Source organism: Nuphar pumila, chromosome 14 (assembly GCF_984573655.1).
Source record: "Nuphar pumila chromosome 14, dmNupPumi1.hap1.1, whole genome shotgun sequence".
NCBI classification, from domain to species: domain Eukaryota; kingdom Viridiplantae; phylum Streptophyta; class Magnoliopsida; order Nymphaeales; family Nymphaeaceae; genus Nuphar; species Nuphar pumila.
The window spans coordinates 90,759,804-90,831,892 of NC_143262.1; the positions used below are offsets into that span (position 1 = coordinate 90,759,804).

Below are 72,089 nucleotides of genomic sequence, written 5' to 3' on the forward strand. Positions count from 1 at the left end.
CGGGTTGGGGGTATGCCAACCCGCCAACCCGGCTGACCCGTTTAATAAACGGGTTAGGCGGGTGGGTCAACCCGCCAACCCGTCTGCCCGACCCGTCAACCCGCCAACCCGACCCACCAACCTGCCAACCCGATCCGTCAACCCGCCAACCCGACCCGCGAACATGAAAACCCGTTTACCCGACCCAACCCATTTATTAAATGGGTTGGCGGGTCGTGTCGGGTTACCCGTTTATTAAACGGGTCGGGTTCGTGTTTGCCACAGCCGACCCGTTTAATAAACGGGTCGGGTTTGGGTTGAGGTATGCTGACACGCCAACCCGCCAACCCGACCCGATTGCCACCCCTAGTGGCATGTGTCGTTCTGTGGCTATAGAACGCTCCATGTCCTTAAAATCTTCTTAGTTTACTATTATAGAGGGATGCCAATCGGGGCTGAACTCGACTTACCTAGATATTCAATTTGTCACAAATATAAGTTGAGCTTGCATGTCTCGAGTTTAGGTAGAACTGAGTCCTCACATTCCAAGAGGCTCCTACTATGGCTGGCAAATGAGCCGAACAAACCGAATTAAAGCTGTTCAAGCTTACTAAGTCAGGCCCAGACTAACTCATTTACAAAACAAATAATTGTTTTAATCTTACAAGCAATAGGATTTGAACTCTGAACCTATTTCTTATAGGCCAGGCACTTCAACCATCTTCATTCTATAATGTGAAATATATTTATTATTAATAACCAAGCCTATACAAGCCAAGCAGAGATGAACATTGGTTGTTCATGCTCAAGCTTGTTGAGCCTACTTCACGACTTTACAAGTGAATATGATTCGAGCCACGGGCGGCTCATCTTGATTCCCAGCCATTTGATCCTAACCGTCCAGCTAACGCATCTCGACGACTAAGTTCAGTGAACATTCAATTGAGAATGTGAGCCAATCCTAGCTGTTTGTTGGACGGTTAGGATTGATTGTAAGATGGAACCCGTCCAAGATAATGATGGGATTAGATGCTATGGACCTGGCTGGTTATGGCCTCACACGTCCATTATTAATTTTCAACGGGTTGGATCTTACCCGAATCGGTCCATTCTATAGCTGTTTCCGACCCGTTAAATCCCCCATATATAAGCAGTGTTTGGCTCGCAACGGGGGCAAAATTTAAACCAGCGGCATTCCGACACAACCAGGAGAGAGAGAGAGAGAGAGAGAGAGGCCAATTTTCTCCGTCTTCCTTTTCTCCAAGAGTAACGAGAGAGAAAGAAGAAGGGAAGGAGAAATTTAGGGTTTCGAGAATGATCGAGAGGACTCCGCCGGCGAAGAGGAAGGCCGAACCCTACACCGTCGTCACTCCCGAGAGTGCGGCGCCCGATCGCCAGCTCGTAATCTACGAAGATCCTTTGCCCGATCCCCATGGCCGTCAATCCGAGCCGTTGCTTTGCACCTATCAATGTCGCCAGATGGTATATCTGCTCTTGCTAATTTCCCTCCTGGTTGAACTTTTGTAGGGTTTCAAAACGATTCCGAATGGCTGCGATGCCCATAAATTTTGTTGCATCGATTCAATCGTTTCCGAATTTTACACACTGAGACAGTGAAATTTCACATGGTTTTGATCTACTTACTGCTTAATTTGCGGAGGATTTTGCATGGATGCGTTTAATATGGAAATCTTGAATAAATTAGGATAGTGTTTCATGCTCCATATTGAGGAAGAGTGCAGCTATTGCGATGAATATGCGAAAAATAATCAACAAGAAAAATAACACAGGGACTTTACGTCGTTCGGCAACATCCACGAGAACGAGCGACTGTTCTTATTCCTCTTCTCTCACCACAACGTGGGGTTACAACATACATACTGATACTAACCCAAGATGTACCGAGAATAAAGAAACTACAAGTGTTTTACAAAAATAGAAATCTCTTGTACCAGACCATCGGGAACTCTGTTCTCCCGCAAATCCCCAACTACTGGTGTCTCATCTAGGATGAACCACTACAGGTGTTGTTGCTCGTTCCACCATCTGCCACTGCATACTAATCTGAAGAGGAGATAAAAAGTACTGCGACACACCGATTTAACGTGGTTCGGATCAATAGATCCTACATCCACGACCAGGCAACCCACTCTCATCGATCTTTCTTATTGATTAAATATGCTGAGATTTACATGGCTTTATATAGAGGAGAATGAGGAACTCGCCCCCTCTCTCCAAATGAGAAGATAAGCACAAACAATAAGGAAAGAGATCAAGGAGATAACTCAAAGAGATAAGGCAAGAAAGTTGTAGCCAACAGATGCAATTTTAAGCAACAGACACAACTGCCTCCTCCATGATTCCTGGTGACACCAATTGCTATTCAACACTCCCCCTCAAGTGGAGCTTATACATCGTAGCAGCCCCACTTGCTTGTCGCGAACACAAGTTGTTGTTTAGTCAGACTCTTAGTTAGCCCATCAAACAACTGGTTGGAGCTTTGAGTATATGGAGTCTGAATTTCTCTATTCTGAACATTTTCTCTTACAAAATGATAGTCAATTTCTATGTGTTTTGTTCTGTCATGGAACGCCGGATTGACAACAATATGAATTGCTGCTTGATTATCGCAATATATAGGAATAAGTGAGGAGAACTTGAGACCCCTTTCTATCAATAAGGTTTTAATCCACATGATTTCACTTGCTGTCGCAACCATAGCTCGATATTTTGCTTATGCACTGGATCTTGACACTACTTTTTGTCTCTTACTCCTCCAAGATACCAAGTTGTCTCCTATATAAACGCAATAACCTGTAGTAGATCTACGGTATGCGCTGCCTGCCCAATCTACATCTGAATATCCTCTGATTTCCATATGATTATTCCTTTTATACCATAGACCTTGACCCAAAGATTTTTTCAAGTATCATAAAATCCGGTCTACTAAATTTAAGTGAGATTTGTAGGGACTATACATATATTGACTTACCAGTCCCACTGCGTGAGTGATGTCCAGCTTGGTCACGGTCAGGTAAATGAGTTTCCCTATGAGTGTTTGATAGCGCACAATATCTGAGATGAGCTCATTATCACCACTCTTATCTCTGAAACTGCTTTCAAGTGGAGTGTCAACCGGTCGGCTGCTTATCTTTCCTGTTTCTTTGAGCAGGTCCAGAGTATATTTCCTCTGGGACATAAGGATACCTTTCTTTGAGTGAGCAAATTCAATTCCCAAAAAATATCTCAGGCGACCAAGATCTTTAATATTAAATTCTTTTTGAAGCATCTCCTTGGTCATTTGAATGTGACTTGCATTATTCCCTGTGATTATCATGTCATCAACATATATGAGAATAAGAACCAAATCATCACCGTCCTTGTGTATAAACAAAGAGTTGTCAGCCTTGCATCTAGCAAATTTATTTTGTTCCAGTGCTTTGCTTAATTTGAAGTGCCATGCCCGTGGGGATTGCTTTAGACCGTAAATGGATTTTCTGAGCCTACAAACTTGATTCAATGACTCCTGATGATGTCCCTGTGGAACCTTCATATACACTTCTTTATGCAAATCACCTTGTAAGGACGCATTTTTTACATTCATTTGAAATAGAGACCAATTATAATTACATGCAACTGAAAGCAACACTCAAACAATATTCATTTTTGCTACGAGAGCAAATGTTTCTTCGTAGTCCAGACCTTGAGTTTGAATGTAGCCTTTGGCTACAAGTGTAAAACAAAAAAAAAAGGGATTCGGGTCGGATCCGAACCCGACCTGAGGACACCGCCTCCCTCGTGCCTTCTAAAGACAGCGAGGCAGGGGGGGTTTCAAATACGAAACCCCTCTCCTGCTCTCTTGTTCCCTCTGCATTCTCCCCCTCTCGCCCTCTTGTCTCTCTCTCGGTACCCCGACTTCCTCTCCCCTTTCACCCCGCGCCGGCAACCTCACTGCCTTCCCCTCTCGCTCTCCCTCGATTCGCCGGAGCAAGCCCGAGCCGCCCTCGCATCCGGCCTTTCCCAATTACCGACGGCTCCCTGCGGGCAGCTGTGACCCCAGTGCCATCCCCTCCCTTTTTTTTCGATCGACACCATCGTCGGCGACCTCCAGGTACGCACCGACTTCTCCTTTTTCTTCCGTCTCTCTCTCCCCCTTTTTCTTTTCTTCTTCCTTCCGTCGATCGACAGGGGCAAAAGCCCCTGCCTGTCGGTCCGTTACTAAGCCCCTGCCACTTTGCCGACAGGTCGGCAGGGTTAAAACCCTTGTCGCCAGTAAGAAAGGTTTCGGCAGGGGTTTTGGGCCCCCTGCCTGCCTTTTCTTTCACCAGGGAGGGTCGACCCCCCTCCCTGTCTTGATGCGCAGGGGAGGGTTCGACCCTCCCTTCCTCTGTTTGTCGCAGGAGAGGGCTCAAGCCCTCCCTGCCTTCGAGCTACGCAAGGGAGGGTTCAACCCTCCCTGCCTTCGTAGTACGCAGGAGGAGGTGTCGAGCCCCCTCCTCGGTCCCTTTACTGATAGGAGAGGGGTCGAGCCCCTCCCTGCTTGTCCCTTACATAGGGGGAGGGGTCAAACCCCTCCCTGCTTGTCTGTTGTGCAGGGAAGGGGTCGACCCCCTCCCTGCTTCCCTGTTTCCCTGTTTCGCTGGGAAGGGGTCGAGACCCCTTTCCTCCCTTGGTTTGGGCAGGGGAGGGACTGAGTCCCCTCCGTGCACCCTCTCGCTCCCTCTTTACGTATTCTTCAGGTAGGGGCCAAGCCCCTGCCTCTTTGCATGTTCGTCAGTCAGGGGCGAAGCCTCCTGCCTCCCCTTCGTTGTTGACAGGCAGGGGCTTTGCCCCTGCCTCTCTTTTACTTTGTCAGGCAGGGGCGCAACCCTGCCTGCCCTCGTTTTCTGAGGGCAGGGGTGCAACCCCCTGCCTCCCTGTTGTTTGTTGACAGCAGATCAGCAGAGGCTCGTGGCTTCTGCTTCTTGCGCATATAACAGGTGCGCAGGGGCACAATGCCCCTGCTTCCTTCACGTCAGGACAATGACAGTGCCCATATTGGGGTAGAACTCTGCCTCATCCTTATTCTATTTTAAAGTTGTTTTTAAACTTTAAATTCAAAGCAGTTTTTAAATTGCCATGGTTGAATTTCGGATCTAGATTTGAATCCAAGATCTAAATCCATATGGATCCAACCTGGATTAGATCCTAGTCTATGTCACATGGGTGTGGGTGCGGGTGCGGGTGCGGCACAATTTCAAAATTTTTGGACACGGGAACTTGGCTATATATATATAACAATAATTCTAGTAAACAATTAAAATTAAGGTAAACACATCTATGGGCCATCGTTAAAGAAAAAAAACTTGAAACTATGACCTTGTGAAATGGTCCATAATCTGTACTGGTCCAATTTTTGAAATGACCCATTTACTATAGCATTCACATCTTTGTGATTTGTTCAGTTTTGACATTCAAATGTTTAAACTTTATACGTTAACAGTTGCACAGACTGTGCAATGCAGTTTGTGACTGTGCACAGTCACATACTGTGCAATTGCAGTTGCACAGTCTGTGACTATGCAACTACATTGCACAATCTGGTTATATATTTTAAAAAAAAATATATATATATATATATATTATATATATAATGATTTTTTTTGGTTTTTGTCATAAAAATGAACATTTTTGGACTCAGTCAAAGTTGACCGAGTCCAAAATGTGGACGAACTCAGCCTCAACTCATTGACCGAGTCCGACTTAGCGTTGACCGAATCCGGGCCGAGTCCGAAGCCGCACTCGTGTGTGCACCCGTGTCGGGGCGTGTCGACTCCGGTGCGGCGCCTCCCTGGCCGAGTTCGTGTGATATAGATCCTAGTCAATATGGATCCTGGACTGAGTCCAAATCCATATTAACTTTAATCAAATAGAGTGGATCCAGTCCGATCCAATCCAAAAAAAGGCAAAAATAGAGGCGGGTCATTTTAAAAAAATGCGATTTTCATGCCAATTGCAACCCGATTTCAGAAAAATAGGACACCAACGTCCTCAGAATTACGAGACACATCTAACAGTATACATACCTGATTTTCGCCTCTAAATTTTGCTCAATTTTAAAAGTGAAAAACAAAAAATTTCACAAACTTTAATTAGTTCATTTAGGTCTTGTCAATGGGCTCTGGGCCACGCCCAGACCCAGCTGACATCACCTATATTTAAAGATATTTTTCCATGATTTTATCATTTTCATTAAATACTTAGTTTAAAAATCAAAGTTTTTGAATTTAAAAATCATGAAAAATACACGATATTATAGAAAAGGACCAAAATACTCCTGAATCAAAAAGCAAATTACATGACATAAATAGTATATATATACTATCTTAACAAACCCTTCTAGCTGTTGGAGAGGATCCAATGGCTAGAAATATAACCGTTGGACCAGTGTTGTTAAAAGCGTTGAGGCGCTCCACCAAAATCCGAGGCGAAGCGTAAGCCTCGAGGCGCAAAGCGTAAGCCTCAAAAAAAAATTTTTTAAACTTAAAAAAAAACTATAAAAATGATCTAAAATTATAAATAAATAAGAAATGCTTTATTGATGAAGCGCCAACCAACACGAAATAAAAAATCTCAAATAAGAAATGCTTTATTGTGCAAGCATAGTGTTTTGCATGGCACCCATAACCACATTTAGGTTCCAGTCATCCATATCGCCATTCCTGTCATTAGGACCTCACTGATGCAAGTTGTTTTCATCAAATTGGACCCTGTGTATGTGATCTACATCATCCATTTAGTGAAGATTGGCATTTGAATAGACAAAATCTGACTTATGTGCAAGACTTTTTTGCTGATTCAAAAATCAATAACCATTAATAAAAACATGGTTTTTTTGTTAATAACACTGCCAAAATAAATTGAAAATCATGTTTTTTTTTTGTTAAAGAACACTATCAAAAGATTGTTTTCTATTAAATCAACCGTGCTGAACCCATCGATAGGGCCAGATTGATCAAAATAACTTAGTACCAATGAGATCCCAGAGGGAGTTATGACCACAGAGGATGATATAGGGATGAGTGGAGCCGGGTTCCCCATAAACGTAGGTTACACGGTTTCACAAAGAACAAATGACAAAAGAAGAAGCTGGGGAAAAACACACAGATCTTACCTGTCACCAGAATGCGCAGAGGTCGCCGGAATGGACGGCGGTGGCGGTGAGTCGCTGGCCGATGGCGAGTGGTGGTCGACGGCGAGTGGTGGCCGGCGGGTCGCCGATGGCTTCTCAGCAGAGGAAAGAAGAAGGTGGAAGAGTGGTGGCCGGCGGCGAGTGGTGGCCGGCGGGTCGCCGATGGCTTCTTAGCAAAGGAAAGAAGAAGGTGGAAGAGTGGTGGCCGGCGGCGAGCGGTGGCCGGCGGCGAGCGGTGGCCGGCGGCGAGCAGTGGCGGGGGACGGAGTGGAGAGAGAAGGGGCGAGGGTTTTCCCTCGCCCCGAAGCGTCTGTCTTTTTTAAAGACAGGTTCTCGATCTTTCGAGAATACGGGCCCGGGTCCGGGCCATCCGATTTCTTAATGCGCGCCTCAGTTTGAGGCGCGCCTCGCCTCAAGGCGTACGCCTCAAGGCGCATGAGGCGTACGCCTTGAGGCTGTTGCGCTTTTTAAGTGCGCCTCAAGGCGAAAAGAGCCTCGCCTCGAGGCGAGGCGCGCTTTTTGCGCCTTGAGGCGCGTTTTTAACAACACTGCGTTGGACCCTCTCCAATGGTTATATAAAGTCAACATTGGTTGACTTAGTCAACCCAAGTTGACTATTATATATAATATATATTTTATATAAATAACAATGTATATATACATATATATTATATTATAAATACATGAGGATATTATATTAATGTAAAATTGTCTACGAAGAGACAATACGCATACAAGCACAAATACTTTATAAAAGAGGTGTACGAAGACACCCTCACAACACTTAAAACAAAATACGCAAAAAGCGTAAAAATAGCAAACATGCAATAATGCATGTATTTCATAAAAGGAACAAATGCTTGAGACTCTCAAGCTTAGGAATTACAAGGGGGGAACACCCCTATTTATACAAGTGCCAAAAGATGCAAAGGGTGGGCTCCCAAAGGAGTCGTTGGGAGCCCTCAACGACTCTATTGGGGGACCCCCAATGCACTTTAAATAATAAAAAAAAATAAAAATAAAAAGTAAAAAAGAATAACAAAAAAATAAATAAGAAAATTACAACATATTCCAAATGGAATATGCGCAAAACAGGAAATTACAAGAATACCCTTTTCGGGTAAGAATATATAAATATATATATATATATATATATATATATATATATATAGAGAGAGAGAGAGAGAGAGAGAGAGAGAGAGAGAGAGAGAGATTATATGTACATATATCTCTCTATATATAAATATATATATTTATATTTACAATAATGATTTTAGGAGACACATTTTAACACCCCCTCCCCCCCCCCCTCAAACTTACGGTGTGATAACTGCAAGTTTGTCAAGAAGGAAATGAAATCGGGGCGAACATAGAGCTTTTGTGAAGAAGTCGGCAAGTTGATACTCAGATGTCACATGGTAGATCAATGACCTTCTTCAAGTATTCTTCTCTGACATAATGACAGTCCATCTCTATATGCTTTGTTCGCTCGTGAAAGGTGTGGTTCTTGGCAATATAGATTGCACTTTTATTGTCACAACATAGCTTTGTTGGTTCTTCGACAACCACTCCCATATCTTCCAAAAGACGTCGAATCCATACAATTTCCATGGTGGTAGATGCCATGGCTCTATATTCTGCTTCAGTGGATGACAAAGAGACCTTCTGTTGCTTTTTACATCGCCATGAGATCAAAGATTCTCCTAAGAAAATACAAAAACCAGTGGTGGAGTGACGGTTACTAGGGTCACCTCCCCAATCTGAGTCAGTATAAGCAAGCAATTTTAATTCAGAGGAAGAAGATAAAAATACTCCCTTGTTCATTGTTTCCTTCAAATGTCTGATGATGCGAAGGACAACACTCATATGAACGATTGTAGGAGCGTGCTGGAACTGACTGGCGATGTGAATAGCATGCGACAAGTCGGGTCGAGTAATGCTATGGTACATTAGAGAGCCTACCCGCTGTCTGTAAGGAGTAGGATCGGTTCGGGGAACACCGTCGTCAATCTTCATTTTTGATCCCACGACTTCAGGAGTTTCGCATACTTTGTCATCAGAAATTCCTGATCTGTCAATAATCTCACAAGCAAGCTTAGACTGAGATAAAAACTAACCACGATGCGAATAGGCAACCTCAATTCCAAGAAAATATGTTAGAAAACCCAAGTCTGACATCTCAAATTTTGAAGTCAAGACAGACTTAATACCCTTGACTCCTTGAACATCATCACCTGTAATTAACATGTCATCAACATAGAGTAATAGAATCACAATTCCTGCATTAGAACTTCTGGTAAATAGAGCAGTGTCAGTATAACATGAGGAAAAACCATTTTCCAACATTACACTGGTAAACCTGTCATACCAGGCCTTGGGGGCCTGTTTCAAACCATAGAGGGCCTTACGAAGACAAAAAACTTTATCTTTAGGAATCTTCATGCCTGGTGGAGCATCCATATATACCTCTTCGTTAAGATCACCATTTAAAAAAGCATTTTTCACATCCATTTGAAAAATGTTCCAATTTTTAATAGATGCAATAGTAATAAGACATTTAACTGTAACCATTCGGGCTACAGGGGCAAAAGTTTCCTCATAATCAATTCCATACTCTTGCCTATACCCTTTAGCAACTAAACGAGCTTTATACCTTTCCAAGGATCCATCGCTTTTAGTTTTAACCTTAAAAACCCATCGACAACCTATAGTTTTCTTTCCTATGGGTAGAGTTTGGAAATCCCAAGTTTCAGCCCTTTTAAGGGCATTAAGTTCATTTTGCATAGCTTCTTGCCATTCTATACATTTTTTGGCTTCTTCAAAATTCCTTGGTTCAAAATAAGAGTGAATGGCACTAAGGCAAGCCTTATATCAGGGTGAGAAAGAATCAAAAGAAACAAAACGAGTTGGAGGTCTTCTATTCCTTTCAGATCTCCGGTGGTCGATAGTAGGAACAAGCTCACTATACTGGTCAATAGCACTTCTAAAGGTGTCTTGGTTTCTACGAGAGTAGGTTATTGGATCACTTGAAAGTCTACTTTCTTGTTCATTGAGTGAGTTATGTTCACCAACGTCACCATCATTTTCCTCATCGTGATTTGATGATACATCATCATCACTAGATATATCATCATTACTAGACAATAGATCAAATAAGAAGGAATAATAAAAAATTTCTTGTTGAGAAACATTTTTTTCAAAGCCACTTTCATTTTCCAAAAAAGTTACATTTTTAGAGACATATAACTTATCATCTCGAAGATCATAACAACGAAACCCTTTTTGAGTTTCAGAATATCCAAGAAAGGCGCAAGGGATAGCCTTGGGAGATAGTTTGTCATTCTTATCCGTAAGTATAAAACACTTACACCCAAAGACTCGTAACCTATTATAATCCGGTTCAAGTTTATATAAAACCTCAAAAGGGGATATTTTTCCTAATATCCTAGATGGCAGGCGATTTATCAGATAAACAGAAGCAAAAGCTGTTTCTGCCAAAAAATTTTTAGGAATGTTTTGGGAAATAAGAAGAGTCCTAATGGTCTCAATGATGTGCCTATGTTTTCTTTCGGCCAACCCATTCTGTTGAGGGGTTTTAGGACAAGACCTTTGATGGATAATTCCATGATCCTCAAGATATACTTTAAATTAATTGGAGAGATATTCCCCTCCAGAATCACTCCTAAATATCTTTATATTACTGTTGAATTGATTCTTGATCATTGAATGAAAGGTTTTAAAACACGAAAAAACTTCATGTTTGAACTTAAGAAAATAGATCCATGAATATATGGAAAAATCATCCACAAAAATGACATAATAAGAAAAGCCTCCTTTTGAAGTCACAGGTGCGGGTCCCCAAACATCCGAATGAACAATTTTGAAATTTTTAGAAGAGAACATGGTTCTTTGCTCAAAAGGTAAACTTTGCATTTTTCCGAGAATACAATCATTACAAGAAAATGAACTTTTACATAGGTCTTTTACAAAATGCAAATAAGACAACTTGGTGATATTAGGATGACCAAGTCTTTTGTGCCATACATTTATATCTTTGTTTTGGGCCACATTACAAAAAGATTTTGGAACTCGAAGAGATTCCATATAGTATAAGTCTCCTTTTCTAAAGCCTTCCCCAATCAATTTCCCGGACCGACGATCCTGTATTAAACATTTATCACAAGAGAACTTAATATCGCAACCATGGTCCGAGAGTTGAGAAACAGAGAGAAGATTTAAGTTTAGTTTAGGTATAAATCTAATTTTTGGAATAAAAAAATCTTGAGATTTGAAATTACCTATACCTTTAATTTCAAGAGATGTTCCATCCGCAGTGGAAACAAAAGAGGGAGAAACATTTTTTGAGAAATCGGAAAGTGAAAACATGTTTGAGGACATATGAAAAGATGCACCGGAGTCCAAAAGCCAAGAGACTTTACCTGGAAGAGATGAGGTAGACACGGCGGCACCGGAGGTAGCTCCCTTGAGTAGGGGTTGAAGGGCTTCCACTATTTGATTTAAAGAGAGTGACCCACTTGATGATGCCTCCTCCTTTTGTGGAACACCGGTGGTAGCCATTGCTAGAAGCTTTTTCCATTTGGGACATATGAGTTTGATATGTCCGGGTTCTTTACAAAAAATGACAAATAATTTTGCTATAGTCCATTTTTCCTCTTGACCCATTATTTTCACCTTGATTTTGTGGTTTAAAATGAGGGGGACGATAGGTTCTTACATTGTTCCCGGGTCTTGATACGACATTGACCTCATTACTTTCTTCATGATTACAAGGAACCATAAGAACACTTGATCCTTGTTTACATAATCTCATACGAGTCTCCTCACCACTTAATTTGGTGAGTACATCTTCAAGAGAGGGAGGAGAAAAAGAGGATAGAAGAGAGGACCTTATTTGCTCAAATTCGGGCCTTAGCCCATTCAAAAAGTTGAAGAACCGATCTTCTTCAAGTTGCTTATGACGGAGTTCAATTGCTTCTCCACTCCATTTTGGTTCAAGCATGACAAGCTCATCCCAAACGGAGGAAAGATCGGCAAAATATTCCCTAATAGTCATTTCACCTTGAGTAAGAGAGAGAGCCTTCTTTTGAAGATAATACTTATGAGATAGGTCTCTCAATGTATGCATTTTTTCAAGATAATGCCAAGCTTCCGATGCCTTTTTTATTTTAATAATGTTGGCATTAATCTTGGTTTCAACGGATGAGAAGAACCAAGAAAGAATCTTGAAATTCTTCATTTCCCACTCATCGTGCTTCTTAAAATACTCTTCAAGAGCTCTAACCCTTTCTTCTCCTTCAAGAATCTTGATCTCACTTCCGTTAACCATGGTTATCTTGGGTTCCGGTTCCGGAATTATGCCTTGCACATAACCCCATAGCCCCTTCCCTTTTATGTGAGCCTCCATGTTTTCGGCCCAAATATGATAGTTGGACCCATTTAATTTGAAGCCAAGAGTAAAGTGAGACTCTTTTTCGCCCATTATGAAGTAGAGAGAAAGAGGAAAATGGCGTACCAACACAATATCCCAAATGCTAGCTTGCGCAAGATTCTTCTAAAATATTTGAGAAGCAAGATCCACCACTTCAACCTCCAAAGGTCAGAAGGCATGCTTTTCGAGGTACTTGAAAAGAAGAGGATCCCACAATCCTCTATCACCAACCAAGCTCTGATACCATGTAAAATTGTCTACGAAGAGACAATACGCATACAAGCACAAATACTTTATAAAAGAGGTGTACGAAGACACCCTCACAACACTTGAACAAAATATGCAAAAAGCGTAAAAATAGCAAACATGCAATAATGCATGTATTTCATAAAAGGAACAAATGCTTGAGACTCTCAAGCTTAGGAATTACAAGGGGGGAACACCCCTATTTATACAAGTGCCAAAAGGTGCAAAGGGGGGGCTCCCAAAGGAGTCGTTGGGAGCCCCCAACGACTCTATTGGGGGACCCCCAATGCACTTTAAATAATAACAAAAAATAAAAATAAAAAGTAAAAAAGAATAACAAAATAAATAAATAAGAAAATTACAACATATTCCAAATGGAATATGCGCAAAACAGGAAATTACAAGAATACCCTTTTTGGGTAAGAATATATAAATATATATATAGATATATTATATGTACATATATCTCTCTATATATAAATATATATATATTTATATTTACAATAATGATTTTAGGAGACACATTTTAACAATTAATACATATAAGATTACATCCATCTTAACAGTATATGCATGTACTTATATATTGTGGATGTGTATGTGCCTATGTAATGTACGTATGCATGTATAATGTTCTCTTGAAAGGTTGGGGTATAATGCATACTATCACATTATGGAGAAGATTTTTTGATTTTATTGCTTGGTTTAAATGATTTTTTTTCTGCTTGTATTCATTTATGTTTTAGGTTAAGTCGGAGTTTATTGATGCCTTGAGCACTGCAGAGAATAAAGTGAACGATTTGCAGTCCAGGTTGGAGTCACTAAGTGATCAGCTTTCCAGAAAAGGTAAGTCTAAAGATTTCTTGAATTATCATAAGTTGTAGACAACTCGTGTTTAGGCTTCATTGAGGTATTAGGGTCTTCCATAGTCTTGTAAACTTTTGAAGGTGGCATAAACTCTCTTTCTTTCTCTCTGTTGTTTTTTTGATAAGCAATTATGGGGTGCCATAACGTTCTTATGGTGGCTGACATTTATTTTTGAACTAAATGATGTTTGAGATTTTGTCCTTGTAAAATTTTGATTTTTGGTACTTTTTGGGACATTATACTGATGGCATGATGATTTTGGTTTCAGAAGCAGAAAGAGATAAATTTCAAGGTCAATTGCGTTTTGTGGAACAAGAACTTGCTGCTGCAAAAGGTCGTGAGCAGGCTTTGCAAGAGCAGCTGATGAAGGAGGTCAAGGAGTCCTTTGAGCGTCATCAAGCTCAGCTGAAGCAATATTCTGAGCTTGAGGTTGCACATTTTTTTCTACTGAATGTTCTGCTGGTATCCTGATAGTGTACATGGCTTATGTATATGTCTTATTTATTGCTTGTATCCTCCATATAAGTTGTAATTTTTACCATGCCTTTGTGAATTTATAGACTTTTTTTAAAATTCTTTATTAATTTTTCCCTTTTGAGGCCAACTTTTACTGTTTGTAAACATGTCCTAGATGATTCACTTGGGGCACCCTTATCATGACATCCTGTACTGTTTAATTTGCCCATCTCAGAATGAATTCTCTCTAGAAGCTTGTGCTTTTAGTTTATCCCCTAGGGTGCATCATGAGCTCCATGATCCAGTACTTTAGAGAAGGTGATGCACGGTGTGTGTGTGTGTAATTTGTATATCCAAGTAATATATAAAAAATACTATTGTTGCCAAATGAAATCCAGGTAAAGCTCCAAAAGGAAGTGAAGCTGCGCAGGGATGCCGAGTCATCTGCATCTGCAGCTGAAGAGAGATCCATTGCCCTTGAAGAGAAGCTCCAAAATGTGGCTGAGGCTGCTGAAAAGGAGAAAAGTCATCTTCATAAAGAACTCTTGCACGTTCAGAATGATTCTAAGTTTTCTATTTCCAGAATCAATGCTGATGTAAGTGCTGGAGAGTATTTTCCAATCTCCTTTTTAGTCAATTTCCATTTATCAACTTGATCTTTTTAGATTTTCAGCTTGAGTTGATGGAGTGCAGAGCGTGCAATGCTGAAAAAGAATCAAAACTACTGAAGGAGCAGCTGGAGGTCCTGCAACTGCAGCTAGCAGAGGTGGTTGGCAATTCCTCAACAGTAAAGCAGTCATTTGATATATCAAAATCTAGTTGATTATTAATTTACGTTTGTGTCTTCTATTTCATTTCTTCAATCAGTTTCAATGTGGCTTCTATTTCATTTCTTTGTTTTTTATTTTTGTTTATGACATCTATTCTTTAATCAGTTTCAATGAATCGATATACTGATTTTTTACCTATCAGTAATGTGTAATAGATGATAAATTTTGAGTTTGTAAAAAACTCAAATTTTATGAGTGAATTTGGTCATTGCTCAATCACACTCACATGTCATGCCATAAATGTACTAAGAGTTCAATGGGTCACTTTTTTGAAGAATTAAAATAAGATATCATGATGATTCTTTATGCCTGCAAGTCATGATGTTAAACATCTGTTTCGGCAAAAAGGTCCAGATTCATCTTATCACAATTTACATGTCCAGTGGTTATTTTTAGGGACAGATATAGCCAACCACTCCATGGGTATTGGTAAAGTTCTGGGATGCACCAAGCTTGTCCCCAATCTGGACCTCAGGCCCAATGGGCCCAGACTGTAGCAGGTGGGGTTTTAGGATGGTCTTCCAGTTGAGAACTTCTATTGCTAAAAAGAATTTATATATAATAATGTCATTTAGTATAATTTTGTGTGATAAAAATGAACTTATCATGTTTTCATAATACCGGAAGAGAATATTTATCATATTTACTGTAAGGTAGCTCTTAGGGAATAATTAAATTTCATGGCCTGGATTGCACTATCTGGTCGAGAAAGCATGCATTTTCATTCAAATTACTTGGCCTCCACAAATACATCCACGTTGGTCTTATTTGCCTGAAAATCTGAACCATATGAAATTTTACTCATTCTTGCAAGTTTTCTGTACCAAAGACTATGTTATCGTGGTGTATCTAGCAGAAGCCATCTATCTTTTGCTAAGGTCTATCTAAGTGTCGGTTCGTTTAATCAATTAATAGTTCTGCACTTGTTTCTTTTGTAGTGTCGTAAACAAAAAAGTGAAGTGGAGAAGAAACTGTCAAACATTAGTGTTTCATCATGTGAAGTTACTCCAAGTGAAGCACATATATTGGTGAAGCATTTGCAGGAAGAGCTTAGGAACTATGTGAGTTTTTTGAAAATTCTTCTTTTTTAAGAATTTTTTACTTCTTATACTGTATATATGCTTACATTTTAGTGTGCAGCTTATATTGTGAAGTGATATTATTATGGTAGTTGCGTTTGATGAAACATTTAAAGTCTTTCTTGCAATTGGTCTTTAGAGCTCTATTGTCAGGAGTAATCCTGGTGCTTTTCTTGTCATTCATCTTGATATTTTGTTTTTGGTAATATCTTTAGTGTCTATTTATCATAGGGCACCATGTAAATGAAGTGGTATATACCTAAAATAAAAAAAATGCCAAATTAGTTCTGCAATTGATCCTGTGGTTTGAGTGGATCTTAAATAGTTGTTTTGGATACCTAGCTCTGATCCTCTTTTGTTGTTCATGGTTGGTGATTTGGTATGAGGGTCAGCACTTTTTCGATCTTTTTTTTATGCTTACAGCAGTGCTCAAGATGTCTGAGTGTCCTTTATAGAGTTATACTTAAACCTAATTGTGTAAGTTCATCTTTCTTTCTGAATATATTTACGGAAAGCAAATTTTGTCAAAATACTTTCTCTCATAGTGATCTGTTGTATCTCCTCCATAGGACAACAAAAGAAATTCAAATCTTATCTTGCAAAAAAGTGTTCCTGACAATAAGGACTATAACCAACTTAAAAGTTAAATAGAATGTAGAATGAAAAATATAATCATATAACCAAATGATATTCAAATGCAAATATTTGTCATCTCCCCAAAATGTATAGTGGTTGTCATAAGCACAAAATATTGCAAAAGGTCTGAAATAAAAAGAACATATGAAATTAAAAGGAACATACATTGGCATGCTGTTCGGGAAATGATAACAAGGACTTCCATTTCATTTTCATGCATCTCCTCCTGTGGCCAGCAGTAACACCCAGTGGAAGAGTGTGTATCATATCATCTCATAACATACAATATATAAAAGCAAAATCTCTCTCTCTCTCTCTCTCACACACACACATACAAAAGTAACTTTCCATTCTTAGAATGTCTTCTTGTCACTGTGACTCTTTAAGGACCCTTCTCCAATATGCCTTTTGGATTTTTTTGGCGCGAGCTTCTGGTTATTATCTTTATATCGAACCTTTGAAATGCTGTAGCTCAAGGCTGCTTCACTTATCTCCATAATGCATGCCCATGTTTACTATTCTTAATAAAAAAAAAAAAAATAGCCACATTCCCCCATCCTATAGCTGAATCCGTTCGTCATTTTTGAAATATTCCAATCAAATGATGCTCTGGAATGTATTCAAATATATTTTTGGTGATCTAGAAAACCATAGTTCATTTATTGATTTGTTTGGGTTTGACTTAACGGAAAAACTTAGTTCACATAGTAGTAGTTGAACATTGAGTTTTCTTGTCCAAGCAATTATTCTATGAGCTTCTTGGTTTAGACATTTAACATCTCATTGTCTAATATATTCTTGGACTTTAGACAATCTTGGGTGGTGTCCATTTTCTTGTGACTCTTTTTATTTCATTAATTATAGGAGTCTGAAGTGTGTGAGGCACGAAAATTGAAAGCTCTGCACGAAAATACTGAATTGCTAAAAGAAAAGCTTCAGGAAGAGAGACATCGCCGAGAACAGTTAGAAGTAGAGTTGCTTAAACTTCAAGATGTTGAACAGAATGCGACCAAGTTGCATGATGAATTGATGTTGTGGAAATCAATTGCTAAAGAGATTCCCGGTGTTGAATCAAGTGATGATGTTGTTCAAAAGTTTTCTAGCTTGCAAAGGTACGCTTCTACAATCTTATTTTGTAAGCAACATCAAGATCAACAAAAAGGGAAACAACAATAACAGCAAATAATAATAATAATAATAATAATAATAATAATAGTAGTAGTAGTAGTAGTATCAATATAACAGCAGAATAACAAGAAGTTGTTGCTGTTATTGTGGTTATTGTTTGTTGGCATTGTTCTTAATATGATTGAACTTATGCTTGTTGAAACATTTTTTGCCACACTTCCTGTTGGCTTTTGTTGGTGTAGTTTTTATTTTAATATTTGGTGGTTGGTTATTATCATAATTTGAAAGAATTAAAGCCTTTTGTTGGGCCTACTAAAAAATCATATACATTATTTTTTGTAAAATTTAGGGCCTTCATATGTTAAATGTTTTACTGTTTTATTTATAATATATGTATTTATCTGGGGTTTTAGGCGGTGCCTGGTGCATTTTAATATATATTTTATCAACACTCAATATGGTAGTTCTGCACCACATTATGCAGATGAGGAGCAATTATATGGGACATGGCATCGGATTATTGTCAAGCCAAAATTTCATAAATTTCTCTTCACAGCAATTATGGGTAATCCTTCGAGAAACATCTTCATTTCTGCTCTTGAACCCTTCTATATGCCCAAGTCATTCATCATTTATAATGTTGCTTCCATCTCCATGATTCTAGCCCATATGCCTTCATTGGCTCCATCCATTGCAGATTCTAGTCCCTTGCCACTGCATCTTTGTCCTTGGAGATGCCTTATTTAGTTCCATTGACAATTACAGAAACTTTTGCATCTGGTAGCTTAAATACAGGCTGTGCTAAATATTCTGGGAATATTGTTCCTCTTTCTGCAGTGTTTGGTAGTAAGCGTCCCTTTAACATAGGTTGAGATATGTGCTTATATAGCAGTTTCAAATGTTCAGACTGTGTTATTATTAATCCGATTAACCAAGTGGTTTGGCCATTGATACAGAGAATTGCTTGAGACTATGAAGAAATCCGGTGAGCTCACTTCACATTTGAAACAGTTGGAGATAGACCTTGAGAAAACAGATCTTGACAAGAAACATGCTGAAAGTCAGGTTGCATTGGCACATCGGAAGTTAGAAGAACAAATGGTTGAGGTCAAAAGGCTTGAAATCACAGTGAGTTATAGAGTCACCATTTTCCCTTGAAATGGTGAACTTTCTTGTTAAGGATGCTGAATGGACTCTTTGAGTTTGTTTTTCATAGAACTGAATTTATTTCATGACTTTTTGTTGCGAATTTGATAAATTCAAAGTCCAATTTAATGGAAAATTAAAAATGGTGTCCTTGGTTGAGGTTATCTTTTTCTCATTTTTTGTGGACTATTTTTTTCGATGAGACAAAATTTAGATTCCATGGGTTTGGCCGTAAACCAAATGGCTCTCTGTATTTGGTTGTTAATTTTGGTGCCTTATCTGCTTAGGTGAAGAATGCACAACTTAGATGTGATTATGACCTGGTGCTCTTGTACCTTTGGTGAAACTGTGATGTCCAATGTCTGATGGTTTTAAATATTATGTCATCGGCTCCATACTGAGACAATCTAGCAGAAATGTTGTTTCCATTGTTATCAAATTTTCTACTTCACTTGCACCATGTGTTGTGGGTGCCCAGCTTGCTGCTCCTTATGTACCAACCTGCTTGACCTGTGACCTAAGCACATAAATGCACATATCTGTGCATTCTTGTTATATTTATTTCTGAGTTAGGCTTCATCATGCAAATTTTCATGCATATGTGTCCTTTGGGGCTCCTAGTTTTGTGACCTACTTCCCATAACCTTGGTGGTGATGGTAAGATATGTATTGTTCAGGTATTGGAGGTGTCTGTTAAATTGTAATATCAAATCAATGTAATTATATATATATATACTTTATATATATAGGAAGATACATGCACATATATATGTACATGTACTACCTACATACATGCACATATATATTTCATATATATGTACATGTACCTAGGGGTGGCAATCGGGTCAGGTTGGCGGGTCAGAATACCTCAACCCAAACACGACCCGTTTATTAAACGGGTCGGATGTGGCAAACACGAACACGACCCGTTTATTAAACGGGTAACCCAACACGACACGGTTAACCCGTTTAATAAACGGGTCGGGTCGACACGACCCAATTACACGACACGGCGATCCGTTTATTAAACGGGTCGACCCGATAACATAGACACGATTAGTGTGGTTCTTATTAGGTCCGAGTAGTTCTTATAAGCCTCTCTCTCTCTCCAGTAGCATTAAAATAAAACCCTAACAAACTCTTTAACCATCAACGAGCAAACCCAACAATTAACCTACGACCATCAATCGATCATTCACTAGAGAAATCATCCTCATCGGCCGAATCAACTTCCTCATCATCACCATCACCATCATCGTTGTCTTCGAACACCATGTCTTCCTCATCATCGACGTCCTCCTCATCCTCTTCGGTGCCGGAGCTCCAGCGGCCACTAGCGGTGAAAGTTCGAGGGCTGCCGGCGAAGAATTGGGGAGCAGCGGCGGGTCTGAGGACAGTGCTGGGTGGTGGCAGATGCGAAGGGGTGGAGATGTGCCGAAGGAGGAGGTGGGGGATCAGGAAAAGGGGAGGAGTCGGCGATACCCTCCGCAGGATGATCGGAGAGAGCGCAGAGGCCGCAGTTCACCACATCCTTTCTCTCTCTCTGGAAAGTACTCAGGGGTTTCCGAAGGGAGGAGCAGAAGTTTAGGGTTTTAGTGGGTTAATATATTATATAAGAGGGAATATTTTTGTTCGGTCAAAATGGTGCATGATCTTTTCCATCAAAGACATTAGTGTCCCTAAACTTGTGACTTGGGTGGGTTGGACCTGGGGGTGTTAATTGGTCGGGTATAACCCGCCCGCTTAACCCGTTTATTAAACGGATCAAACGGGTTGGCGGGTTGGCATACCCCTAACACGAACCCGACCCGTTTAATAAACGGGTTAGACGGGTCGACCCGTTTACGACACGAACCCGTTTAAGTCAAACCCTAACCCGGCTAGGAAGCGGGTTGGCGGGTCGGGTCAGATTTTGCCACCCCTACATGTACCTACCTATATATATATATTTCTTGTAATAGTTGTAGGGGTAGTTTAGTCATTTTGCACAAATTTTTTTGAATATATTGTAATTATTTTTCTTTTTATCTTTTCCTTTTATTTTGTAAAAGGTAGTGTACACCTTGGAGGGGCCCACCATCTAGTCGTTGGGCCCCTTCCAACGGTCACATTTGTGACCATTGGAGGGGCTCCAACGACTAGAAGTGGAGCCCCTCCAAGGCTTCCATCTCCTCTATAAAAAAGGGGTATTCCCCCTATTGTATGTATAAGGATTTGGGTCAAAGCTCTAGGATTTTATAAAGTTTGCTATTCATTTTTTATGTCTTTGTGCTTTTGTTAACAAGTGTTCTAAGTGTTTTTATTGTGCATGTGTGCACGTGTTTGTTATCAAGAATATTGAGGTCTTGATCATAGTATCTTATTGAAGATACTTTCACATGGTATCAAAGCAAGATTGGAAAAAGAAAGATCGTGTGGATTCTCTCCTTTTTGGGTGCCTCGAAAAGCATGCTCTCAAATTTTTGAAGATTGAATTGGATCCTCTTGTTCATCCAATATTTTAGAAGACTCCTCTATCAAGAAAGATCTAAAAATTCTTTGTGGTACATATCCTTTTTCATCATCTCTCCTCCCTAATGGGTGAAAAATACTCCAATTTCTCTCTTGGCTTCAAACTCAATGGGTCCAACTATCACATTTGGGCCAGAAACATGGAGTCTCATATTAAAGGAAAAGGGCTTTGGGGCTATGTCCAAGGCTCGATTCCCGAACCGGAGCCAAAGATAACCTTGAGGGAGAAAGAAGAAATAAAAATCCTTGAAGGCGAAGAAAGAGCCAAGGCTCTTAAAGACTACACCAAAAAGCATGAAGAATGGGAAATGGAGAATTTTAAAATCCTCTCATGGATTTTCTCATCCGTAGAAACAAGAATTAACGCAATATTATCAAGTTTAAGAAGACTTCTCAAGCGTGGGAGTACCTTGAGAAGATATACACCTCTAGGGACTTGTCCCATAAGTATTACCTCCAAAAGAGGGCGCTAACTCTTCATCAAAGGGAGATGACTATAAGGGAGTATTTTGCCGAACTCTTTTCTATTTGGGACGAGCTTGCTATGCTCGAACCCAAGTGAAGTGGAGAAGCCATAGAGCTTCGTCATAAACAATTGGAAGAAAGATTCTTCAATTTTTTGAATGGGCTTAGGCCCGAATTCGAACAAATCCGGTTTCGCCTTTTATCCGCCTTCACTTCTCCCTCTCTTAAAGATGTAATTACTAAACTAAGTGGGGAAGAGACTCGTATGAGTATTAGCAAGAACAACCCAAGTGTTCTAGCAACACCTTCCAATAATGAAGAAAATGAAGGTATTAATGCTGTCTCAAGACCGGGGAATAACTTAACGACCTACAAGCCTCCTCACTTCAAGAATCAAAACTCAAGTGCTCAAGGAGTGAAGAAAGATTATAGCAAGCTTTTATTCCACTTTTGTAAGGAACCGGGGCACATTAAGCCTATTTACCCAAAGTGGAAAAAGTTACTGGCCATGGCTACTGCATCCCAACCTCAAAAGGAAGAGTGCTCGTCATCTTCAAATGGAGCTCTCTCATTGCAACAAATCGTGGATGCACTTCAACCTCTTTTAAAAGGGGCTATTTTCGCAGCCGCCATGACAACCTCTTCACCTCCACGTAAGACCTCTTGGCTTTTAGATTCGGGTGCTTCTTTTCACATGATCCCAAGTTTTAGTTCTTTTTCAAATATTCAAAAAATCCATCTCCTTGCTTTGTTTCAACCGCAGATGGAACATCTCTTGAAGTAAAATGAATAGGAAATTTTGAAAAACAAGGGTTCTTTATTCCAAAAATTAGATTTATACCCAAATTAAATTTAAATTTGCTTTCCGCCTCTCAACTCTCAGAGCATGGGTGTGATATAAAGTTTTCATCTAACAAATGTTGGATACACGATCGCCGGTCCGGGAGATTGATTGGGGAAGGCTCTAGGAATGGCGATCTATACTATGTCGATTCCCTTTAAATTCCAAAGAACCCGTTTTGTAATGTTGTCCAACGAAAAGATATTAATGTGTGACACGAGACTTGGGCACCCAAATACTGTAAAAAATTTTCATTTATCTTTTGTTAAAAGTCTATATAAAAGTGATTTTACTTGTAACGACTGTATACTTGGGAAAATGAAAAAATTGCCTTTTTGTCAAAGATCTATGTTTACAACAAGACCTTTTGAAATTGTCCATTCATGTATGGGGACCGACACTCGTTTTATCAAAAGGAGACTTCACATATTATGCCATTTTTGTTGACGACTACATGAGATATTGTTGGATTTATTTTCTTAAACACAAATATGAAGTTTTCTCAATTTTTAAAACCTATCATATTATGATTAAAAATCAATTTAATGAGAATCTAAAAATTGAAAGATAGGTCATCATTCAAACTTTTTCTTGGAGGTTGCACAGATGTGCAATATCTTTGAGAGAATATATATTCTTAAGGTATTCCCATGCCTTATCGGCATGATCAAATTTGGCAAGACTTGAGCATTTTTTAATGTCAACGCTATTGATAAGCCATGACATTATCTTCGCATGAGATATTTTTCATTCTTTCCATTTCTTCTCTTATGAGGTAAGAGCCTTGATTTTCTCTTATTCTGATAGAGGGACCTCTTTATCTCCCTCCTTTTTAGTAAGAGATAACTTAGGTTCCGAATCAGAACCATCCACAATCCCCCATAGGCCTTTTCCCCATATATGGTGCTTCATGATTGAAGCCAATGTTACATAGTTCGTATCGCTTAGTTTCATAGGCATGATGGTGATTTTATCATTGTCATTCATTGATTACAAGGAGAGAAAGAATAGGGATAGAAGAGAAACAAGAAGAGAAATGAAACAGAAAGAAGAAAATACAATACAACAAGATGTGAAATCTTCCCCAACGAAGTGATAAAACACTTCTCTTTAAGTGGTGAACACTTTTTCAAACAGGCACGAAAATCGAGGCATCTTTTTCTCAAGATCTAGTACTTCTACAGCTCTGATACCATGAAATGAAATAGGGATCTTCGAAACGCGAGCTTAGATTCACAAGGAAAAGTGTCAAGAATGACACTAAAGCATAACCCTTAAAAAGGGTATAACTGAAAACAAAATAAAAATAAAAAGGTATTCTTTATTGATATGAAAAACCAATTGCTTAAGAAGCATTGGAATTAAATACAAGAGGGGCTGCACCCCTTTATATACATAGCTGAAAGAGGAGGATTCAATAGAGCTGTTGGACACAATCCAACGACTCTAAATAGAGCCGTTGGACTGTGTCCAACAACTCTATTGCTAGTCAAGTCTGGATAGGACTTGACTAGCAATTGTCATTCTAGTTCAAACTGAACTAGATGAAATAAAGACAAAAAATAAAAATAAAAGAAAAAAGGTTACAGAAAAGAAAGAAATGAAAAATATATAATAATATAATAATATTATTATATATATATATATATGTACAATTTTACATTTTAATACAATAAACTTTATGTCTCAAGAAATGTAACCTTTCTTGAAGACCAAAATGGTTTTGAAATTCAAATATCTAAAGAAGATATTGACTACTCATTCTTATTTGACTTAGTACCTAGAACTAAGTCTCAAAATAATCTAATTTGTGACAATACTTGTAATGATAATCCACATCATAATGATAACGTGTCACAATTTAGTGATGATTCTCACAATGAGAATCCTAATAATATTCATGTATATACCCGGCGTGAGGGAAATGAACATCAAAATGCCTGTGAGAGTCACAAACAAGTGTCTATTGGAGACGCTACAAGCATGACCCTTGAAAGGGTATAAAAGAAAAAACATTTGAAAAATAAATAATATTTTATTCATGCACAAAATGCTTAAGAAGCATTATTATTTTACATTGGAGGGGTTCACCCCTATATATACAAAATGATGGAAGAGAGAGGAGAGCTCATCAAAAGAGTCGTTGGACTCTAGTCCAACAACTCTTATTCTAGCCGTTGGACTAGAGTCTAACGATTGAAGTAGATGTTAAAAAGAAAATAAAATAAAAGATAAAAAGAATAAAAGAAAAAATATAATAATAATATTAAATAATAATATTATTATATATATGTACTACAATTTACATTTTAACACTTCCCCTCAAACTTACAGTGCAATGAGCGAAAGTTTGTCTAAGAGGAAGTGAAATCTGAGAGCAACGAGAGGCTTGATGAAGAAGTCTGCTAATTGATATTCTGATGTAATATATGGCAGATCAATGGTTCCATGTAAATATTCTTCTCTGACATAGTGACAATCCATCTCAATGTGTTTGGTGCGCTCATGGAATGTTCGGTTGCTTGATGTAGATCGCACTTTTGTTGTCACAACACATCTTTGAATCTTGCGTTGCTTCAACTCCCATATCCGTTAGCAATCGTCTGAGCCAAACAACCTCCATAGTGGTGGTTGCCATGACTCTGTATTCAGCTTCGGTGGAGGAAATAGAGACCTTTTGCTGCTTCTTGCACCTTCACAAAATTAAGGCTTCACTTATAAACACACAAAAACCAGTAGTTGAGTGTCTATTATTGGGATCACCTCCTCAGTCAGTATCAGTATATGCAATTAAATTTAATGAAAGATGATGCAGGCAAGAAGAGTCCTCGTGAAAAAGAGGATTTTAAGTATCTAATAATATTCAAAATTGCTCCCATATGCACAAAGGTGGGAGCATGTTGAAACTGACTGGCTGTATGAATAACATGAATTATATCTGGCTTAGTAATGAAAAAATAAGAAAGAGCTCAAATAAGTTGTCTGTAAGGCGTAATGATCATCAAGAAGTTCTCTGTCATCAATTTTCATTTTAACGTTGACAACTTCTGGAGTGTCCACTTTCTTATCATCTGTAATTTCAGACCTGAAAACAATATCAAGAGCAAATTTAGATTGAGATATCAAGTATCCCTGAGGGGAATAAGCGACTTCAATGCCTAAAAAATATCTTAATAATCCTAAGTCGGTCATTTCAAAGTGATTTTAAAGAAGAGTTTTGATATTTGCAACTCCCTGTTTGTCGCCTTCGGTGATGATCATATCATCCTCATATTGAATGAGAATAATGATGCCTGCATCAGATTTCTTAACAGACAAAGCAGTGTTAGTTAAACAAGGTTGAAAACCAATATCAAGCATAACATGACTAAATCGGTCATACAAGTCTTTTAGAGCCTGTCTGAGATCATAAAGAACTTTTTCTAAACAAAGAACTTTATCCTTAGGGATACTAATACCAGACGGGGCTTTCATGTATACTTCTTCAACGAGATTTTCATTTAGGAAAGCATTTTGGACATCCAATTGAAAGATAGGTCATTTTCTAATAGAGGCCAAGGCTATTAAAGTTCTGACAATGGTCATACGAGCCACAAGAGTAAATGTTTCTTCATAATCGATGCCATACTCTTAGGCATATCCTTTTGCCACTAAGCGAGCCTCATACCTTTTCAGGGTTCCATCACTTTTGGTTTTGAGTTTGTATACCTACATACAACCTATCGGTTTCTTACTTGGAGGAATATCTTGGATAGTCCGGGTGTTGGCTTTTTATAAAGCATCCAATTCTATTTTCATGGCTTCTATCCATTCTATATGATTTTTAGCTTGAGAATAGGATGTTGGTTCAACATATGATTGTATTAATGCAATGACTGCCCTCCCTATATATGTGTGAAAAAGATTCGTATGACACAAATTTTTCAGGAGGTCTAGAAATTCTAGATGTTCTTCTGGGTGGAACTTCATAGTATTTTTCTAATGCACATGGAAGATTTTGCTCTCTACCACTTGAATATTGTAGACTAAGATCCCTATGGATTTGCTCTTCATTATCATCATTTTCAACAACAATAGGACTTTGGTCATTGTCAAGGTCATATTCAAAATCATATTAATTGGATTTTCAAGTTAAATCAATTAAAAACGAGTATTCAGTGACATCCTTGGATTTTTCAAATTCAAAGTTGCCTTCTTTTTCCAAGAAAGATACATTTCTTGACACATATAATTTGTCATTTTGAAAATCGAAACACCTGGAGCCTTTTTTATTATCAGCATATCCTAAAAAAGGCACATAAGATTGCACAAGGAGAGAATGTCATTTTTGTTGGTGAAAACAAAATATTTGCATCTAAAGATTCTTAATCTAGAATAATTTGGAGTCAAATTAACAAGTTTTTCTATTGGAGTTATATTTTTTAACGAGGAAGATGGCATCTTATTGATGAGGTAGGTGGCAGTTAGGACCGCCTCAGCCAAAAATTTTTTGGAACCTGATTTGCAATTAGCAAGGTCCTAGTAGTTTTCATAATGTGCCGATGTTTGCATTCGGCTAGACCATTCTGTTATGGAGTGTGTGGACATGATCTTTGATGCGTAATACCATGAAATTTGAGATAGTCTTTGAATTCTTTGGATATAAACTCTCTCCCTGAATCAGTGCGAAAATGAAAATATCATTCTAAAACTTATTTTTAACCATTTTATGAAATATTTGGAAGTTAACAAAGACTTCAAATTTATGTTAAAGAAAATAAATCCAAGTATGTCTAGAAAAGTCATCAACAAAAATAACATAATATGCATATCCACCTTTGGAAATAACTGGTGCGGGGCCCCAAACATCTGAATGTATTAACTCAAGTGGTCGTGAAAAACAAAAGTTCTACTAAGAAATGGTAATTTTTTCATTTTGCCAAGAATGCGGTCTTTACAAGAAATTTTTTGACAATTAAAAATTTTTCCCAAACTTAAAAATATTGAATTTTAGACCTATGAGGATGACCAAGTCTTTTGTGCCATAAATCCAATTCTAATTTCTAAACATTATAGCAAAATGCATTCTTGGGTAATTCCAAAAAGTCCATGTAATAGAGTCCTCCTTCTCTATGGCCTTTCCCAATCAGTTTCCCTGACTGTCGATCTTGTACCCAACAACCATGAGAAGAGAATGAGATATTACATCCATAGTCAGTTATTTGCAAGACAGATAAGAGATTCAAATTAACTTTAGGGATATATCTAACTTCTGGGCTAAATATTTTTTTGGATTTTTGAAAATTTTCAAAACATCTTATTCATTTTATTTCAAGAGATGTACCATCGGCTGTAAAAATCTTTGGCACATTTGAGTTATTTTTAATACATTCGGATAGACTATTAACATTTGGGGTCATGTGAAAAGAAGCACCAGAATTTAAAAGCCAAGAAAAGTTACATGGACCGGAGAAAGATGCAACAATCACTCCAGTTGAGGTTTCAGTTGAGGAGGATACCCCTTTGAGAAGAGGTTGAAGGATTTCCATCGGTTGAGCCATAGATACAGGTGCATCTTGATCTTTTGCATCTGATTCAACAGATGCAACTCTTTTTTCTTCTCTTCTTTTTAACTTTTGATATTGAGGCCTATAGTGCCCGATTCATGACAATGATGACAAATGATTTTTCTTTTATCAAAGTCATTGTTTTGCCTTCCCAAATGAGGCGGCTTGTAAGTGCGAGTATGATTTCTCGGTCTAGACAAAGCTAGAACTGAATCATCATCAACTTTTGGAGTACTTTTTCTAAGTCTATTTTCCTCTATAGTGAGCTCTTCTATAGTATCAATAATAGAAGAAATTTTTTCACGATATAAAATGGATTATTTGGTGGATTCAAACTTCGGCCTTAGACCATTCACAAATTAATAAAAATGTTCCATATCAAGTTGCTTTTGGCGAAGCTCGATATCCTCGCCACAATGCCATTTGGGCTCAAAAAGAGCTAATCCTTCTCAAAGTTCGGTCAACTCATTATAATATTCTTAAATAGTTTTGTCTTTTTGAGTCATTGTCCGAACTTTGTCTTGTAAATTGCACACATGTGCAATATCTTTAAGCGAATACATGTTTTTAAGGTATTTCTAAGCCTATCGGCATGCTCAAACTTAGCAAGACTAGAACATTTTTTAATGTCTACGCTATTGATTAACTATGACATAATTTTTGCATGCCTTATCCTCCACTCTTTCTATTTCTTTTTATAAGTGGCTAACACATTACTCTTCTCTTCTTCCGTTAAAGTAACCTCTTTAGTACTCTCTTTCTTGGTAAAAAATAGTTTAGGTTCCGAATCAGAAGCATCCACTATACCCCATAAACCTTTTCCTCATATGTGGTGCTTTATAATCGAAGCCCACATTATATAGTTAGTATAATTTAGCTTCATAGGTATGATGGTGATCTTATCATTGTCATCCATCTTTTACAAGGGCAAGAAAGTAATAGATAGGAGGAGAGAAAGAAAGAGTAGACAAAGGAATAAGAGAGAGGATATAAAACCATTTTTTTGGCACAAGTCTTTCATTTTTCAAACAAATCTTCTCTAACCAAGAACAAGGTGATAAAACAACTTTTGCAAATGTGGCATGAAAATTGAGGCAGAAGCACTTCAAGATCTAAGGTTTCCGTAGCTCTGATACCATATAATGAAATGGTCTTCCACAAATGCACGAACAACTCACAAACATGTGTCTACTGGAGACACTACAAGCATGACCCTTGAAAGGGTGTAAAAGGAAGAACACTTGAAAAATAAATAGTATTTTATTCATTCACAAAATGCTTAAGAAGCATTGTTTTTTTATATTGGAGGGGTTCACCCCTATATATACAAAATGATGGAAGAGAGAGGAGATCTCATTGTGAGCTCTCCAAAAGAGTCGTTGGACTCTAGTTCAGAGTCCATGACTCTTATTCTAACCGTTGGATAGTCCAACGGCTATAGCACAGTCAAGTTCCAACAAGAACTTGACTGGATGAAGTATCTAGTTCCTATTGAACTAGATGCTAAAAAGAAAATAAAATAAAAGATAAAAATAATAATAAAAAAAAAATAATATTATATATATGTACTACAATTTACATTTTAACAATATTCCCAAGATTTCTCCTTGAAAGATCAAGTTGAAGAGAATCAACCTAGGAGATCCTCTAGGAATAATAGACCTCAAAAATTCGTGTTATATGATTCATTTTCTCCAACATATAGAACTTGCCTAATGATGATACATTCCTAATATGAACCTTCCACTTTTAAATTTTAAAGAAGCTATAGACCATCCACATTGAATTGATGCTATGAAACTTGAACTAGAGGCACTAAACACTTGGATGATTGTAAGCCGACCCTTAGGAAAAAAGGCTATTGGATGTAGATGGGTGTACAAGGTTAAAACTAAGAATGATGAAACTTTAGAAAGATACAAAGCCCATTTAGTTGCAAAAGGATATGCCCAAGAATATGAGATTGATCATGAGGAAGTCTTTGCTCCGGTAGCTAGGATGACTAGTGTGCGAACCTTGATTGCTTTAGTATCTATTAAACAATGTCTTATTCATCAACTTGATGTTAAAAATATTTTTTTTAAATGTAAATCTTTGTGAAAAAGTTTGTATGGATCCTCTGTCGAGTTTTGAAATGGGAAAAGGGAATATTCTAAAACTTAACAAACCTCTTTATGGTCTTAAACAAGCTCCAAAAGCTTCGTATGATTTATTTAGCAAAGTTGTTCTTGATAATGGTTTTTCCTCTTGTTATACTGATACTGATTTGTTTGTTAAGAAAACAAAAGAACACATTATAATATTATTGCTATATGTGGATGATATGATCATCACTGATAATGATAAAAAGGGGATTGAGCTTATTAAAAATATTCTAAAAGAAAATTTTGATATGTCAGACATTGGTTTTATAAGGTATTTTTTAGGTATTGAAGTTGCATACTCTCCAAAGGGGTATGTTCTATCTCAAATGAAGCTTGCATCAGATATTATTACTCGGTCTGGGTTAACTGACGACAAGAAAGTTGAGACTCCAAAAGTAATCAATGCCAAGATAAGAGCCAATGATGAAACTCTTTTAGCAGATCTCACTCCTTATCGTCAGCTGATTGGGTCACTAACTTATTTATCTATCACCAGACCAGATATTACTCATGTTGTTCACAGTCCCAGTCAATTTTAGACCGCTCCTACTTCAATTCATATGGCGGTAGTTATGGGGATTATCAGATATTTGAAAGGCACCATAACAAAAGGATTATTCTTATCCTCTTCTTCATCTCTTAATTTACTTGCTTATACTGGCTCTGATTGGGGGTAATCCCGATCGTATTTCAACAACAAATTATTGCGTATTATTTAGAGAGTCACTAATTTCTTGGAGATGTAATAAGAAACAAAAAGTTTCTCTTTCCTCTACAGAGGCTGAGTATCGAGCCATGACCACCACTACCACTGAACTTGTCTGGTTGAGAAGCTTACTCAAAGATATGGGCGTCCTCTTTTCCAATCCTTTGAAGCTGTGTTGCGACAACAAGAGTGTTATTTACATTGCAAGCAACCACACCTTCCATGAACGAACAAGGCACATAGAGATGGATTGCCACTATGTTCGTGATGAGTTCCTACGGGGTACCATTCAACTACCCTATGTTTCTTTCGAGTATCAGCTAGTGGACTTCTTCACCAAAGCTTTGCCATCGCCTCGCTTCTATTTTCTCTTTAGCAAACTCTCGGTGATCTCAACGTGTGTTTCAGGGGGGGGGGTGTTAAATTATGCAATCTTTCCTATATATATAGATTGTGACATATATATATATATATATATATATATATATATATATATATAGTATTTTTGTAATACCCACTAGTGGTAAAATAGTCATTTCCATGTAAATACACATATTCACTTTTTTGAATATGCTTTTCTTTTCTTTCCTTTTTTTTGTATTTTCTTTTTCAACTTTTTTTCTCTTTTTTATTCATTAGAGAAGGGTCCACAAAAAGTCGTTGGACCCCTCCAACAGTCATATTTATCACCGTTGGAGGGGCTCCAATGACTATGGGAGCCCCTCCAAGGGTCTCATTTGTGTATAAATAAGGGGCAAGCCCCCATCTATTGTATTGCTTCTTTTGAAGCTCTTTATAAGTAAAACCCCTATATGTTTTTTTATCTCTTCTCTCCTTTTATGTTCATTGCCACTTTGTGGCTTGTTGTAGTTTTGCCCATTAGTGGCTATTTTGCTTGTATGCTTGTGTATTTGCTTATTCTTCTTTGATAGTGTTTCATGACATGACTTTGTTAAAGAGTGAGTCGACTCCGGTGACCAGGAGAGTCAACTCATGTGTCACAAAATGCAAATTTCTCGTATTTTGGGCTGATTAAGCCTCAGACAGGCTAGGAGGCTTATGTTTATGGTATTTTTGGGTTTGTTTCATGAAATTATGTTTGATGGTCCAATGAGGGACCCGGTTTGTGTTGAAATGCATGGGCACATGAGCATGCATGGTATGATGCATATGATTGTGCATGTTCTCCTTTTCAGTATTATTGGTGAAAGGAGTATTGTTTTGCCGACACTATGTGATTTGCACATGCACTACTTTACTTGTGTTCGTACTTGCAAGTATTGCAATACAAAAAATAGTACGTATGTGAGTGCAAGATTTTAGTTTTTTTTGTATTACAAGAATGCGCAATACTGAATGTATGACATATGAATGATGTCAGTTAGAGTGTGACTGGTGTGAGCGTTGGCCTAAGGTACCGAGATGGTACAATATTATGCATAATGAATTAATTAAAAACAAACTTCACTAAAAGATTGTTTTGTGCTCACCAAAATGTGTGGCTTGAATACACTTCTCAAAGATGGACGTGCATTAGCACAAACCTTGTGGCAAAGTGTGTAATGCTAGTAAGTCGATTATGGACCGTCTCTAGCCACGGGAATTAGGCGACCGGGACTCCGATACTCGAGTTGGAGGCAGAGCTGCTGCAGAATGCCTAGTATTGCACTACGTTGACTTCAGAAAGGGTTAATGTTCCCGTATTCTGGGTTCCACGGAGAGGGACTTCTTGACGAAGGGTCCTGAACTCTGGTGCAAGTGTTTCAATATTTTTGAGGGGTTAAAAGACATAAGGAAATTGTTGAATGTACACCCTTGGACATGTCGAAGATGCTCACAGGGGTCAGGGGAGTGGTGCTCGGATATAAAGCAAGATCGTAGCAAAAAGTGTAAAGCAACAAAAATTACATGAAAGATTTAATAAAACATTCATGCATGTAGGTCAACATGGCATGGGTTTGTGAGCTTGGTGCATGGGGCACTTGAGGGTCGACCCTTATGTTGGAGGAGTCGACTCCTTTTTAATGTAGTTATGATTTTTCTGTTCTGAGAGTTGACCCTTATATTGGGAGGGTCGACTCTTCTCGTGTAATTGATGTTCTGTATTTCCAAGGGTTGACTCCTGCGTGTGAAGGGTCGACTCTTTTGTGTCTATTGATGTTAGGCTTGTTTTTGAGGGTTGACTCTTGGGATTGCAGGGTCAACTCCTCTTGAGTTCCTTATGTACATGTGTGTTCTTTGGTCTGTAAATCAACCCCAGTTTGGGGCGAGTCGATTCTTTTGAGTTCTTGTCTTGAGTGTGACTCATATTCATCGGAGATCGTATGAGTGGAGTACTGTACGGAGATAAAAGTTTTATCTCACACATTTTTTCTAAAATATTTTTAGTGGCGAAACCGAAGGCGGAATAGGGCGCGATGGACGCCGGAGGCTCATGGATCTTTGCGGACAGACTTTTGGGGTCTTGTTTATGATATATATATATATATATATATATGATGTAAAAAAAATTCTTACATTTTGTGAATGAATTATATGAGAAGTCTTTTGTCAAATTGTTGAAACCCATCCCCAATTGTGATCTTGGGATTCCTAAGTAAATGATATTTCATCAAGGTTTTTAAATAAAAAAAATGCTTGATAAATACTCTCAGGGTCCGGGTGTCACATTGGATTATTTAGATTGCAAGTTGAGTGCATTTCCCTAGAATCATAGCTTTTTAAGCTTCCAACTTTTCTTTTTTTGCTTCTCACATATTCTTCTCAAAGTTGATACTGGGCCATTTTGTGTGGTTTCTAAAATATAAATTTAGTGGAAGAAACGACATCAGTCCCAGAATCAGAGTTTGCCTCCAAGAAACCTCCATAAATATTTTGTTTATGCAATATTCATCAGCCTCCAGGCTGAACTGCTTTTGAGTGTCGACTGTCAAGTTGGTTGTTCATTCTCGTTTCTGTATTTGTGCAATTATCTTTTCCCCTTCATTTGTGCTTTTTTTTTTTCTCTCCATTGTCATGGCACCTACTTTAGAAAACTGTGTTGAAAAATGTCACTCTTGCACATAAAGGAGTGGTGGGAGGGTGGGTGTCTGGGTGGTTATGTAAATCTGGTATTTTCCAGCTGAGAAATGAGAAGACAACAAACACGTGACCCTGCATTGTCTCGCACTTGATGGGAAAACACCTATGCATTTATCATTTATGTGAAACCTTGATAGCTATGTCACATGGGTGCGGGTGCGGGGGTGCGGCAAAAATAAAAAAAATTATATATATATATATATATATATATATATATATATATATAAAGTCCAAAAGTTGAACATAAATGACCCTGGGTGCGTTGACTGCACCCAAGGTCAGGTTGACCGCATCGGGTGCGGCACCGGTGCGGCACCTAGTTGGAGAGTCCCTGTGACATAGCTTGATAGCGTTAATTACAAAGCAAATCAGGTCACAAAAAGAATGACTACATTACCACTAAGATACATTTTAGTGCAAGATAAATTGGAAAATAATATTACAAAAGATACTCAAACTGGGTGACCAGGACAAAATGGCACAAATGCCCTGGTGGGTGGAATGAACAAAATACCCCTGGTTGTCCTAACATGCCCCTCAAGTTATGTATCATATTTAAACATGTACACTTTGAAATGAAATGGGGATCTTCGAAACACGAGCTTTGATTAACAAGAGCAAGTGTCAAGAATGACACTAAAGCATAACCCTTAAAAAGGGTATAACTGGAAACAAAATAAAAATAAAAATGTATTCTTTATTGATATGAAAAACCAATTGCTTAAGAAGCATTGGAGTAAAATACAAGAGGGGCTGCACCCCTTTATATACACAGCTGAAAGAGGACTCAATAGAGCTGTTGGGCACAGTCCAACAGCTCTATTTAGAGCTGTTGGAATGTGTCAGTCCAACAGCTCTATTAAGAGCTGTTGGAATGTGTCAGTCCAACAGCTCTATTGCTAGTCAAGTCTGGACATGACTTGACTAGCAACAGTCATTCTAGTTCAAACTGAACTAGATGACATAAAGACAAAAAATAAAAATAAAGGAAAAAAAATACAGAAAAGAAAGAAATTAAAAATGTATTTATATATATATATAATAATATAATATTATTATATATACATATATGTACAGTTTTACATTTTAACACTCCCCCTCAAACTTACGGTACAATGAGCGAAAGTTTGTCTAAGAGAAAGTGAAATCGGGGAGCAGCGAGAGGCTTTGTAAAGAGGTCTGCTAACTGATATTCTGAAGTGACATATGGCAGATCAATTATCCCGTGTAGATATTCCTCTCTGACGTAGTGACAATCCATTTCGATGTGTTTGGTGCGTTCGTGGAATGTTCTGTTACTGGCAATGTAGATCGCACTTTTGTTGTCACAACACATTTGTGAAGCCTTTGTTGCTTCAACTCCCATGTCAGCAAGCAGTCGTCGGAGCCAAACTACTTCCATGGTCGTGGTTGCCATGGCTCTGTATTCAGCTTCGGTGGATGAGAGAGATACCTTCTGTTGCTTTTTACACCTCCACGAGATTAATGATTCCCCTAAAAAGACACAAAAGCCAGTGGTTGAGTGTCTGTTATTGGGATCACCTCCCCAATCAGCATCAGTATATGCAATTAAATCAAGAGAAGAGGAGGAAGATAAGAAAAGTCCTCGTGAAAGAGAGGACTTGATGTATCTGATAATACGCATGACTGCTCCCATATGAACAGAAGTAGGAGCATGTTGAAATTGACTTGCTGTATGAACAGCATGTGCTATATCTGGTCTGGTAATGGATAGATAAGAAAGTGCCCCGACAAGCTGTCTGTAAGGAGTAGGGTCTGCAAGAAGTTCTCCATCATCAATCTTCATTTTAACATTAACAACTTCTGGAGTGTCAACTTTCTTATCATCAGTAATACCAGACCTGAAAACAATATCAAAAGCAAATTTAGTCTGAGATAATAAATATCCTCTAGGAGAATAATCAACTTCAATGCCTAAAAAATATCTCAACAAGCCCAAATCAGTCATTTCAAAATGAGATTTAAGAAGTGTTTTGATTGTTTCAACTCCCTGTTTATCGCTTCCGGTGATGATCATATCATCCACATAAAGAAGAAGCACAATGATTCCTGCATCAGAATTCTTAATAAACAAAGCAGTGTCAGTTAAACAGAATTGAAAACCAATATCAATCATAACACGACTAAACCTATCATACCAAGCTTTTGGTGCTTGTTTAAGTCCATAAAGAGCTTTTTCTAAGCGAAGGACTTTACCTTTAGGAATACTTAGACCAGGAGGGGGTTCCATATATACTTCTTCAACTAGCTTTCCATTTAAAAAAGCATTTTTGACATCCATTTGAAAAATAGACCATTTTTTGATAGAAGCTAAGGCAATTAAGGTTCGGACAGTAGTCATACGAGCCACCGGAGCAAAGGTTTCTTCATAATCAATCCCATATTCTTGGGCATAACCTTTGGCTACTAAATGGGCTTTATATCTTTCAAGAGTATCATCACTCTTGGTTTTAATTTTATAAACCCATCGACATCCTATAGTTTTCTTCCTTGGAGGAAGATCTTGAATATTCCATGTAGAAGCCTTTTCAAGTGCATCTAATTCAACTTTCATGGCTTCTATCCATTTGATATCATTTTTTGCTTGAAAATATGTGGATGGTTCTTCATATGAGTGAATTAATGCAATAACTGCCCTATATGTGGGTGAGAAAGACTCGTATGATACAAACTTTTCTGGAGGCCTCGAGATTCGGGATGATTGTCTAGTTGGAATGTTAGAATATTTCTCAAGTGCACATGGAGTATTAGACTCTTGTCGCCTGGAATATTGAATACTAGTATCTCTATGAACTTCTTCATTTTCAACATTAAGATCAATAATTCTTGGATCATCATCAAAGTTACAATCAAGGTCATATTCATCAGATGTTGATGTTAGATCTAGCAAAAAGGAGTACTCAGTGACGTCTTTTAATTTTCTAAAATCAAAGAAGCTCTCCTTTTCAAGAAAGGAAACATTTCTAGACACATATAGTTTATTATTTTTGAAGTCAAAACATCTATAACCTTTCTGGTTTTCAGCATATCCTAAAAAGGCACAGGGAATCGCACGAGGGGAAAGTTTATCATTTTTGTCAGTAAATATGAAACATTTGCACCCAAATATTCTTAATCTAGAGTAGTCTGGAGAAATGTTCATAAGTTTTTCAATGGGAGTGATATTTTGTTACGAAGAAGATGGCATCTTATTAATGAGATAGGTGGCAGTTAAGGCAGCTTCTGCCCAAAAGTCTTTAGGGACTTGATTTGCTATTAATAAAGTTCTAGTGGTTTCTATAATATGACGATGTTTTCGTTCTGCCAGTCCATTTTGTTGAGGTGTATAAGGACAAGATCTTTGATGTGTGATGCCATGCAATTTAAGATAATTTTGAAAATCTGTGGATAAAAACTCTCCCCCTGAATCTGTGCGAAAAATAGTAATATCATTTTGAAATTTGTTTTTAACCATATTATGAAAAGTTTGAAAGTATGAAAATACTTCAGACTTATGTTTGAGAAAGTACATCCACGTATGTCGGGAGAAATCATCGACAAAAATAACATAGTAAACAAATCCTCCTTTAGAAATTACTGGTGCAGGACCCCAAACATCCGAGTGTATTAATTCAAGTGGTCTTGAAGAGAGAAAGGTTCTGTTCTGAAATGGTAATCTTTTCATTTTGCCTAGAATACAATCTTTACAATCAAATGATTCAGAGTTACAAAATTTCCCTAGATTTGGAAAATGTTGGATTTTGGCTATATGTGGGTGACCAAGTCTCTTATGCCACAGTTCCAACTCTATTTTTTGAATATTATAACAAAAAGCTTTCTTCGGCATTTCCAAAAAATTCATGTAATAGAGTCCTCCTTCTCTATGGCCTTCCCCAATCAGCTTGCCTGACTGGCGATCCTGTACCCAACAACCATGAGAAGAAAAAGAAATATTACACCCATAATCAGAAATTTGAGATACAGATAAAAGATTTAAATTTAATTTGGGAACATGTCTAATTTCTGGAATAAAAAAATTTTTTGTTTTATAAATTTTTTCAAAATCTCCTATTCCTTCTATTTCAAGAGAAGTCCCATCAGCAGTAAAGACCTTTGACACACTTGTTTTATTTTTAACACATTTGGATAGACTTTGATTATTTGGGGTCATATGAAAAGATGCACCAGAGTCAAGAAGCCAAGAAATTTTACCTAAATCAGAAAAAGATGAGGCTGCTGCGCCGGTTGAAGCTTCAGATGAGGAAGAGGCACCTTTGATGAGAGGCTGAAGGATCTCCATTAGTTGGGCCAGGGAAACTGGTGCATCCTGATCTTTAGGCTCCGATCCAGCAATTGCAGCTCTTTTTTCTCTCAGCTCCTTAAGTTTGGGACATTGTGGCCTGTAGTGTCCCGGTTCATGACAGTGATGACAAATAACTTTCTTCTTATCATAGTCACCATTTTGTCGGTTAAAGTGAGGAGGCCTATATGATCGAACATGATTCCCTGGTCTAGACACGGCTAAAACGGAATCATCTTCAATTTTTAAAGAACCTTTCCGGAGACGATTTTCTTCCATTGTTAACTCTTCAATAGTTTCCACAATAGAAGGAATTTTTCCCCGGTGAAGTAGGGCCGATTTAGTGGTTTCAAATTCCGGCCTTAATCCAGTGATAAACTGGTAAAAATGTTCAACATCGAGTTGTTTCTGACGAAGCTCGATGTCTTCGGCACAATCCCACTTTGGTTCTAAAAGGGAAAGTTCTTCCCAAAGTTCGGACAACCCATTGTAATATTCACGAATAGTTTTGTCTCCTTGTGTCATCATTCGAACTTTTTCTTGGAGGTTGCACACGTGTGCAATATCTTTAAGGGAATACATATTCTTAAGGTATTCCCATGCCTTATCGGCATGATCAAATTTGGCAAGACTTGAGCATTTTTTAATGTCAACGCTATTGATAAGCCATGACATTATCTTCGCATGAGATATTCTCCATTCTTTCCATTTCTTCTCGTATGAGGCAATAGCCTTGATTTTCTCTTCTTCCGATAGAGGGACGTCTTTATCTCCCTCCTTTTTAGTAAGAGATAGCTTAGGTTCCGAATCGGAACCATCCACAATCCCCCATAAGTCTTTTCCCCATATATGGTGCTTCATGATTGAAGCCCATGTTACATAGTTCGTATCGCTTAGTTTCATAGGCATGATGGTGACTTTATCATTGTCATCCATCGATTACAAGGAGAGAAAGAATAGGGATAGAAGAGAAACAAGAAGGAAAATGAGAAAGAAAGAAAAAAAAAACAATACAACAAGATGTGAAATCTTCTTCAATGAAGTGATAAAACACTTCTCTTCAAGTGGCGAACACTTTTGCAAACGGGCACGGAAACCGAGGCAGCTTTTCCTCAAGATTTAGTACTTCCGCGGCTTTGATACCATGAAATGAAATGGGGATCTTCGAAACACGAGCTTTGATTAACAAGAGCAAGTGTCAAGAATGACACTAAAGCATAACCCTTAAAAAGGGTATAACTGGAAACAAAATAAAAATAAAAATGTATTCTTTATTGATATGAAAAACCAATTGCTTAAGAAGCATTGGAGTAAAATACAAGAGGGGCTGCACCCCTTTATATACACAGCTGAAAGAGGACTCAATAGAGCTGTTGGGCACAGTCCAACAGCTCTATTAAGAGCTGTTGGAATGTGTCAGTCCAACAGCTCTATTGCTAGTCAAGTCTGGACAGGACTTGACTAGCAACAGTCATTCTAGTTCAAACTGAACTAGATGACATAAAGACAAAAAATAAAAATAAAGGAAAAAAAATACAGAAAAGAAAGAAATTAAAAATGTATTTATATATATAATAATATAATATTATTATATATACATATATGTACAGTTTTACATTTTAACACACTTGTCCTCTCGATATTGATGCCTTGCCTTGGGTAATCCTTTATAAAAAATATTTGCAACTTGATGTTTTGGATATTGATCTCCTTGTATCCGAACAGTCGTCTCCTTGTGTCATGGCCCCTGGCTCAATCAGGATCAATGTGGCCAATAAACTTACTACACTTGTTCTCTTTCCGGTTTCAGTTTTTCGAATGCAAGATTAATTCTTGCCTAAAGATAGTGTTGTGGGAACTGGGAAGGCTTGAGCTTATGTCGTCTGGTTTATTGTCCCTTGTATTTCGTGTATTATATGGCTTATTTATATGCTTATTGTCAATTCATTTTTTGATTCATTTTGCACTTTGTAGGTTTCTTCAGTCACTGCAGAGAGGGATAGGTTAAGAGCTGCAGTTGCTACTCTTGAAGAGGAATCCACGGCACAAAACAAGCAGAAGAGTGGGGATGCAGGTGCAAGCGGGGTTAATGAAATCCTTGTCAAGGTCAGATAATTCTGCATCCACAGTTTGAAAATCATGTGAACCTATTTGTGGTCTGCCCTGAAATGTTCATGCATGTGTATATCTGCCATTCAAAATATTTAGGAACTAGAATCTTCCCTTGCTGAAAAGGAATCCACCATTAAAGAATTTGAGCATAACTTGCATGAGAAAAGGGAGATTATTAGCAACCAACACTGTGAATTAGAGCTGCTCAATGAAAAGCTGAATAGTGAAATGAGGAGAGCAAAGTCATTAGAGCGTGAGGGTGATCGGCTTCGTTCTGAGATTTCATTGTTGGAGTGCAAGGTAAAAATTTGAACCAGAATTGAATTCAACATTACTTTTGGTTAGATGGCATCATAGTGAAAAATCTCGCGAGATTTATGAAAATCTCATGAAAATATGGCGAGAAATTACCTGAAAGTTAAAAACAGCAATTTCTCGCAATTTTTTTGTCACAAACATAAATATCCCATTTAAAATGCGATATTTATGTTTTTATCCGCTATTTATCATAAAAAAATCTTATTTTTAAAATTGTTATTTCTTTATAAAAATATATTTTTATATTTTTAATTTCTTTTTTATTGCTGAAATTTTGAATAAAAAAAGCGAGATTTACAATTTTTTTTTATTTTTCGCAAATTTTTGGCTGCCGAGACTTTTCTGTTTTCTACTTTTGTCACTATGGATGGCATGTGCATATGTTGATAAAGAATGACTTGTACTTCATTCTTTTGTGGATCTGGTTGATCACTGCATCATGGATTTGCAAGTTTTTGTATTTAACCATTGTACCTCTCTGAAATTATTAGTGCATTTCCCTAATCTCTTATGCTAAACCATTATTCCTCCCTGAAATTATTAGTACACATTTTAGTTTAATGTTAAAAAAACAGACTTCCAACTGATTGTAGAATTTTTATATTTGTTGGACCCTTGATGTAGTCTTAAGAAATTATCTACTTGCATGGCAGATGTGTCAAATTATGCTTCTTTTCTTACCAAAATGTTGTCTGACAGGAGGTAACTCTTCAAAACCACCTCTTTTACTATTTGTTGCTTCTTTTCCTTACCCAAAGGGTGCCTAACAACGAATTTTGTCTCTTCAAAAATTCCTCTCATATAACACTTCAAAATCTTGACCCACAATAAAAAGTTCTTCAAAATCCCATGAAACCCTTGGCAAAAATTGATGATGGTTTATGTTCAAACATCAAATTTGGTCATTATTCCAACATGTGCACTGTGGTCAACACTCATATTTAAACTTTTATCTCTATAACTGCTCTAGTTATCATACTTGGTATACTTTAAAGAGATTTTGCTTCCTGTAGTTGGGTCATGGTGATTATTCTGCTGCTACCACCAAGGTTTTGCGAATGGTGAATACCCTGGCAGTTGATACTGAAGCAAAGCATACTATTGAGGCACTACGCTCTGAACTACAAAAGGCTCAGGCAAAGCTGCAAGCGATTGAAGATCTGAAAGGGCAGTCAGGTGATTGTCTGATTGGACACTCTGTAGGTTTCCTGATGTGCTAATATTTTTTTATGTGACATGATTGAAATTGAAGATGCATGTGATACAATTGCATGATAACCTCTTGTAGGGAGGGATTTGAGCTTGCTTTTAATCGAATAATGATCTCTTGATGTCTGTATTACTTGAACACTGATGCAGTGTTGGACACAGCGGAATTTGAAAAACCAGATATGTGGACACTGGCACAGTGTTGGACACGGCAGAATTTCAAGAATGGTATTTTTGAAAAATGTAAAAATGGTAACTTTGATAAATTCATAAAGTTACTTTTTTGGAAAAGGTGTTTAACTTTTCAATTCTCTCCAAGTTAAAAAGACCTATAATGCCCCAAAAAAGTAACAATGCATTTTCAAAAATACCCTTTTAAGGGTATTTTAGTTATTTTAATAAGGTTGAATTCATCTAATGTTAAACACAACTAGTTTAATGTTAGATTAACCCATATATATATATATATATAATAACTGATTTTGTACACCCGAATGCATTGCACTCGAGCTTAATAGCCTTTGGATGCAGTGCTTTTCTTGAGATAGGAGATATAAGATGGACCCGATTAAATCATAACTCATTTCCTCAACAAAGTCTACATTGCTGTCCCGCTCTTCTATCTGCTTTTTTTTTCACTGAAATCTCAGCTGCAATCTGTCAGAAAAGTTAGCCATCTGTCATGCTACCATGATTACCTTTCTCGTCTCTTGTGCCAACCCTCCTCTCCCACTCTTCCCCCACGCAATTGTCATGCTCCCTCTTCTCTCTCAGGCTATGTCACATGGGTGCGGGTGCGGGGATTCGACACTTCCAAAAACTCCGGGTGCGGGGGTGCGGCAGGGGCAAAAATGTAATATATATATATATATATATATATATATATATATATATATATATATATATATATATATATATATAAAGGGGTTCCCCCGACGCGGGTTTTTTCAAATTTCATTTTATATACAGCTGCACAATAGCGCACCCATCTCGTCAGGAGAACAGTGAATACTAATAGCCAGCAAGGCTACCACCATCATTATCATTTATTATGGAGAGAGAAAATCCTTTACGAAAAGAAAGGATCAGCAAGGCTACCACCATCATTATCATTTATTATGGAGAGAGAAAATCCTTTACGAAAAAAAGGATCAGGATTGAAAAGGCAGGAGTTGTCAGGAGAATTTTTTTTTTTAAAAAATTCGCAGCCCATTTCAGCTGTCAGCAGAATTTTTTTTTTAAAAATTTCGCAGCCCATTTCATAGGGATTTTTTTTTAAAAAAAATCCAAAAAATGGACCTAAATGATCCTGGGTGTGGTCAACGCACCCAGGATCGGGTTGACCGCACCCGCATCGAGTCGACGCGGGTGCGGCACCCTGCTAGCCGAACCCCTGTGACATAGCTCTCAGGTTGGCTCTAACCTGCAATATGCTTGTTCAAGTTTTACAGTGAGACTCAACCAATACAACCTCTGTAGCAGCCTGGTTTGGACTGGCTATAGGTAAATGGCCCGTCCTCTCTCCCTTCCCCTATATTCATTTTCCCCTAGTGCTTTGGTTTCCATCCTCTTTCTCTCTCTCAGATGATGGAGTCTAAGATCTATTAATTTTGTTCAATGATGATCCATAGAGATGGAAAAATTGCCTTAGGTTTTTGCCTTAAGGGTAATTGCAAATATTGATGTACACGAGCTGGGCTCGGGCCGAGCTTGTCATGTACAAGCTTGGCTCGCCCAAAAAACCGGACGTACATGCTTGGCCTGAGCTCGTCTCGGTTCGTAAGCTCATTATGAGCTATGGGATGCACTTAACCGGTCTGAGCCCGGGTCAGTGTTCATTGTGCATGTTATGCACAACATTAAAAAGCTTGTCTAGGTTGAGTGATATACCTGAAAAAGGTGAACAATGTTTCGGGTCTGGATCCTGTACAAACCTGAGTTCATTCATGTACAAGTCCTGTGCCTTGTATTTTTACTTTTGCTTCGGGTTCGGATATTACACCAGACCCGACCCGACCCACAATGTAAACTTAAGCATATTAATACAGTCATTAGGTCACGATTTCATTAAGAAAATCGTGATAGCCGCAATCGCCACTTTGGGTTCTTCTCTCTCTCTCTTTCTCTTCTCTCTTTCTCAATACAGGTACGGATGAAAAACTTTCATGGCATCAGAGCCTAGATCCCCTAAAGGCTGAAAAAGAATTCCGGCAGAGTCGACGATCTGAAATCCAAGGTTTTTCGTTCCTCTTACTCCCCTTCTGTCCTTCTTCATCTCTTTCCTTCCTTATCTATTCTTTTTTTCTGAAGTCCCCTGTGTTCTCACATCTCGCGTGGGACTACTTCTGTCAATCTGTGATTCACGTGAAATCCATTCACGTGAACCCAGATCGTGCAAAAAAAAAGGGCTACAGGATTTCACGTGAATCGATTCACGTGAACCCATTCAAGAGAATTACTTTTATTCATTGTTTGATCATCTTTTGCCCTACCTTTCCAAGTCTATCTCTGCATATTCAAATGCTATAGTTTTTCCCATGATTTCTCATTGCCTTGTTGTGCAATCTATCCTTTGATTACTCATTTAACGTGTGAAGGTGTTTTTCACACGTTGAATATAAGTTTTCACAAGTTGAATATCAGTTCTTGCATCCTTCGATTATGACAATTTACGACCCTCTGTTTTGCAAAAAAAAAAAGAAAAAAAAGAAAAGAGGAAAGAGGGTTGAAATTTATGGGGATACTCATGTTGATTCTCATTCTCAATGGATTCTTATCACTCTCAATCAAACCTTTCTTCAAGTTTTCTCAACCAGCTTGTTTCTGAAAAGTTAAACACCTCAAATTTCTTGATTTGGAAGAGACAAATTATTCCTTTCATAAGGAGTCAAGGTCTCTTAGGTCACCTGGATGGAACCACTTCAGTCTCACCAGAATTTGTCCCGAGAGAAGAAAAAAATGATCAAGGGGCGAGTTCAATCATGTATGTCAAAAATGTTGAATTTCTCAATTGGGTAAGGAAAGATCAATTAGTTGTTGCATACATCACATCAACTCTGTCTCAAGAGATTCTTGTTGCCATTCCTGACAATTGTATAACGCTACAACTCTGGGAACGACTGGTTCAAACGTATTCGCAGGTTTATCAAGCAAGGGTGTTTTTTCTAAAAAAAGGAATTTCAGTTGCTAAAAAAAGATTCTATGACCATCATGGAATATTTGAACTAAATAAAGATCATCACAGACCACCTTGCAGTTATAGGCTGTGTCGTTAGTGATAATGACATGGTGCAACAAACTGTGAGTGGATTGAGATCTGACTACAATATGATAGTCACTTCACTATTGTGCCTTCCTACCTTCGATGAGCTACGAGCCAAATTGATCCAGTATGAAATGACTCTGAAGGGATTCTCTGAAGAAACTCATAATAAATCCAAATACTCAAGAAGTTTTGACCATAAGAGTGACTTATGGCAGAGGACGGGGACGAGGAGGACAAGGGCGAAGTGGACACGGAGGGCGTGGTCTGCTTCCCACTCCAAACATGTTAGCTCATGCGCAGGGACCAAGATCCATTCCTACTTGCTTCCTTTGTAATAAGAAGGGGTATATCAAGGCGAATTGTTGGCATAATCCAGAGAATAAAGGAAAGGGTTTACAGACAGAAACCAATAGAAAGTTCACAAATAACAGAGACAATGGAGAGATTAAAGATTTGCTGATATCTGCCTTGTCATAGTTAAAATTGAAGCAGAGTGACGAAGCAACTCATGTAACCGACGATGCAAGTAAAATTTCTAACCCTATTCCTTATTTCGAAAAAAGTAAGATTGTCACTGGAGATGGATCCCACCATCCTGTTTCTCATGTTGGAAAGACTATCATTCCCATGTCACATTCCACTCTTACTCTTTCTGACGTTCTTCATGCTCCTGACATTAAGAAAAATATTGTCTCCGTCTCCAAACTTATTGATGATAATAATGCTTCAGTTGAATTCACTTCCTTCTCTGTGTAGGTCAAGGTCCTACGCACGAGGGAAACATTCGCTGAAGGAAAGAGACGAGGCAACATGTATGTCTTTGAAGAAACTCCATGTCATGCTGTTCACCCTGCTCACCTGATTTCGAAGCATTCATTAGAGTCGTGTTCATCATCTTTTGCCAGTGTTTTTAGCATCTCTGAATGTAATAAGCCATTCTTATGGCATAGTCGGTTAGGACATTGTGGGAGTCATTTTATTGAGAAACTTGTCTCTAATAATCTCATTCCAAAAGAAAGTCTTAATGGGGATGAGAGCAGTCATAAATGTTCTAGTTGTCTTTCATGCAAGAGTCATGTATTGCCTTTCCATTCTATTAATAATAGAGCTTCAAAACCTTTTGAGATTATTTGTTCTGATGTGTGGGGACCAACCCCAATTGTCTCTGGGTCTGGAAGCAGATATTATCTAATCTTTGTTGATAGTTATTCTCAATACACTTGGATATATTTCATAAAAAATAAGTTAGAAGTTTTCTCTTTGTTTCAAAATTTTCTTTCCTTGGTCAAAAATCAATTTTCTGAGTCCATTCAATTTTTTCAATGTGATGGAGGTGGGGAATTCTCATCCCGTGATTTTATTTTTTTTCTTCGAAATAACGGAATAGGAAGAAGGGTGTCCTGCCCTCACACTCCTTAACAAAATGAGATTGCTGAACGAAAACATAGACATATCGTTGAAAGTGCCATGAGTATGCTGTATGACAGTAATCTTCCCATCAACCTATGGACATAAGCCTTTTATTCTGCCGTGCATGTGATAAATAGATTGCCCATGGTCGTTCTGAAAAATAAGTCTCCTTATCACTGTCTCTTTGGAGCTCATCCTTGTTATCATGATTTGCGTGTTTTGGATGTGTTTGCTATGTGCATATTGACCAGTCCCTGAGAAATAAGTTTCAGGACAAGGCCCAGAAGTGTAGGTTTGTGGGATACGCAGATGACTACAAAGGATATATGTGTTATGATCCCACCAACAAACGTATCAGAATCTCAAGAAATATTGTCTTTGATGAACAAAATTTTGATGACAGAGCTGATGCAACGAATATACCAACTGAAGTTTACTATCCTTGGTTGAGTTCAGAACTTTTTGCTGGCTCCAATGAAGCATGTTCATTAGATTGCGTGCAACAAGAAGAAGAGATGTCTGAGAACACTGGGTCGTCGGGGCCATAGAATTCAGAGAAAGTACTGGGCAGATACAAAGGCATTGTCTATTCTAGACAGAGATCGACAACATCAAGCCATTCAGATCATGTCTCAGTCAGTAATCTGACTCCTTCTCATACTCTTGAGGTCAGAAAATCAAACCGTATACGACATTCCATTGACAGGTGGGTTAGCTATAACAACTTCTCCTTGGATCTTCAACTCTTTTTAATTGCTCTCAATACGGAAGATGAGCCCACTATGTACTACCAGGCAGCCACTTCTACCAAGTGGGTAGAAGCCATGAATGATGAAATGCAAGCCTTGCATGAATGTGAAACCTGGGAAGTTGTTCCCAGACCACCTGACAAAAATGTTGGATGTAAATGGGTCTACAAGATAAAGTACAAGCCAGATGGAACCATTGAACGATACAAGGCAAGGCTCGTGGCAAAATGATTCACTCAAGAAGCAGGGCAAGACTATGATGAGACTTTTAGTCCGGTTGTAAGAATGAGAACAATTCGAATTATTATTTCTCTGGCTGTTGAACATGGATGAAAGTTGAGTCAGCTTGATGTAAAAAATGCTTTCTTGTATGGGGACTTGAAGGAGGAAGTGTACATGGAGCAACCCCCTGGATATAAGAACAAAATTGTAAAACTCATGTGTGCAGGTTAAAAAGAGATATCTATGGTCTGAAGCAATCATCTCGCTCTTGGTTTGATAGCTTCTCGCTAGAGATTCAGAAACATGGATTTTTACGTTCCATGCTGGACCACTCATTGTTTATTTTTAGAAGTTAGACTGTGACCACTCTGTTATTAATTTATGTCGATGATATTGTTATCACAGGAAACTCTGCGGCCCACATCCAAGAAGTAAAAGACTTACTAGGTCAGAGGTTCAAAATGAAAGATCTTGGAGTTCTACGCTATTTTCTTGGTGTAGAAGTTGATAATCAGGCTCATGGCTTGACACTCACTCAGCACAAGTGCAAACCTCTGGGAACTCCGAGTGTGCTTCATCAAAAACTTAGCGCTCATGATGAAGATCTGTGTGATGACCCCACCAGGTATCGAAGCAAAATAGGAATGTTACAGTACCTCACATTCACTAGACCTGATATTGTTTATTCAGTCAATCAAGTGTCTCAATTTATGCATGCACCACGTACTGGACATATGGAAGCCGTCAAGAGGATCCTTAGATATCTGAAAGGGACTATTGGGGATGGATTGATATACTCACCACACCCATATGACAAAGATGAGCACAGACTCATTGTATATTGTGATGCAGACTGGGCAGGAGATCCTGATGAACGAAGATCTACATCAGGATATTGTGCCTTCATTGGAAGAAATTTAGTCTCTTGGAGCAGTAGAAAACAAAAGGCTATCGCTAGATCAAGTACTGAGGCTGAGTATAGATCTATGGCTGCTGCTACTGCCGAAGCCACATGGATCAAGCATCTACTAACTGAAGTAGGAGAAAAGATCTCCCACATTATCTTGCTATGTGACAATCAAAGTGCTATAAACATGTCATTCAATCCAGTACATCACAGTCGTGCTAAGCACATTAGGATTGACCAACACTTTATGAGACAGAAAGTCGAAGAAAAAGAGATTGAGCCTGAGTTCGTCAATACTGAAAGACAAGTTGCAGACCTATTTACCAAAGGGTTAACAAAGGATCGTTTTTGGATGCTTAAAGACAAGTTGTTCATGGTCCATAACCATGATCAACTTGAAGGGGGGTGAAAAAGGTGAACAGTGTTTTGGGTCTGGATCCTGTACCAGACCCGAGTTCATTCATGTATAAGTCTTCTGTATTTTTACTTTTGCTCCGGGTTCGGATATTACACCAGACCCGATCCGACCCACAATGTAAACTTAAGCATATTAATACAGTCATTAGGTCACAATTTCATTAAGAAAATCATGACAGCCGCAATCGCCACTTTGGGTTCTTCTCTCTCTCTCTTCTCTCTTTCTCAATACAGGTACAAATGAAAAACTTTCAATACCGTCAGACCTCCCTTGGATTTTCTTATGAACATTAAAAAGCTTGAAAAAAATGCCTTACACAAAAAAACTAACATGTTACTATAAAAAATCAGTTTGAAAAAGGAGGAAAAGAAACCCAAACATACGAGAATTCCCACAGAGATAAATCACGCTCAAGGTCGAACTCTGCACCTCTCTTTCTGGCACAACACCCTAACATTCACCCAATCAAGGAGTCAAAATAAAACCTAACCCTAAAATAAAAAAGTAGGAAAGAAAAAACCCTAAACAGAAGAAAGCACAACGAAAGGGGAAAGGGAAAAACCCAAGCCCTAGAAATGAAAAATCTGAAGGAATAAGTGGCAGAGAGAGGAAGGAATGAAAGAAATTAGAAATTATGTTGAAATGCAACCTCCGAGAAACTGTCGTGCTCGTTGGGAAATGCATGGCTGCAAGGAAGGAGAAGGGGACGAGGGAATCCCCACTGGCGACCGACTGTGAGCAAGGAGAAGGGGACGAGGCCACGAGGGCCAAGGGGCGATGCCGATTGTTGGCGAGGCCGCGACGAAGGAGAAGCCAAGAAGGTGCGAGTTGGCGAGGGCGACTGCGTGGTGGCGAGGAAGGAGAAGGGGTGAGGTTGAGTTTAAAAAGAAATGAAATGAAATGAAAAAAACCCTAGACTAAACTCTAAAGGAGGCAAGTTGGGGCTGAACAAAATATATATATATATATACATATATGATATAATATATAATTTATATTATTATTACATATACGTTAACCGAGCTTAGTAGGCCGATCAGGCTCGACTTGTTTGATTGTCCGAGCCTCAGAGCCTTGTACAAGCTCGACTCATTTAAAGGCATGAATGAGGTTTGGTCCAAGCTTAACCGGGCCAAGTTAGGGTAGGGTCGGATCGTTGTGCATGCCTAATTGCAAACACTTGTTCGTCAATTGAGGATCACACCAATTTTCAGAACCCTAGGATTGATATGGATTGTCCCCATATATAAAGACTTTACAGTAATGTGGCATTTTTTTTGTTCCTTCGTCACCCTATTTAATTTACTATTGGTGCTTGAATCATGTGTTTTCCCATATCTTTGTTCTCTTTGTGATGTTTGATATTGATCGAAAGTGTTGAGACAAATACTAATGTTCTGGCACTCCAGTATCTCCCTGCCATTCTAGAGTTTCTATGTATGAATAAGATGACATTCATCTATGTTTGAATTATAAGACCATCACCATCCCTAATGTGAGAGAAGCAAGAGTAATTTCCCATCACTCTCTGCATATGCCTTCTTTTTGCTACCAGTCCATGATGTTGGCTATAGAGTTTGAGATAGGAGAAAGGAGGACAATGGCTTGGGTGAAGAGGGACGAGAGATCGGAGTTCAAACATCTTAAGAATGGATATGGGCTGGGGGGTGGGGAGTGTAAGGGAAGAAGGCCTTGAGTGTGGGGAGGAGTCACATGTCAAAAAATAACTGAGACAATGACAGAAATGATCACTAAAATAAGAGAGAGATTTGTACCGACTGTGCGGAGAAGGATGATGATTTACTTGGCCCCTTTATAGCATCCCTAAAAACAATCAAATGTAATGATTTAAAAGCTGGAGTGTATTTCTCAGCAAATACTTCCGAGTATACATGATATTTTTCCTATACATATCGTAGTCACAAATATCAGTATTGGCTATATTTTGGTGAGGCTATTTCTCGCGATATTATAGGTTTGGTGATAAATCTTGATAAAATCTTGGGGCTTCAAAAATATAAAAAATAATAAAAATAAGAAAATATCATGTTTAGACAAAAAATGCATATATAATAAAAGAAAGAAGAAAAACATATTTAAGATGTAAAAAATAAATAAAAACAATAAAATTTATTTATAATATTGTGATATTCTTGTGATAATATTGCAATATTATAAAATTTGCAATATTTTCAAAATATCATGATATTTTACCTACATTATCGCTTTCTGAAATTGCAGCGATAATATCACAACATTTTGAAACTGTCGTCAATATCTAGGACAATGATATATATAGTCAAAGACCAAGACTGGACTACACCTAACCGAGTCGAGTTGTGCAGGGCCGAGCCAAAGCTAAATCCAAGTCCAAAGTCAAATCCAAATCCAAATCCAAATCCAAATCCAAATGCAAATTCAAATCCAATATCCAAAGTCCAAAGTTTAATTGACAAGCCCCAAGAGGGCGTTGCCCTTAAAGCCAACTCTAGGTAAAAAAAACCTTTTGAGCTTTTAAAAAATGATCAATATTAGACTAAACCTTTTTCAATGTAGTAGAGTTTCCCTCCAAAGCCATTTCCCAAAAAGCTTAGGCAAATAGGGACAAGATAAAGTTCAAAAGAGGTGATTCAAAAGCCATAATTTTGAACCAAATAATAACATGCCTATGCATTTTCATGAAATTGGGACCCAATAAAAATATATGGAGAAAAAATAAGGTTTAAACAAGGTTGACACGAAATTTATGATATCACACACTTCGTGTCTATGACACTCAAAAGTGTTGGACACACGGCATTGAGTATCCATTTTTTCTTGGGCACCTCTATGTTAAAAATGAAGTGTATGTGAGGTGTCTAGGAATGCCGGTTTCGGTGTCCAAGTGTTAGACATTAGCACGTTGGCTGCCTAGAAATGTCAAGGTAACATATTTGATGTAAACTTGTAGCTTCCTTTTTTCCCTTTTTTTTCCTCATGAAGTGATGCAATTTGTTTGCTAATTGCATTTGGTAACAGTCTAGCTGCTGTTCTTATGTATCTTTAATTCATTTAGCAACAGCAGGAAACACCTGCAATAACTTTTAATCCTTGGTGTCGAGCAGCATATGGGTGTGCAAAAAACGGCCACAAAAGTTCATACTTACACATGCATAATTGCACACATAAACACTTGCTCATAATCTCTTTGGCCTTTTTTTCTCAATATGTGCAAGAAAGGGGCCATTTATATTCACTGTATTTGATATGTAAACCTATGTAGCATGGGTTCCCCTCTAGTAAGCTCCTGTACCGGTGTTGTATCTGCAACTGTACTAGGTACTCCTAGGTATGGGTCATCTAGGTTTCGAACTTGACTAGTTTTATCCAACTTATTATCCAAACAAATGTAACCTACCTTAATATCAAAAGCATCTATCATTAAATAGATCAGTATTTGTTTAGTTAACTACATATCTTTAACATGATTTAGATTTTTAGTTCGTAATTGATAGTCTGTAATTTCATACCTGGAGCATCTTATAAAGTGTAATATCATTATGCATTTTTGCATGTGCATTTATGCTTTTTATGTGTGTGTGTGTGTGTGTGGAGATATATTTGCTACAACCAACTGTATGTGGAATCTAGTTGGCAAATTATAGATTCAAGTTGTATCCACTAAATGTGATCTCGTTGATGGATGCCTTCAGCATGGTTTGTTTGTTAGAAATCACAACTTGGATCATGTTTTTTTGATGCAAAAACAGGCCTTTTTGAGTCATGCGAAATTGGTGAGTTATAGGCTGTTGATTTTTAAGCCCTTAAAAATCCTGATCCAAAACATATACAAAATAAATCAGGTAGATCATGTCCATAGGGTTTGATCTGCTAAGGAAAAAAGAGAGTAAAAAATGGTTTTGTTTACTAGATTCCACATACAATTGACTATAGCTATATAAAATATCCGTACCCCAAATACTGATCTTTTTAGGAAATTTTGTGTCATACCCTTGGTACCATGTTGTACTTCATGCTCTGATCTGTACCTATGACATTGATGTAAACCTTTCTTCCCTGTACTTCTGATCATGTCTTTCCCATGGCACATCCTTTGCATCTGTCTCCACTATTATGAGTAATAATGCATTATTCTTTTCCCCTACACTATAGCATGGTTTGATAGTTGCTGACTATTTCTTAGAATTGTCTTGTTTTCTCAGGTAATATGCAACTATTTTATTATCAGTTAAAACATATTTGCTTATCTGAACTTTGAACTTTTAATAATAGAATGACAAAAAGTTATGTTACATTCCTTCGTAGTGTCTCTCAGTACCCCTCTTAAACTGTTAAATCTTTCATTTTGTTGCTCCTCAATTTTTTCAGTGCATGTGCCCTTTTATGCATTTTTGGCTTTCTCCATGAACATTTCTGCTCCCAAACTTATAAAATAATTTCCACTGTTTTTTTCTCCCCATTACCCTGAACATCTAGTTTGGTGCCTGAATTCATGTGCATGCACTCCACTGAATTGTCTTTTTAGTCATTGAACACTTTACACCCTGTAATAATGGTTATTGTACTACTGTCTTATGGAGCCATTACTTGAATATGGAAGTAGCTACTTTTATTCACATAACAAGAAACTGACTTGTTTCTACTTCATCACACATGTAGCAATCTGACCATTAATGCCCTTGATCCCCATGTCTTGTTTTACAATGAATCATAATTACATAATTGATCTTGCACAACAAGATGGTATTATGTTTTCACAAACCCTGGCTATTCTATCTTCGCATTAACAATTAAAAGAAATAGTGGATTAGATTTCACAAGATAAAAAAAATAGTAGCCACATCATAGAAATGAACAAGTTATGGAATTAATGCCATATTATAACTAAATAAATTCATAAAAAAATCAGTAACTTTGATTTTTCTGTAATATTTGACTGGTACTTTGAGATTCTAATTCATATCATCGTAGCAAGGGTGCACAACTAATCTATTTTTCCTTTATATAGATGCTGGAAAGCTTGTTGACAGTGATATATCTGAAAAGCTTGCACAACTTAAAGGACAGATTGCGATATTGGAGAAACGTGAGGAAAGGTTGCTAATTGTCAAATTGTGAAGCATCCCATCAGTCCATCACATATATCTCTTTTCAATGTCTCTTTTTTTATTTTTTGCTCATGGTAATCTCTCAGTTTTGTGTTACAGATATAAGACAGTATTTGCGGAAAAAATCTCAGTTTTTAGACGAGCATGTTGCTCTCTTTTTGGTTATAAGGTAACACTTTCACTATTTTATTCCCTGTCAGAAGTGGGTTTAATATTTGTTGTTCTGTATGTAGTGATGGATCTGTCTTTTGTCTTGTATAAGGTGTCAAGGCATGGACTTTCCCTTGTTAGCCCACTGCTGTGCACATCTCTGAGTTATTTATTTGCAAATTTGATCATGACATCTTCATTTCTGAATATTTTGATTTGGGGACTTCATTATGATTGTTGCTTGTAGATGCTATTATTAGTTCACTGTCTGCGTTCATCCTTTGCACCCATGCATGTGGATGCTAGCTAGATGCTTTGTTAGTTTCTTATTTTGTTTTCATCAATAATTGTTATTTTACAACAGGTGTTATGCTTGTTTAGCTATAACTGCACATTTGAGTGGGTTATTTAAATTTCTGCAGATTGTGATGGATGATCGCCTACGGCCTAATGGAATCCCGGTAACACTGTTTACCCTTCAATCTATATATGCTCAAAGTGATGATGAAAAGCTGGAATTTGAATATGAATCAGGGAACACTATTATTCTGGTATGTGGTTTGATTGTTTTTTTTTTTTTTAAGATTTTGTCTTGGAATGTAGAACATAGAATTTTTTTTTGTGTGCATTTGGCTGGACAGGCGAATAGCTACACCCAGCAACCTGATATCTCTCAGCAGGTGTGTGTGTTTTATGAGTCTAAGCCCTGTACATGTCATTTTTATCCTTTTTTCATTGACATAACTCAAGCTACTATGCTTAGAAAGCTTATATTGTGCAGATTGAAATATTCATTGGGAGGTGTAACTCGATTCCTGCATTTATCGCAAACTTAACCATTGAGTCCTTCAACAGGCGAACCTTGTCTTGAATCCCAGCCCTGAAAATTGGTAATGTATAACTTTTCCATAATGTATGCATCTCATATGATGCGTTTTGTGTTTGGCTTTTGAGAGAAGAATGATGGAGAACTAAGAAACCCCTATTATTTATGAGGCATTTTTGTACAACTCCATTTTGTTACTTGATAGTTGGCTTATATATATTATCATTAAGGGAGATATGACCCCTCTTGTTTAGGTGAAATTCTCTGTAGATTGGCAAGCATGAATTTGAGGCACTAATCACTTAGTTAAGAAGCTACATATCTACCATTTAGTCATGACACTCCAATATGTGAATGCATGCCGGTGGGTTCTTAACTTTTTATGCTTATACTATTGATTTAGAGAGATTATTTAACGTGAAACAGCATAACAATCCATCTGGGCATGCAAGCCATGAAGTGTTCTTGCCATATACATCTCTCCGTTGTTATTTTACTATCATATTCATATCCAGCTGAGAAAACATTGATTAGATAACAACCTGAAATGATTCTGATCTGAGTTAGTATTCTGTTTGCTGCTTCTGTGGGGGTGAAAGGCAACCCTTAACAAGTGGATCAAAGGGAAAGGCAATTAACCTGCCCCCTTATGTTTCCCAATTCCAAGGCAGGTCTCTATAGTGATGCCTGCCACATTGAATCATCTTTGAGCATGTGAAAGAAATTGTGAAATAAGGTAATTCTACTGAGGATGGGTACAAAGAACGGATGCTAGAAAATAGGCATCTGGGTTGTTCAGTATCTCCCCTTATTCAATAAGGCTCTGTTTGGGAGTGGGAGAAGATGGGGAGTTAATAAATGCTACCTAACCCATTTACCCTCATTGATGTTTGGAAGCCAGATTTTGGGAAATAGGAATTGTGACGAGTGGAGATGGGCCTTTTTCTCTACATCCATCACAAGGATGTAGTCCACTCTCATCACCCATTTTCTTCTCCACTCCCATCACCCCACTCATCTCTCCAACACCGGTTCCCAAACAGAACCGAAACAGCCCTGTACATAATGAGTGCCTTGAAATAGTTCGACTTTTAGCTCGTTCACTGATAATACATGCCCATTATTGAACAGATCAACAATGTAATGAGGCTTGCGGTGCTTTTTTGGGGAAGGAATAGGTCTTTTCCTTCTCGGAAAAGCACTGCAAGCATCCCTGTTACGTGGGGGAACTTAAGTAGGCACCGTGGATGGCAGATCAGGTGCAATCACATTGCACACTATAAGTCTGCCGCTGCACCCGACTCCATCTGCTGTGGAGCCCCACAACCACAGAAAAGTGAATTGAAGTGGCTGGCTGCCTTATCTTGTTTGCCATGGCCGGTTATCATTGGAAACTGTTAGGTTTCTTAATCTTTCTAACATGTTTTTGAAATTTATAGTTCTCAAGCGGATTTGTAGTTCCTGTGGTGTCATAGACCACATACATCAATCAAATAGAACTGTATCTCTTATACTGGAAATGAGTTGAATGGAAATGGAGAGAAATAGATTTGAAATGAGTTAGAGGAATTTGTTGTTTGGCAGCATCTTCAATTCTTTCAAGGATTTTGGCTACACAATTATCTTAGCTTCTCTATTTTCTTGCTTGAAGTTTCTCATTTCTACTGAAATCCTTCGGACAGAAGGATTTGGCAAATACTTCTTTGTAAAGGAAACCAAAATAGAAAAAAAAGGAAGAAATGATTGACATGGACTGCTTCCATATTTTTGGCAAATACTCGAGCTTAGTGAAAAAAAAAAGCAGATAGAAGAGCGGTACAGCAATGTAGGAGGTATACTCTTCCAGCCTTCCAGGCCGTAAATGAGTATGTCAACGAATAGTTTAATCAGTTATAATCCAAATGGAGGTATACTCTTCCAGGACAAATGAACCCCATCCTAGTTGACACAAACGGCCCAGATTGCTGATGACACCCTAAGGCAATAGTTTCGGATAGGTGGTTGTCTGTATTGCTTTATTGATGCTGCAGATACTTGTGTAATGGTGACATTGTTTTCCCTTGCACCTCAAATGTGTTTTGACTTCATAAATCCAGTTTCTAATGTTTTCCGGGTAAATAGCAGACCTACTTTCCAGTGCCATAAATTAGTGGTTATGGTTTTTAATTTGCGTCCACACTTTTTGTTGCAATGTTCAGGCGAAATAGCAATGCAGGGAGTGACTGGAAAAGAGCAGAGTAGCCCAGACACTCTTTCATCTGTCGCAGCAATTTAATCTCCATCAGATTTAATGGCTTTGTCCCATATCATTGCCAAGATATTACTGACAACTACTTCCTGAATAAAAAACTGCAGCTTTGATAAGCACATAGTTTCACAACACCAATCCAGAAAACGTTCACATTAAAATCTGGTGATAGCATCCAGGCTCCCAAACAGAACCTTAATAGCACTGAATTTCCACCTAAATATCAGAAACAACTCTACCTGGTCCTGTATGTTTCAGTTTGAAGTTCTCATCAGGAAAAGAGCTTCCATATATTGATTCTCCTCCCCTTCCATCCCCGAGTGTAAAATCGCCACCTTGAATTATGAAACTGGGAATAATTTTGTGGAATGAGCACCCTTTATAATGAAGGGGGTTCCCACTCCTCCCGATACCTTTTTAACCTGCATCAATTAAACATAAAAGTTAGATGCTGAACTAAGGCCACTTGACATATAGGGATAGCTGATATTGCCAAGTCAAAGCAAATCAAGAGGAGCTAAACATGCATTTGGTTAGAAAGGTGAGATTTATCATAAATGAGATTTATGAGAAATCTCCTGGGGCGGACAATTAATTTGTTTTAGGACTTGTTCCATGAGAACACACTGCCGCCATTTTCTGTTAAATTTTTATTGTCCATTAACCTTTTTCACTTTTACTATGCAATCATGTGAATTCACATCAGATTCTAATGAGAATTCATATTTACATAATCAACCATAAATCTAGAGGCTATCTAAATAAATTTTAGGGAAATTTTCAAAAACTCACCTAAGTTTTTAACATTAATAAAAAACACAACTCAGTTTTAGAAATTGATAATAATGCACCTAAACGTTGTCATGGTTAATTAAAAAAATGTTGCTGTCAAATTGTGCAGTAATTTACGGTTTTAAGCACACAGCTATCTCCACCACCACCGTTGTCATCCCTCTTGCCCAAGTTTAAACAAACCTCTCTTTAATTTGCAGAAACAATCTGATCATGGATAATTTAGGTGTGTTTTTTATTGTCATTTTTAGATGCCATTTTGAAAATCTCCCTAAATTTTAAACACAAAGCAGTCAGTGCAGCTTATTTATCATGTCATGGCTGTTATAAAGTGAAAGAGGGTTTCCGACTGTATAACATGCACCAGAATGACACCTGCAATGGTATGTCACACACTATGCAATCATGTGAATTCACATTACATGCTAACGATTGTAAGGAAACGAGAGCACTCTCACAATCCACAACCCAATAGGGTTCAAGCAAGCGGCAAGATGATCAGTCACATAACTAAAATATGGGTTCAACACACAAAAAACCACTAAGGATAAAGTTAACGACATAAAAAATATAAGTTTTCTTTCATAAAATTCATACAAGATGCATGCCTTCCAAAGTGGTGAAAATCCCATATATATATATATATATATATATATATATATATATATATATATATATATATATATATATATATATATATATAAACAAAAGAGGGAGTGAGTGACTCCTCTAACCGTTTCGGAGCACCCAACGGCTAGAAATCTAGACATTGGGACTACCCAACAGCTCCACTGTGTCAAGAACAATAATGCCCTTGAAACAAAACCTAATCCCAAAAATAAAAATAAATAAAAATAAAAATAAAATATCTTATTACAATATGTGAGAAGACCAAAATACCCTTAAAGGGTATTACCTATTACATTCACATAAACGATTATATATATATATATATACATACACATATACATATACAAAGTATCTTTACACTCTCCTCAAACTCACGGTGTGACAACTGAGAGTTTGTCAAGAAGAAAGTGAAATCTTGGTGACAAGCATTTTAGTGAAAAAAATTGTTAGTTGATATTCAGAAGGCACATATTGTAACGACCCCAACTCGTACTTATGAAAAAGTGGTATTTTTTTTAAATAATTGCGAAAACATTCCTAGAGACTCGAGGCCTTTACAATTATAACACATCGTTATAACACATTCACAACCACAAGGAATCTTATACCCATCATCTAAAAAAATTATCAACTTTATTAAGTAAGATCATATAGTTAAAGACATATGCAAAAAAATATAAATAAAGCAAAAGTGTAGAGCCACGTTGTCCAAGAAAGAGTCTCTCAAGTAGTCGTATAGCCCTCGTAGCCCATCACAAAAGTGAGTCCCGTTACTGGGGCATCAGAGACTGAAAAAAATATAAAAGTAGGAGTATCATAATCAAAGATCCTGTGTACAAGTCCCTCTAATGAAACAAATGAGCAAAAAAAATATAAATAAGAATCATGCAACATTTTAAAAGAATGCAATTGTGACAAATTTATAATCCAAATAATAATTCAAGCAATAAAGAACAATTGCTAAACAAGGAACATCTAATAAGCAATAAAGAACATCAATTAAGCAATAAAGATATTTATAATGCATTAGAGAGAAAATATCATGCAATCACCAATACATCATAAGGGAACAACTAAATATGCATGATCTAGTGCATAACAGGAATATGTATGATTTTACTGCACATGCATGAATAAATTATTATTTTTTATCAAAGTTTTCGTTTATATGCATATCTCTATTAAATGCACACAAACTTTAGTTTCTTTTTTTATTACTGCTGCCCGCGAATACTAAAAAATGCGTAAAAATTTTAGAGGTCAAGTTAGGTCCCCAGTTGTAGCTTAACACACAATTTGTATGTTATTACTGGGTTGCACACTTAGTGCTCGACTGATATCAGGAATCAACACCATCCATCGAAATATTATAAATCAACATTTAATGCCGGTGCAATATAGAAATCAACAACCATAGTGCCAATTTCTTGGTATACCAAAACAACAGTTGTGTCTACACACCACCCCCAGGCAAAGTGGCAGAATCTTTCTAAAACCGTGGTCGAGAGGTGAACCTCAATATCGGGTTTTAGGGCATAACAATGCACACAGAGTTTTAGTATCCTCACGGTTCTTCAAAACAACAATATCCAGGATTCTCATACTAAAGAAAGAACATCTAGAAAGCGTAGATTACACTGTTCTCTTCTTTTATCTTATTATTAATTCTATTTCTTTAATTTTCAATTCAACATGCAAAATTCAGAACACAAGTTCGCAAATCAATATGCGAAACTCATCATTGGACCACAACTCATGGTAATATGGAACAATACAATTACAATAATGATATCAAGTTTGATTTTTGTCATGCATAAATAATTAAACAAGGAGCAACACATGTTCAAGGCTTACGCGACCTACGATGATCCATTTTGATCATCGATATATTTATATGCAAAAATCATGAATAACAAGCCACTATGCATTCATTTCACATGCTTTTCAATGCACATTCACAAAAGCTAATTTAGAGATATGCATGAACAATTATATTCTTATGCATGTATTCACATAACCAGGAATTGCATACTTGTATTCATGAACTGTCTCAAAGTAAACAAGTGAACACTCATGACATGATGCACGTGCCGAAACACATTTATTTTAATGTATACACATGGACAAGAAAGCAACCTCACAATAATACTTTGATTCAGTATAACATATCAAGTCTAAGCATGTGAACATTTCATTTTTTTTGCATGCATAAGGCTAAGTCTAATATAAATAGCAAATCTGGAATTTTACATACAAATCTGAGTTCCTATTCAAGCTTAATTAGGCATAAGCCATATGAATGAACTAAAAGGAATTGATCATGCATCAGATCTGCACATCATCTAATAAAAATCTGTACATGTGGTGACCATTAAGATTAACATGCAAAATATTTTTCCTTTTAAAAGCAATTTCAGCAAGCACATTGTAATGACCTAAAATTTCAACTTGTACTTTTGAAAAAAATATTTAGAGAAATCCTTTAAAATTCTGAGTTTTTAAATTCAGGAATGAGAAAAAGCAGATATTCTTTTGAAAGAAGAACAAGTTGACGCTTCTGGGAGCGTTAGCACAAAAATAAAGCAAAATCATCTTTAACAAAACGGTTAGTGAGCAAAAAGTATATTTTACTGATAATATTTCAGTTTGTACAAAATTAGAGGTTTTTCTTCCCCCGTGAGCAAGAGTACAAGCCAAAACAGGTAGCCAGAACGCCAGAGAGAAGAGTGAGATCTTGAGCCATGTTGCATCGTGCCACCGGTTGTCTGGAGAACCTTATTGTCACTTGCACTCATAAAAATAGGCCAGTTTCGTGAAAAACTAGTAGATGCGTAAAGGACAAAGAAGAACAGAAAGCTAACAATAAGCAAAATAAGCAGATATAAGAGTATCAGAGCTAACCATGCATGCCATTAACTATCACAAGCAGTAAGTAAAGTAAAACAAGTAACTAAGCTCTAGAACAAGTAACATCACCAAAGAGTACAACTAAATGTAGTGTGAGCATGTTACATTTTGTTCTGATTATTAGCTGGCCATGTGGGTACGCACAAGACATAAAATGTAGAAACAACTAAGATCAATTTGAGAGTCTATTATGCTATGTGGTTTATGATACCCTGAATGATTGACTGAATTTGCTCCTAAGGGGACGGTCAATGATCAAGATAGTAAGTTTCCAAATGCATAAATGGCTTATAGATGCATCCAACTTTTGCAGAATTGTCAAGCAACTACCACCTAGGATAATTATGGTAGCCCCTTTTTCCTAACTTCGATGACTGGAGAAACTGAGTTATTTGCCTGTATAGTAGACGTTAATGACCTGTCCATCAGAGTTTTTGTACCATCCATCATCTCTTTTGATGAACTGTGTTAAACAGGCACCACAAGAGTTTTTTAGTTGCTGCCCCATTCTTCATGCTATGGTCTATTAGACCCATTCGAGCATCTTGCCTGTGAAGACACATAGTCACTATTTTATGAATTTCAACAATATGCTCATTGCACGTCATGAAGTTCATTAGCCTCTCGTGCTACTTATCGTAGTGTAACCCAACGTCACTGTCCAAAGACGTGACTAAGATGGTAGACAAGAGTTACTCAAAGGCACCCCTCCAACACAGAACAAGTAAGTCCAAGCATGTCTAAAATCTCGAGAAGTCTAAAATTCTCGTAGGACACATTTTCTCGAGATCAGAGCATCGGTACCCAATTTCGCATCTGTCCTTCTCCGACCACAGAAAAATAAAAGCAGAGGACTCCTTCTCCCTGCCTGATGAAAAGAAGATAGAGGCAGGGGGCGGAGCCCCCTACCGGCAGAAGAAAAGCAAAGATCAGAGCATCGGTTCCCAATTTCGTATCTTATATCTCGTATCTCAAGAAAAACACTGTATCCAAAGGCTATTAAGCTCGAGTGCAATGCATTCAGTTGGCTACACAATTATCTTAGCTTATCTATTTTCTTGCTTGAAGTTTCTCATTTTTACTGAAATCCTTTAGACAGAAGGATTTGGCAAATACTTCTTTGTAAAGGAAACCAAAATAGAAAAAAAGAAAGAAATGACTGAAATGGACTGCTTCCATGTTTTTATGAATGTATGGGTTCCACCTTCCCAAATAAGTTTTGTTGCAGTTCATTCCAGCCATTTCTCTCCTACTAGTATCATTTTCCCTTTTGAGTACTGCATTCCAAACCGACCTGTAAAACATGTACATAGTTTTGCAATGATGCCAACTGCTGCAAACCAAGTATGTTCTTGTCCCAGCAGTATTTTCGCCCATGTCGCATAAGGTGTAGAAGATGAGGTAGGCAGAGAAAACTTATAATCACCCATTAGAAAAATAATAAGAAAAATAAAAGTGTGCTAACAAAGTGGGGATGCAAGTATGCACCGAATGCATCAATTATTGATTTCCCCTTTCAAAATTTAACTTTTGGTCCTTGATAGAAATGAATTCCTTTTGGGGAGGACGTAAGCTTTGCTAATGAGTTGATTATTATTTTTATTATCAATTAGTGTGTTTGAAGTCTGAACACAAGCATGACTGGTACTTATGTTGAATGCTGCTTTTGCTATGTTTTATGTGGCCATGAGAGATCAAATGTAATGACCCCAACTCATACTCATCAAAAAGTGGCAATTTTTTTTTTAACAATTGCGAAAACATTTTCAGAGACCTGGGGCCTTTACCGTTTAACCACAACCACAACCACCACCACCACCACTACAAGGGATCTTATACCCAACATCCAAATCAAATGCAAACTTTATTTATTGAAGTGCATATAGTCTCAGAAATAAGCAAATAAAATATAAATAAAGCAGAAAGAAGAGTCACAATGTCTCAAGAAAAGTCTGCAAAGTAGTCACATAGCCCTCGTGGCTCCTCGCAAAATAAGTCTCTTCACTGGGTCTCAGAGGTTGTAAAAACACAAAAATGTATCAGAATCTAAAGAATTTTGTTTATGAATCCCTCTAATAAAATAAATAAGTAAAAAGAATATAAAAAAGATTCATGCAATATTTTAAAGAGATGCATTTATGACAAATACATAATTCAAATAATCATTTAATTAATAAAAAATTATTGTTAAACAAAATAGAATAATTATTATCAATATGGAACATCAACTATGCAATAAAGACAATTATCATGCAATAGAAGGCACATATCATGTAATCACCAATATATTACAAGAGAATAAATAAATATGCATGATCTAATACATAACAAGAATATGCATGAATAAATTATTGTCTTTTATCAAAGTTTTCTTTTTATATGCATGTCCCTATTAAATATAAAAAAATTAAGTTCTTTTTTTTATTACCGTTGTTCGCAGATACTCCAAATAAGTAAAATTTCTCGAGGTCAAGCGAGTCCTCAGTTGTAGCTTATCACATAATTTATATTTTATTACTGGGTTTTATACTCAGCCCTCGACCGATATCAATAATCAACACCATCTATCAGAATATTAGAAATCAACATCTAATGCCGAAACACTATGCAAATCAACAACAATAATGTCACTTTCTTGGTATACCAAAACAACCGCTGTGTCTACACACCACCCCCAGGCAAGTAAAGGATTCTTTCTACAACCGTGGGCTGAAGAAAAACCTCAATATCGGGTTCAAGGGCACAACAATACACACAAAATTTTAGTATCTTCACGATTCTCCCAAATTGCAATATCCAAGATTCTCATACTATAAAAGGGACATCAATGAAGCGTAAATTGTACTATTTTTTAATTTACAATTTAGCATGCAGAATTAATAACATAAATTCGCAAATCAACATGCGAAGCTTTTCATGAGACCACAACCCGTGGCAACATAAAACAATATAATTAAAATGATAACATTAAGTTTGATTCTTGCAATGCATAAACAACTAAAACAAAAAGCAATGGATGCTCAAGGCTCACACAGCTCATGATGATCCTTTTTTACCATCAATGCATTTATATGCAAAAATCATGAATCACATGCCATTATGCATTCATTCAATCTTTTATTTTCATTCATGAATCATTTTAATCAAACATGTGAACACTCATGCAATCATTTACATGTAAAAACATATTAATTCCATGTATGCACCTATACATAGAAACAACTATGCAATAACACTTTGATTAAGCATGATATATCAAGTCGAGCATGTGGAGATTTTCATTCTTAACATGCATAGAACCAACTCTATTATCATAATCAAATCTGGAAAACCTGTTGAGAAACTATGTTTTGATGATACATGATAAATATGATATGCTTTCATGATGCATATATATGATACATGATAAATACATGATATGCTTTCATGAGATATGATAAATATGATATGCTTTCATATGTGAAACTGAATATGTTATATTATGACTGAATATGATGTGCTATGTATTTAACGAGTATTTGATGCAAGGTTATTTCACTTAAGAAGAGTGAAGACAACTTGATCAAGTGCAACTATTTGATGCAATCATACTACTTTGAAGAAAAAGCTTGATGAGCCATACATTCATAAAGATTATCCAAGAAGATCGGCTACCTCAAGATGAAGATTTTTTTCTTCTTTAGAGTCATATGTAACAGAACATTCAGAAGCATGCATATTTCATATTAGATTATATGCTTTGAAATCATACAAGCCATTTATTTACAAAAAGTTAAGCTTTCATAAAAGGATACATTATGTATATTGTAGCATTTCAAAAACACCTTTTTGAAACAAATCATTGTACTTCCTACAAGCATTTATGAAAAAGGCATTTTGACAAGATATAATAGCTCATGATTTCAAAAGCATTAATTGTACTTTCTTACAAACATTTATGAAAAAGACATTTTGACAAGATATAATAGCTCATGATTTCAAAAGCATTAATTGTACTTTCTTACAAGCATTTATGAAAAAGACATTTTGACAAGATATAATAGCTCATGATTTCAAAAGCATTAATTGTACATTCTAACATGCATTTATGAAAAAGACAACTTGAAAAGATATAAAAGCTAATGATTTCAAATATGAAATTAAGAAAAAGACAAAATGAATTAATTCATAATACACAAACATTTACGTAAGAAATTTTGGTTCATAATACATAAGCATTTATGTAAGAAAAGACAAATTGTGAAAAGATGTATTGGTTCATAATACATAAGCATTTATGAAGAAAAGACAAAATGTGAAAAGATATATTGGTTCATAATACATAAGCATTTATGTAAGAAAAGACAAAATATGAAAAGATGTATTGGTTCATAATACATAAGCATTTATGTAAGAAAAGACAAAATGCATTAGTTCATAATACACAAATATTTACGTAAGAAATTTTGGTTCATAATACATAAACATTTATGTAAGAAAAGATAAATTATGAAAAGATAATACACAAACATTTATTTGAGAAATGACTATTTGTAATATAAGTATTACTCAAGCATTTAGTGTACTTCACAACCATTCATCTTGAATTGACAATTTGAGAAAAAAAATATTATTTTATATACAAGACAATTGTGTTTGAAAAAGACTTTATTTATTTATAAATAAAACCTACACTCAAGAATGTCGACTTACTTAAAGTCATCATTCTTTCTGTAAGCATTAAATGCCACCTTAAAAAGCATTTGAGAAATGACTATTTATTTATAAATAAAACCCACACTCAAGAATATCGACTTACTTAAAAGTCATCATTCCTTTTGTAAACATTAAATGCTATTCCAAAAAGCTTTTAAGAAATGACCATTTATAAATAAAGTACTCAACAAACATTTATCACACTTACATACATTTATTATAAGTGACGACTTGTAAGAAAAATATTAATATACTAATATTCATTAAATTGAGTAAAGACAAAATTACATGATAGAATATATTCCAACGTTCAATGTACTACAAACCATTAAATTGAGTAAAGACAAAACTACATGATAAACTACACTTCAACGTTCAAAAATACTACAAAACATTTATTATGAGAAAAGACCTAATACAAAGAATAACTCATTTAAAATACACCAACGAATAGTGTACTCCAAAAATGCTTCGTATGGAAAGAAGACTTTTTGAAAAAGCAATATAGTACACTTATCTTTTTCACACTAAGTTGTTTTTGAAATGACCTGACTTCTCATATCGCAAAAGGACAATCATTTCAAAAAGACAACGACTAGTTTTCTAAAGACTATATATATACAAACACAACAGTGTGAAAAGACAAGCAAGCTTTCAACGAAAAAAATTCCTGCTCGACACTCTGAGAAAAGAGCTTAGAAAAAGAAAGAGAAAAAGAAAGAGAAAAAGTCAAGAAAAGCTCTAAGAAAAATACAAGTGTGTAAGAAAAGAAAAAGATCATTCTGAGAATCTTCATATGTGCATTCATACTCTACATATCATTCTGAAGGTTCTATAGAAAAGTGTTGTAACTTTATGATTTCTGTTGTATTCCTTCTCTGTTGAGAGAAGTAGACCTCTGGAAAGAGGGTGTTTCCCTTCTCTGTTGAGAAAAGTAGACCTCTGAGGAAGAGGGTGTTTTCCTTCTCTGTTGAGAGAAGTAGACCTCTGAGGAAGAGGGTGTTGTACTATTTATCCGGTAACTCGAATGTTATAGTGGAAGGCTCAAGTGTTTTACTTGGGGACTGAATGTAGGTCAGTAACTCGGCCGAACCATTATATATCCTGTGTTTATTGTGTTGTGCCTTATTGCCTTATTTTTTATTTTATCGATCTGCATCGTATTTCACTATTCACCCCCCCTCTAGTGGAATTTCAAAACCTTGGTACCAAACTAAAATTTTGATTCAGTGCAATTAAACCCAACTGGTGTGCATGGAATGCAATCATTTCATGTACAAAAATTCTGGAGTCATCTATACACAACCGATCATGCATGCATATAGAAAAATCTGGATATTCCCTAGACTAGCGATAAAATGCAATAAAAACATCTCTCTTTAGCAACCTTTGTTTTGAAATAGTTTTATTTTTTATTTTTTTTCGTAGGCATATGACCCAACCAACCTAGACGGCCAAGTCTGGCACAAGGCCAAACCCACCCAGCCAACTCGATCGGTTGGGTTACCCAGCCCATTTTTTTTGAAAATTAATTTTTTTTTTCAAAATCTGCCCAGCCGAGCCCACTTGGTTGGGCTCGACAGGCCTGGCAGACCTAGCCTGTCAGTTGTGACCAGGTCTTGCCAGTCGAGCCGAGCTCGACTGGTAAGCTGACCAGACCAGCCCATAAAAAAACCCTATTATATATATATATATATATATATATATATAGAGAGAGAGAGAGAGAGAGAGAGAGAGAGAGAGAGAGAGAGAGAGAGATTTTGAAAAAGAACAAAAACAAAGTATGTATTTAACATGCAAAACCACATATATTTAGGTTCAATGATGCCTGCATATGCATATTCAAAATTAGGTTGCATGCATATGAAATTGCATTGCTCAAGTATGCATACAGATACATGGTTTTGCTCAGTTTTGCATGCATGTACAGATTCATATTTTAAGTACGCATTCATATGCATAATCACTCTCAAGAATATAAACATGTTTATATTTTCATCTATTCATAACCCAATAATGATGCTTACACAAACTTTCAATTAGATAATGCATGTACAAAATAAGTCATTTACAAATATATATATATATATATATATATATATATATATATATATATATATATATATATATATATATATACTTATTTCTATATCTCGTAACAAGATTTTTCCATGCACTAAATCTGGGTCAGATTTGCACATGTTATAAACATGGCAAATTTGTCCCGATTTAGGGATCCACAAATATCAGCATTAATATAAGTATTTTTTTTAAAATAAACCTTGAAAAAGAGAAACATAAAACCCATATTAGAGTAAATATTCAAATTTACTCTTTTCGCATAGTTTTTTGTTAAAATATTGCATGAAATACAAATCCATGCCCTTTTTTCATTTGATTCAAAAGAAAGACCCATACCTTATGTGAAGATCGAAAGAAATCAAGGATGAACGGATGGATTGGAGAAGAATCTCTCTTCTTCTTCCTCCTTTCCTTTCTTTCTCTCCTTCTCTCTTTCTTTGTTTCTTTCTCCCTTTTTCCTTCTCTCTCTCTCTCTCTCTCTCTCTCTCTTTGATGTTTATTTAGGCAAAGATGGGGGTGACACCTCCCCCCTTCTCCAACCGCTTCTAGATGGGTAAGGAACTCTCCCCAAGTTGGACTATTTTCTCTCCTTAGAGTTTTGAAATTTTTTGAACTCTTAAGTTGACTTTTTAAATTTTTTAATTAATTTGGACTATAAGTCTCTCAAACCTTCTTAAGTTCTACTACACGTGTTTAAGGACTCTACTAAGAGTCTTAAACAAATGCCAAAATAAAATTTTGGAATTAAATAAAATTAAATAAAATCAATTAATTAATAAATAATAAATAATAAATAATAAATAATTTTTTAGAAGCTTCTAAAAGTTATTATGTCAATTTGAGAGACTACTTAACACTAATTAACTTCAATTTAAAGGTATGTAATGAATTTAAAATTGAAATTTTATTTGGCATGACTTTGGATCTGAATTCAGATCTAATATCCAAATCCATCTCTAAAAATCTAAATAGATCTAGGGATGAATCAAATCCAGATTAATATAGGCTTTGGATAGAGTTTAGATCCATATTAATTTGGATCAAATCAATTTGATTCAGTCTGATCCAAAACCAAATTAATCTAACCCGCCGAGGCGAGTTTTTTTGGAAAATGCAATTTTCATGGAAAACGTAGCCCAAATCCGTAAAAGTAAAATACGGTTACGCTCAAAATTTTGAGACACATCCAACGATATATAACTTGAATTTTGTCTCTGAAATTCATTAAAAAATAATCCGAATTTTGCTAGAATTTAAAGATTGAAAATAAAACTCTTTCTTACATTTTAAGTGACTCGTTTAGGCCTTGACAATGAGACATGGGTCAAGCGCAGACTCAAAAGTATCGGCCTAAAATAAAGAATCTATCATTTTTCTTCCATGCTTAGTCAAATTTTTGAAAAATCTCAAAATAACTGAGTATGAAAAATACGCGATATTACATCTCCATTAGAGAATTGTTGAATAGCAGTATAAGGGGTATAACATGTCTTCTGAATTCTGTACTTTTGAATACATGGATGGTAAATAAGGGAGATGTTGTAATGGTTATGTTGTGGGAACGCCTAGTGGACAAGCTTTCTGCAAAGAACTCAGCTTGTGTTGCTGTCCTCCCATTTCAATGTGTCATGTTCACACGAGTGGGAGAGGCAAAAAGTTGACATATGACGTTGGGTTCATGTGGATTTCGTGAAAATGATGGAGCTTGGAATACCGCTAACTTTAGTTACTTATTGGAAACACAGAAAAAGGCAACAGATAAAATGCAGTACAAAATGAGGTTGAATGAAATGGCTGGATGGTTGGGTCATCCTATCGTAACCAAGGCTTCTCGTGTTCGAATCCAACGGAGGTTTTCCCAAGTTTGTCTATTAAAAAAAAATAGAGAGAGACGCAGTACAATTTGTATTTATGTAGTGATGAAGTGATCTGCCAACCACTAGGTGTTGGGTTTAGTGTTCTTTCGAAATGGCATATAGATCTTGAGTTGCTTTTTCTCAGGGTACGGGTTCTCTCTTTTTGAGAGAGAGAGAGAGCCGAAAGAATATCAACATTAATACTCATGAAGATCAACAAAATGTTGAACCCATGAACCAGACACAGAAGAAACAAAGCTAAAATATAGAAAAAACAAAGCTAAAGAAAAGAAACTACAGACAGCTAGCAACAAAACAACAAAGCCTACTCAACCAGGATTTGACGGAGAGAGAGAGAGAGAGACCTACATGAATAAATGTACTAAAGTGTGGAGAAAAGTTTCAGTTACTCAAACTTAGAGGCTCATAGGTAACAAAAAAGACCCGTTGCATGCACTCAGAAAAATCTCTTTAGGAATTGAGTTTCAGCTATCATGGTAGAAAGAGCTTTTTTATTATCATGATATTCTTTAGTATGGGATAGTGCACGACAACAGGGACCCTTTGGTCATGGGTAATGCAGGCCACAAAATGTACGAGTTGCATGAAAATTCAATTCTATGCTATGATGGCTGTACCCTTCAATAGGCTTTCTGCTAATAAAGAGTTGGAGGCCACTACCAATTCCTTCCGCTTTTAGTAGTGTCCTTAGTTCCCACTCTCTTTATTTCCATAGGGTCTACAAAAAAAATTTATGGGACACTCTGGTACTAGACGTGGCATTGTCCCCAACATCTAGTACACTGGATGCCTCAATCCTTATCCGGAAGGATCAGCTTTCTACTTCCACTTTGGTGGGGGAGGTCTTGAATCAAATAGTCTTGTATGAATAAGAATTATTAGAAAATGCTCTTATTTGCAGACATGAACAAGAGACATTAGTGTTTGGATAGATGGCATTGGATGCAATTGGAAATAAATTGCATTGCAATCATGCTCTCAATGCCAGTTATGGCATTTGAACTCCATCAAACTAGGCATTCTGGCGTTCAATTTCATAAAAAACAGTGCATGGCCGGTGCAATTTTCACGGGCGTGGAGATGCAGAGAACTGGTTTCACTGTTCAAACCGAATCCAAGGAAAAGAAAATAAGAAATGAAAACTTGGTCATGTTTGCTGAATAGAGAGGTTTATGAAAGTGAAATACTGATATTTCTCCAACAACCTGTTGGTAGATGGATAAGTTTTCGTATAAAGGAAATAGGCGACAATGTACACATTGTGCTGGTATGAAACTGAGTGCTTGGACCACCCCTCCCTTCTTGTTCCCGAACTCCACCTGCCATATGCCTCCACTAGTGGATAATATGTCAATGTCAGTACAGTATTGGCTCACATAGCTTTCTGCCCCCGACGACAACCCTTTGCTTGGTCTGACTGAAACTGTACTTGGAATCTTGACCACTTAGGCATCTCCCCAAAGGGTGGCGTGGCAGAGGGATGGTGCATGAAGAAGGTGTAAAACGTCGTGGCATGATCCATCTATCCAACTCCAAAAAGAGGTCTTTGCCCCAAATCAGTTGCCATATATTTTTAACTCAGT

At 37.1% G+C, this 72,089-nt stretch overlaps 1 protein-coding gene across 3 annotated transcripts; it reads left to right on the forward strand.

Moving 5' to 3' along the window:
* Positions 1-1,088: 1,088 nt before the first annotated feature.
* MAD1 (mitotic checkpoint family protein) lies at positions 1,089-55,530 on the forward strand. Of its 3 annotated transcripts, none has more exons than XM_089988187.1 (16): positions 1,089-1,461; positions 13,592-13,691; positions 13,981-14,141; positions 14,567-14,764; positions 14,842-14,934; positions 15,937-16,059; positions 17,578-17,825; positions 18,798-18,969; positions 40,556-40,687; positions 40,790-40,993; positions 42,025-42,187; positions 54,200-54,287; positions 54,399-54,468; positions 54,872-55,000; positions 55,091-55,129; positions 55,231-55,530. In XM_089988187.1, the coding sequence occupies exons 1-16, from the start codon at positions 1,294-1,296 to the stop codon at positions 55,318-55,320; spliced, it is 2,178 nt and encodes a 725-aa protein (XP_089844313.1). In that variant the 5' UTR covers positions 1,089-1,293; the 3' UTR covers positions 55,321-55,530. The 3 variants fall into 3 exon arrangements, with proteins under 3 accessions (XP_089844313.1, XP_089844312.1, XP_089844314.1); XM_089988186.1 differs by having other exon boundaries at positions 1,139-1,461; positions 13,981-14,174; XM_089988188.1 differs by lacking the exon at positions 55,091-55,129 and having other exon boundaries at positions 1,139-1,461; positions 13,981-14,174.
* The last annotated feature ends 16,559 nt before the right edge of the window (positions 55,531-72,089 follow it).

Coding starts and splice junctions, on each gene's coding strand:
- MAD1 (XM_089988186.1), top strand. CDS start 1,294: ATGATCGAGAGGACTCCGCCGGCGAAGAGGAAGGCCGAACCCTACACC. Junction 40,688..40,789: donor TTAATGAAATCCTTGTCAAG/GTCAGATAATTC, acceptor CAAAATATTTAG/GAACTAGAATCTTCCCTTGC. Junction 55,001..55,090: donor CAGGGAACACTATTATTCTG/GTATGTGGTTTG, acceptor TTGGCTGGACAG/GCGAATAGCTACACCCAGCA.